The sequence below is a fragment of the Myiozetetes cayanensis genome, unplaced genomic scaffold (genome assembly GCF_022539395.1).
Source record: "Myiozetetes cayanensis isolate MyiCay16 unplaced genomic scaffold, myiCay2020 scf15, whole genome shotgun sequence".
Taxonomy (NCBI): Eukaryota; Metazoa; Chordata; class Aves; order Passeriformes; family Tyrannidae; genus Myiozetetes; species Myiozetetes cayanensis.
This window is the reverse complement of record NW_026087159.1, coordinates 14,685,438-14,746,385: the sequence shown is the minus strand read 5'-3', so window position 1 is coordinate 14,746,385 and position 60,948 is coordinate 14,685,438. Positions and strand designations below refer to the sequence as shown.

Genomic DNA, 60,948 nt, shown 5'->3' with positions numbered 1-60,948 from the left:
TTTGTTCCCCAAAACTCAGCCCTGGAGAGAAGACATCCTTTCCCCTGTGAAGAGAGATAGTCCAATGGCTCTCAGGGCTGGTCCAGGAGACCTCTGTGCTGGTGGGGAGGACAGAAGCAGGTCTGCTGGGAGCAATTTTTAATTAGTTTCAAATGTATCGCCCACCAGCTGCGCTGTGTTCTACCCAGGCTGAAACAATGAGCCTCTCTGTTCCCAAAATTTGTGTCAATGTGTACTATATTAGTCAAAAATACTCTGGAAGCCAAGATATTCATTCAGAGGCTGGATATATCAACATGCTTATTCGGAGATGTGATTGTGAGTGGTTGTGGCTTCTCTGGAAACCAAACCCGGGTGATGGGAACCCCTCTGGATACGAGTCAGTCTGAGCCAGGGTTGGAGGGGGGCATTTCCAGCTGGGAAACCCTGGGCTTCTGAGGAGACATTCCCAGGTGGGAGACACTGTGTTAAACCAGCAAGAGCTGTATAGTGCTGATTGCCTTTCCAAGGGAAAATCAGCCTGAACCCAAAGGCACACCACAAAGCACGACGGTCAGCATTTGGCATCTCTGGTGTTGGAGCCTTTGGTTCTGTAGCCCCCTAAATGTTCTCCAAGGGGTTGTCCAAGGTCTGTGAGTGAAGCTGTTGAGCCAGATCACAGTGTGAAAGCAGAACCACGTGCACTGCTGTTACCAGGATCGGGGTTGCAGCCTTTATCCTAAACCCTCTTCAGCCAAACTTCTATGCCCTTGAAGTGCTGTGTCTTTTCCTTTGCTTGCAATTGGGTGGCCATCTGGGGGAACTTCCCTATAAAGTTAAAACAATCCCTTGGCAATTAAAATCTCACATAGAAAATGTCATTTTCTTCAAGGGTGTTCAAGTCCAGTTTGGACTGGTCTTGGAGCAACCTGGTGTGGTGGAAGGTGTCCCTGGCCATGGCAGGAGGGTTGGAATGAGATGATCTTTAGGGTCCCTCCCAGCCCAAACCATTCTGTGGTTCTGTGAGGCCCAGGTGGGTCTGCAGAACTCCCCAGCCCAGCTGTCGGCGTGTTGAGCCCCACAGCTGCTGCAGGAAGCAGAGGCACCACATGGAGACTGTTTAGGACATGGCTCAGAGGGAGGATCTCCAGGTCTGGAGGGGATTGCTGCTGGTGCAGGGCCTGCCAGAGCTGGAACGGTTTCGTGCTGGTTTGGAATCCTACCCCAGCCCAAAGCAGTCCCTGTGACTTGCACTGGCAAGGTGAGAGAGGTTCCCAGAGCAGGATGGGGTGTGGTGGGGAGGAGGGAGCCCTGGGGGGATTCAATCCCTTGGCAGAGCAGCAAACTGGGTCTGTGCTCCTTGGGCTCACACAGAGCCCATCCCTGCTGTGTGCATATGAAGTGCTTGAAATAGAAACGTTTTGGAAATAGTGATAAGGGACTCCAACCCTTCTCCATGTGATTTGTTCAGCCCCTCAGAGCATTTGTTGCTTCTTTCGGTGGCAGAATTCAGGGAATTTGAACTGAATTTTTGCACTGCTTTAGATGCCTAGAAATGGTATTTATTTAAAGACAGAAGTTATTTGCTGAGAACACCCTGCCCTGCTATGTGAAGGAGAAAAGGCAGGTGTTCCTAAAATGAACCCAGTGTTAGTGCAAGTGTTTGCTGGGGGGACAGAAGAGCTGCTATACTGGGAGAGCCCAAAGCCTTATCTAAAGAGTGTCTGATTTCTGATAGCAGTCAAACAGCAGACGTTTCCCTATCATCTCAGGCTCTCTTTCTCTCTCCTGCATCCTGCAGAGCTTCACCAGGGTGCTCTCCCAGCCTCCAGCAATCTGTGGTTCAGGGACTCGCCTGTGAAAGCCACATCCTTGTGTTTAATTGTGTTGTGTTATCTTTCTGTTCTGGGGGCTGAGGGGTGACCTCACTGCCCTCTCCAGCTTGCTGAGGAGGGGGAGCAGGCAGGGAGGTGCTGAGCTCTTCTCCCTGGTACCCAGGGATGGGATGTGTTGAAGTGGTTCGAGGCTGTTCAGGGAGGTTCAGACTGAGTGTTAGGAAGCATTTCTTCTCAGAGAGACTGCTCAAACACTGGAACAGAGTTATTGGAGAGCTGGTTGATGCCCAAAGCCTGTCAGTGTTGAGATTTGTTTGGACAATGCCCTTAATAATCTTTCTCTGCTTTTGGTCAGCCCTGAAGAGGTCAGGCAGTTGGACTAAGTGATCGTTGTAGGTCCCTTCCAGCTGAAAATATTTGATTATAATAACTCCTGATGGGTTGTTGTTCTGTGATTTGGTCCAGCTGCTCCTTGAACTCCCATCATCTGTGTCCACAACATCCTGCAGAAAAAAAGCTTCCTGGTTTAATTGTGGTATAAAAGCATTCTTAATTTAGGTTTGGGGGCTATGGTTTTCCCCTTCCACTTGATGTCTTCTTGCACACTTGCATTAGAAGAGAAGGTGAACCCTTGATCCTTGCCCATCCTCTGCCTCATAATTTTATGCACTATATTATAGAATCACAGAAGGGTTTGGGTTGAAAGGGAACCGAAAGGCCATGTAGTTCCCACCACCCTGCCAGGGGCAGGGACATCTTCCACTAGACCATGTGCTATTCCATCTTAATTATCTCAGTCAGGGGGCCTGAGGGAGCCAAGGGCTCTGCACAGCCAGTGATCTGGCTGAGGCAAGCTGTGCTGACCACAGCAGACAAAGGTACAGCACGTCTCCTTCTGCCTGTGCCTCTGAGTACAGCAGCTCCTGGGCAAAACCCGTGTGCTGGGGAGCTGCAGCGTGGTGTGTGTGCAGCCAGTGCCCAGCGAGGCAGGGTTGATGTCCCACCAGCCCAGGGATATTCAGCTGTGTGCCTGCTGCTCAGTGCCTGACTCAGGGCTTTGGGGAGCGATTTTGAGGATGTTTCCTCCAAGCAGAGCCCACAGGTTCCTGGCAGGTGTGCCAGGATCTCCCTGTGGATGTGGATGTGCAGTGCTCCTGCAGCAGCACACCAGGGGATGGTTTCTGGGACAGCATTTCCAAAAGTGGGGTCACATCAGCATGTGCTAGGACTTGTCATGTGGCATGCAGGCTCAGTCCCCTTGCTCTGTTGCTTTCCTACTGCCTGAAAGGGCTGCATCTCTCTCACAGTCTTGCCCAGGTTGTGGTTTTCCCACAAAGGGGCATCCCAGCCAAAATTCCCGGAGCAGGAGCTGGCTGTAGCCCTCCCCTCTGGGGAATGATCACCTCTCCCCTTGGTCTCACAGGCTGCAGAGTCACAGCCTGTCGCTCCTCACCTCCTAGAATGAGCAATAGAAAATCAGAGTCCAGTTTGGAAAGCCCTGTATTTTGTAGGAGCCTGCTGGAAGGATATTTCACAGGGCAGCATTTGAGGTGAATGAGATTTATGTAAGTGGGGGACAGATGAGAGCTGTGTGGGGGCAGTGGAGCTGCCTGAAGGTACTGTCCAGCTTCCCTGCTCTGCTGGCCCGGGCTGCTGCTGCTGCTGTCGTGGTTCTGATGAGGCACCTCTGTCCCCATCAGCCACCCTGAGCTCCTCCACCCCTCGCTTTGCCCTCGCTTTGCTCAGTGGGGGCACTCCAAGCTCAGGCTGAAGGATTTCCATGGTCCTGTCCACAGCTGCTTCCTTCCAGCCACACCCAACTCCCATGCAGGGGGGTTCTGAGGATGCAGATAAATATTTCTTGAGAGCATGGAGTTCACTTTATTAGTGATCAGCACAGCTTTTCAGGGACAAAACATGGATTTAGAGCTTAATCTCTGGCTCCTGCTGTGTTGCAAGCACTCTCTAAAACCTTTGTGGACACCAAGGCCATTTTGGAGTTTCAAAGTTAAACAATCCCTCTCTCTTCCCTCCATGTGAACACCGCGAGGATTAGAGAACCAAAACCTCAGTTGTGAAAATATTCCATCTCTCAGGTGTCTCCATGCCCTGAACCTGCTTGTGTGGCATGACTCCAAATCTTCCCAGCTTGTTTCCTATGCTCAGGGCTAGAGTTGGTCAGGGAAATTCAAAACAATAATAACCCTCCTGATGCACAAATATGCTGAAAACCAAAGGGACAGTGAATTCTAGCATAAATAAATATTAATTTGGTTTTTTGCAGCTTTTCATTTATTTGCCATCTGTGATTCTTCTGATTAAAAAAATCACCCCATCATCTCAATCCAAGACAGGAAAGGTCTATCTGGGGTTTTGCTGGCTCACCCTGTGGCACAGAGATCACTTTGCAGGCAGATGAACCCGATGGTTAATTTGTGCCCGACAGCCTGGAAATGGCTCATCAAAAGTATCAGGCAAAGAGCTAAAAATTTGCCAGGGAGAATTCAGCTTACCCAGTCAGACCCCAGTGCAGAGTTCACGTCCCCTTTAGCAGTGGGGGTTCAGATCTGCAAAGCCCTTGCTTTGAATTGCACTTTCCTGGCCTTGCCTGCAGTTCTGGAAGTATCCTCCAAATGGAGAAATATGATGTTGGGAAGAGAGGGGAAAACACAAAAGGTAACCAGCAAAGTAAATGTGCAAGGAAAAAAAAACCAAACAAAACAACAAAACAACAAAAATCAGTGGACAAAAGGCTTTGCTTTGCCAGCAGTCAGACCATTCAGGCAGCCACAATAGCTGCTCCCTCCCCATCCTGTGCACCCCAGCCCCCTGCATTTGTGGTTATTATCTCTCCTGGACCAGACTGGTGTTGACAAACAAAAACCCACGCAGCTTTCATTTCCCGTGTGTGCACGGGCAAAGCGAAGGAGTCACCTCGGTGCCTGCTTTTTTCACTGTCCTTGCTCTGCTTTATTCCCTCTGTGCCACAGCGTGGAACAGAGACCTGAATTATGGCAGAAGATGAATTAAGTGCTTGAAGAACTATTAGAACAATTAGGCACAGTGCAGGGGCAGAGCTGAGGGGTCACTGCTTCAAGGGCTGGAGTGCTCTGAGCTCAGGGAAGCTTTGGCTGGTGGTGGAGCTGGTCCTCTGGAGATGAAGCAGGAGAGAAATGCAGGCAAGCCAAGAGTGGTGCTGGCTGCTGCCATCAGCTGTCCTGTGACTGGCTGCCTAGATAAGGGAACCTGACAGCACAGGCTTTTTTGGCTCCCCTTCTGCACCCTGAGCTGGTGTGGGAAGCAATTCCCAGCCCTGCCAAGGGAGAGGCGGGAGAGAGAGCCTGGGAAAGCAAAAAGACATCAGGACAAGGATAACTCATTGGAGATGACTTGCTGAATCATGGAGGGTCCTGGAAAGGGAGGAAATGTCCACATACCTGCCCCTTTCCTTATCATCTGCTCTGAGCAGCTACAGCGAGACAGGACAAGGTGAGAACTTGGGTTTACCAGCCGTGACTGCTTCTAAAATGTGCTGCTGCTGTGCAGATCTCCTGCCATTTGTACTCTGGAAGAAAATTTCCAAGGAGGACAGTGGCTGGGGAGAGCAGCTCAGTGCTCCTCAGAGCTGAGGGCACATGCTGAAGATAAGGATTATTTCTGCCATTACTCGGCTGGGGAGCTGAGCACCGAGAAATCCCCCGCGGGCTCCAATCAAGACAGTTCAGAGCTGCAAGCAGCCCTGGACCACGATATTTCTCAATGGAAAATGCTCCTTTTCGTGAGGTGATGAGAGCCTGGAAATCCCTAGGGCACCTGGATGGCTGGCAGCAGCAGTGGGGATGGGAGAACAGAAACAGAGACCCCACAGAGTCAAGTTGCTGCCACTAATTTAAGGTTTGTTAGATGTGATGGTAAGCTGGGTGGTCTAAAGGTTTCCTTTCTGTGCTACTGTTCTCAGAGCACTCCATTTATTCTGCAGCCCAGGCTTGGAGGAAAGCTTTTACTTCCCCAAAATCAGACTTAGTGTCAATGGAAAATGAGATCATTACTCTCTTGCTGGCAGAGTAGTGAGAAACAATGGTGATATGAAAAATAGTAATCTCTAGAAAACAAAGGCCTGGTCTCGCTTGGCAGGTGTTATTTATTTTTTCTAGCAGAGGGAGCAAGAAACTGCAGCTGGAACCTCCAGTTGGCTTCCCAAGATACTACTGTGACATTTTAATGATCTAATTCCCCTCAAAGGTGGCATTTTCGCTTGTTCCCCTGACCTATCACTGTACATTCGCCGTGAGACAAACTATCTGCTATCAGCCCTGACATCTCAGGCTCAGAGGTAAAAAAAATAAGTCCGTGATCCCCATGCAATGAAGGGACTCCTTACCCAGTGAATCCTCTCCAGGGTGTAACTGGCCACTGTCACCTTGTGAGCACGGCAGTGCCATTCACCCTTGCAGAGGCTGTGGCTCGGGGTGCACCTGTGTGTGGTTCCTGGCCTGTTAACAGTCTCCTCCTGCACTGTGAGATCCTTTTCTCCCCTGTGGTGGCAGCTCTTCCCTGCTTGGAGGAGCCACAGCAGGCTGAAGCGTTGCTTGTCGCCTGGGCGAGGTGACCTGCCGAGGGTGTGACACCCGGGGTGTCCTGCCCCACAGCCAGGCTCCCCTTTCCACTCCCTGGGGATAAACTAGTCCATGCTGGTGTAAGATGTGTGCAATGAGCAACACAACCACAGCAAAATAGTTTATGCAACGCGCTGATGTGGGAGAAGTTTCATAAGAGGTTTCATACCTCAAAAAGGCCTTTTGTCAAAAATAGAAGCCTTTTCTGTAAGGGGGGGGAAAAAAAATCAAGTTTCTTGCACAGCCTTACTGTCATGCTAGCACTGTTCCCAGCTGCCATGGAGACCTTCTTTTTTCCCCGAGTAAGAGATGCTGCTCCAGTGCTTTTGTGAGCAGGACAGAGAGCAGAGGGAGCCCTTCTGGCAGCCGCTGGGCTGGGACCACCAGCTTCCACCCACTGGGGCAACTGGCCCCGTGGCAAAGCCCACTGGGGGTTGAGCTCTTTGCCTGAGATGTTTCAAGGGGGCTGCTGAGTGAGCCTGTCTGGTAGGAAACAGCCCGAGGAGGGGTGAGCTGTCACCACGACCTGTGAGGGAGCAAAGAGGGGAAAACTGGCTGGGAAAGGGTGTGCAGGGAAACATCCCCCTCTGCCATGAGACTGGCTCAAGCCAAAGCAGCTCAGTGCGTGTGTGCTGCTAAACCTGCAGGTGAACACCAACACCCAGCACCAGCATTTCTTCTTGCTTCCTCTGAGAAGGAACCAGGGATATAAAGCAAGACCCCAAAGAGGACAGAAAGTGGTGCTCCCGCTTCAGAGGGGCAGGGGGACTACAAGGATGGGAAGAAGAATCCAGGCAGAGAAACCAGGCCATGGAAGTCAATGCAAATGACTTTGATCACAGAGTTTCGAGCCCATTTGCTCTGTAGGAAGCACGGCTGTCAGCGGGGATAGGCAGTGAGAGGGGTGGGATCTCACAGCTTGCGAGATGAAATGAAGAATGTGGCAGAAGCTTTTTTCTTTTTTTTTTTTTTCCTAGCTTCAGGGGGCCCTTAGCATCGCTTTAATGGCCCAAAGGGGGGATGATTTCAACCTCCAACCCCATGCCCCTACTCTTCTGTGGATCCAAGTGGCAGCACGATGGGCAGTGTTGGTGTTGCTCCTGCGTGGTGATGAGGACAGTGAGTGATGGACACCAGACAGGGGTGGTGATGGTGAGGCAGCAGGGTCCTGATGCATCACCTGTTCCTGGGGCACAGGTGGCTTTGGTGCACTGGAGACTCCAGAAATGCCCTTGGAGCTGCCCAGGGAAGCAGCAGAGCCCCTCCATGAGCAGCATGGGAAGGGAGAGTGCTACCTACACACGGGCTGTGAGCAGCGCCCTGGGGAGTGCTCGGATGAGGAAAAGCTCCAGTTATGTCAGTCATCATTTCTAGGCATTTTTAAAAAGAAATCCCTTTGGGGCAGAGGCTCTGTTTTCATTCAGAGCTGCACATGATGGGACGTGTGCCTTCGCTCTAGTTTCTGAGCGCCACTGTTGTTGTAGGTTAATTATCATTAGTAATTAATCATTGCCACTCACAGAAAGGCTTTTCCCTGCTGGTCAGGAGTCACAAGGAGTATTAACAGGTTTTTTTCCCCCCCTGCAAACACAAATCCAGTTTGACTCAGGGCCTCCTCTGGCTCTGGCAACTGCCTCAGAGCCTCACAGACCCTTGAGAGGTGGTTGTGAGGAGTCCGAACTGTCCTGCCTGGTGACTTTTCTTTTTTAATATAATTTAAATACAGCTAGCTAAAACCTCTCCATGAGAAAAGTTGCACAGGCTCTCCTAGACTAAGTCTTGTTGACTTCTTCTTTCTTTTAATCAGTTTCTGACGCAGTGAAACAGCTGAAAAAAACCCAACAACAACAAAAAAGTAAATCTGGTGATGCATCCAGTGGCAATACATCAGTTTTCAAAGGCGTAGCTGAAAAAAAAAAAAAACATAATTGCTTTTACTCTGGTTGAAAAACGAAAAATAAAGCAAAGGGAAGGAAGGTGGCATCAGGATGTCTCTGGTAAGGCCACTCCAGGGGAGGGACAGAGCCCAGGAGACCCGCTGCCCTCGTTGTCACGCAGCCATGGGCACGGCCACGAGCCACCTCTCCTGGCAGAGACACCTCACAGGCGCTGCCACTTCCAGCATTGGCCTCTCCACAGCACTCCGGGCTTGATTTATTTTTTTTCCCCCCCCTCGCAGATCCAACCGCCAAGATCCTAAAACGGGTCAGGCATATGGGATCGTGGCATGAGCGAATTCGGCTGGCTCAGGCTCAGATTTATAAGGAACTCAGTTGCCTCTTCATCTTTTTTTTTTTTCCCTCGACTCCAACCCAATCCCAAACATGAATTATGGGAACCAGGCGCTTCCTGGTGCCTGCAGCTGCTCGGCAAAATTGACTCCTCCGTCAGCGCTGCCGCTCGGAGCGCAGACCTGGCAGCTGAGCCACCGGACCCAGTTGGAGCCCTGCTTTTCCATTCAACAAAACTTCAGCCAACTTGGAGCATTTCAGACTCAGCGAATTATTTTCTGACCAAAAAAAAAAAAACAACCCACAAACATGGGTTTATTGGGAAATTTCCGGCTGGCTCTAATTGGGACAGCTGTTAAGGTGGCAGTTTTCACAAGAACTAAGAGTTGCTTTCAGATGAGTACAGCTCTTAAAAAGGCTGCTGCTTTGATAGCTGCTCGTTGCCTTTCTTGTCTGATTATTGAGCTTAGTATCTCCCTGCAAGCTTAAAAAAAAAAAAAAAAAAATCCACTTTGCCTGTCTCATCTTTCTCTCCTCTTTACCCAATATTATCTCCTGCCCCTCCTCCTCCTCCTTCAAGGAGACTCTGTCGGTTCGAATTTGACCCTAAATCTGAGCTTTGCAAACATTAACGTGCATAGCATTTCGGATTAAGAGAATTTCTCTCTCTCTCTCTTTTTTTTTTCTTTCTTTTTTTCTTTTTTTTTTTTATTTTTACCCCCCCCCACCCTCAGGGTTCACAGAGGGTGCAGAAAAGTCAGAGCAAACATTTGCCTTGTTGCTTTAACACAGGAGATCCTGCCAAGGAAATTAACGGGGCCTATCTCCACAAAGGGAAAAAAACTCATCTCGTCCTGATAGTGGCACAGAGAGATGTGCAGCTTGCTGGCTCCCTGTAATGACTTTTTTAATTTGTTTTTTTCTTCCTATTCCCACACACATTTTTGCCTTTTAGCAAGGAGGTTGAGTAAAGCACATGAAGGTTCCTAAACAGCTAATTCAGTCCCAGAGTCTATGAGCTGGAAATTTTATGTCCTCAGGGAGCTGTAGGGGCTGATGAAAGCCCTTGATAAAACAATATTATGAGTCTTACTCTGATCTGCTGGGAATTCCCTCCAAACCCACCTTGCTCCCCCCCACATGGCAATGGGAAGACCTGGCATGTCCTGCACTGTACATTGCAGATAAGGAAATTGTTCTGGAGCAAAGTGAGCAATGGATTAAATTTGCTTCATATTGAATCAAATCTTTTATTATTATTTTTTTAATATGGCTTTCCAGCGAAACAGGAAAAATGAAAAAAATTCATCTTGTCATCTCAGTATGTTGTTCAGACCTAAACAGTGGTTCTTTTTCTTCCCTTTTATTTAAAGAAAGTTAGGTTTTAAATGAACATCAGTGTGCTGAAGTGGAAAACCTTGAAACATTTAATTTAGAACACGGATCGATGAAACATTTTGGCATTCTTAAGCAAAACATTTTATTTCAAAACAGGTTGGAAAAAAGTGCTCTGATTGCAGCTGTTTTTTCTTGGATTGTGGTTTTGTTTGTTTTTCTTCTCATTTAAGTTAATTGCCAAATTCTGCCTGCATTTGCCCATTATCTTGCTGCCTCAGGACTCCGTTGTGCACCAGATCTGTGGCTCATTTAAAATGAAAAATCTTTGATTGCAAATCATGTGTATACAAGGAGCTAATGAGAGCTCCCTGGCTTTTTTGGGTCCTGATGTGCAGCTTCCTGCAGGTAGGGCTGGGAATGGCTACCTGGCAGCAGTGCATCCCCTCATTCCCTGTGGGCAGTGCCTCATGGAGAGCAGCTTTGCTCCTGCTAATAAACTGGCTGCTTGGAAAAGCATGTGATGCCAGTGCTGGCCCTCTGGGCTCTGTGCTGGTGCCTCTGCTGCTGCACCAGCCCCTTCCACCAGGAACGGGCCCCAGGAGCTCCTGCAGGACCTATGGAATACACACAGTGCCTTCCACCCAGTCACCAACCACAGCCCTCCCCCTGGGTGGCAGAGGGAAGGAATTTAAATAGAGAGGAGAGAAGTTTATATTTAGAGCTGGAGGTTGCTCCTTCATCAGATTACGCCAGTTTTAAGTAGGTCAGGCGGGAGACCCAAGATATCCAAGTCCCCTTCAAAGGCATCCGTCCGTCACTTATTATTCCAGGCATTTCCCTTTCACTCTGCCTTCCCTTCACAGCCCTGGTCCTTTGTCAGTGTTTCTGGGCTGTGCTGGCTCTCGCTGTCCTTCCCAACACTTGATCCTTTCATTGCCTTTCCCACTCCCTGTCCCTCCTGGCTCCGGTGCAGCCCTGGGGACAGCAGTGGCCTCGGCCGTGTCGTTAAGCCAAGTGGGACTCAAGGCCACCTTTTTGGGGTGCAGCCCAGCAGCTGCAGACCAGAGGGGCAGCTGTTGGTGTGGGATGCTCCTCACAGCACCATGTCCCCCCACAGCTGGGGTATAACCTGAACACGCAGGGGTTGAGGTGAAAGCAAGCAACAATAGCAATGAAAACATCCAAAATGCAGAACAATTCCCCCAACCTCCTTGTTTAACCCCTCTCTTCTAGGAAAATAATTGCCTGCCCTGATCAGGCTGAGAGCACCTGCCTGCTCTCCCCAGCAGCACCAGGATTCAGGTACCTGTTCCAGCCAGTTTCTCCTCTAATCAATCCTAATAATAAAGGCTCTGGGCACATCCAAGGCCCTTCCTGCACGTTCCTGGGCTGCCTCACCACCAAATGCACAGCAAGAACAGCTCATGGGGTCTTGTCACAGGGCTCAGGAATGCAGCAGACCTGTCACCTTCATTACCCAGAACCACTTAAATCCTCCCTCCTTCAGCACGGGCAGGTCTGACAGGGGTGAGGGGACCTCGCTGGAGCAGCCCCTGAGGCTGGTCCTCCAGCAAACACTTCAGCATGCATTAAGTTGTGCTCTCCCAGCTGACTGGGGTTATTTGAGTGCTCGTGATCAGGGACTCTGCAGGGTGGCAGCGGGGAGCTCGTACCTGGGAGGAGCAGGGCTTGGCTGACGTTGGGCAGGTCAGCAGTGCCCCGTGTCACTCATCCCACCCTCCCAGGGGTCCAGCACAGGCTATGCTGGTGCCAGAGGTGCTCCAGACCCTCCTGTCAGCCATGCTGACACATTCACATGCCAAAATCACCATCAAGTAATCCCCACTTGCCTATATCGAGCCATTTCCTTTGCTCACTCCCAGTCTATTATGTTTTTCCAACTCTCAGTGGAATATTTTTTTTTAACTCAAGGCCTCCTTCAAGCTGATCACAAGGGAATGCTGAGTGCTTGTTTTTTAATATTCTGACAGGTGCTATTTTGCTATTTGCTTGTGATGATTCAGGACATTTGCATCTCTTTGTCCTTAATTAAAAAGCACTTCACCCTTGCTGCAGGGGTATGGCAGATTTCTCTTGATCTATTCATTTTGGGGGACTTTTAATCAACATATCCCCTCTATAGGTGCATTTCTGAGAGGGGGGTGAAGCTCACACGGTGTGGAGAGCTGCGTGGGTATAAAAATGGCTTGCTCTTTTTTTTTTTTTTTGGGGGGGAGTGTGATTTTGACTGCAGTTGAAAGGCATTTTCTAACAGCCTCCTAGAAGGCAGGAGTCCCCTGTCCACCAGACACACGGGCAATGACAAAGACAAAATTTGCTGCAAAGCGAAATTTGCTGCGAGCTGGCAGAGCCGCCCGTGGAGTCAACGCTCTGCCAAGAGCCTGCAGACAGACTGTCCCCCAGGTCACAGGACCCTCGTTAGATCCCACTCTGCTTGCACAGACACGATCCTGCTCAGCTTATCTTCGTCTCTGCACTGCATCCCTTCCATCAAACACCCAGGGCTGGGCACGACCCTCTGCAGAGCGTGGGACTGAGGTGTGAGTGCTTGCTGTGCCTCGTTGGGGTGCATATGGAGAATGCCATGGCTGATCTGTGGTCTCCTCCACACACACATATTTTTTTTGCAAGGTGAAAGGGCATCACATTTCCCAGCAGGGCCTTTTTCAATGGCAGCACGTGTTGCCTTGGGCTGCCAGGGAGGCTAAAAGTACCTGTGAGCCAAGGAAGGGATTCAGCAGCAGCTCAGCTGGCAGTGACAAGTCTGGAAGCAGCTTCCACCATAGGAAACTCTCAGGCCTTAGGGGGAGATGCAAGGAGAGAGAAGATCCCTCCATGGATGCCCCTTGACTGAAGATGAGAGGGTGCTGGCACAGCACTGTGTGCAGGGATGCTGCAAGGCAATGGGATGCAGAGGGGTGAGACATCCCCAGGGTGGTGGGAGCAAGGTACAGGTAATTTCTCTGCAGGTCTTTCCACCTGGCTGGATCCCCCTCACAGGCAGGGAGATGAGAAGGAAGTGCAGACACTCCTGGAGTTTCTCACCTAGGGAAAAGCTATGCAGCCCCTCATGTGCTGCTGCTCTGGCTTGTCCCCAGCCCCGTGGGGAAATGGGAACTGGGCTTTGCCCTGTGGACCTGACCCTGCCAGGCAGCAGTGATCCCAGGGATGGGGTCCCAGGGCTGGGTGCCGAGATCCTGTAACTGCTTTCGAATATTCCAGCCTTAACTCTTCTGTCTCCTCCCACAAAACACCAGGCTGACAAACAGCTCCAGCAAGGCTCAGTGTTGATCTGTTCTGCTTTTCCAGGCTGGGGAGCGCAGGCTCGGGGGAACCTTTGAAGATTATTTCCCTTCAGTTTTCTGAAGACACTTCAGCCTCTTCTCGAATCTTTTTATTTTGCCTCCTTTCAGCGCACCGGCCCGATTTCTCTGAGACTTAACAGCAATGAACAAGATTAAGATTGGAGCTTAGAAAGTATTAGGAGAAGATCTCTCCTTCCTGACGTGCTGGCAATTACCAGATCCTAGTGCCAGCATCTCTCTTTTGGAGAGGCACCACGTGTGCAGGCGTTTCTGCTCGGGTGGCTTTGGGAGTGCAGAGCTGGAGGGCACCGAGCGCGAACGCCGCAGCTCACAGTGTCTGCTCCTTTGCACTTCAGCTGCCACTGATTGCTTTGGGCAGCCAGAGGGGCTGGGATGGAGGGGGAGAAAAACCAGAGGGGGCAGGGGAGGTGGGTGCTGGACACAGTGGCACCAGCTGTGCTGGCTGGACGGGGTCTGGATTTCCGCGCGATGCGGGGTGAGGACTGTTGGGGTGGGATGGAAAATCCCACAGCAGGGGTACCCGAGTGGGGCTCGCCCTGCCTGGCAGCCACAGCAGCACAGCCCGGGCTCGTGTGCAGGGCTGGGTTGATCTAGGTCAGTATTTCACGGGAGATCCTGGAGCTAAGGGATAGAGCAGTGCTGGCATCTCTCCATGAGCTCCTGCGAGCACGGGCTGAGGAGAATCTCGGACTCTCACAAGGGTAGGGAGGTGGAAAGGGTGCAAATGGCAGTGCCAGCAGTGGAAAACAGCTGGGTGGGGTCTGGACTGGGAGAGCAGCTCTGCTCTGCCATAGACTCGGGGAGTGGGGGGGACAAAACCCTGGAGGCACGACCGTGGCAGGCTCTCAGGGCTGCTGTGGGGGTTAACTGTGCTCCTGTGTCCCCCCTGGGCCAAGAGGGCATGGAAGGAGAGGCAGTGCTGTTGCCTCCCCCATCTGGGAGTGGGTAACAGCAGCACATCAGATGCTCTCACCCCCCTGCATGAATGATGCTCTGGGGCAGAGGTGGAAGAGGGCCTGTCAAGCTGCTCCAGGGAAGGAGCAGGCGTTGCCCCTGCCCCGAGCAGGCGTGTGCTGGGGATCTCACATGCTGGATGGGCAAAGTGCATCAAGGTGTGCCAAGCCCGTTCTCAGATGGTCACCTCCCTGCTGAGCTCTTGCTGATGCAGCCCTGCTGGGTTGGCACCATGGGCTGCAGTGTCACAGTCCCAAGCACTGCCTCCCTGAAAAAAACACAACAAAAACCAGCCCCTCCAAAATGTGTCCCTTGAGCTCGGGCACTTGGGAGAGAAGGGCATTTCCCGGGGGAGACACTGACACTTCACACAGGAGGAAACTAAACAGGCCTTGAAAATGTCTGATAGAAGTAAAGAGGTGTGAGAAAATGGGCTTGCTGCAGGCACCCCTCCTGCAGCTTCGGAGCCAGTCCCACGGCAGGCAGCAAGAAATGCAGCCTGTGCGACCCCAGCTCGGGTGGGACCTGCAACAGGAGGGACTGTGCTCTGCCTCAGCTGCGGGAGGAAAGCTCCTTGCACCGCTTTCTCCACTTGTCAACCGTCCTGCCCTATCCTCAGGCTGACTAAATGTCAAGCTGCCAGGCAAAGCGCAGCGCCGGGCCGAGAGCGAGAGCCGAGCGCAGGGCTCGGATCAGCTGCTGGAGATGGCTGTAATTGAACATCTACACTCAGCCACAGATGAGCAGCTCCCATTATTTACTGGTGTATAAACATTCCCGAGACAGTGCAGAGAGGAGCCATTGACAGCCCCGTGTCCCTGGATACAAATGCCGAAGGGTATTAACAATAAAAGGCAGCTCTGCCTCCCTCTCTCCCCTTCTTAAATCCCACCGGGGGGGCAGAGGGTGATGAGGTGCCCTCAGCTGTGCCATCAGGGCTGCAGTACAGAAAGGGTCAGGCAGGGTCAGTGCTGGCCACGGGGTTTTTTGTGGTGAGCACCACCTTCTGCGTGTGTTGGCTCTGCTCTCTCTCTGGAGAGCCCCAAGCTCGGGTTTTTCCCACCTATTGAGCACCTCTGGGAGGAATCACTGTGTGAAATACAGTTTGCATCCCAGTGGTAGTTTTTGTTGCCTCCACGACCTCCCTGGCTCCTTTTCCCCTGCCCTGAACTATTGTGGCACAGGTTGACAAGGAGCTAGTGTATCTCCATCCAGAAGCAGACACATTTCTACAGAGAAGAGAAGCAGCTGCTCCTGTTCCTGCAGCTGCATGTCCCCAAAGTTTGTGTCAGCAGTTGCACAGTATTTAAAATAATGATGTTCTGCCTGGGAGTTATTCTGGGGGCTAAACTACCAGCTCATGGTCTTGTGCTGGGCATACATCAGATGTAGTGATGGCATAGCTGCAAATCCTATTTGAAAAAGGTATTGAAACACCTGGTGCTCGATTTGCTGAGATTTTTCCCTTTTTTCCAATGCTGCCAATTCTCTTCCCCCTCCCAAGCTCTCCCATGTGCTTTTTCTCTCTTTACCTTTCAATCCCTGGGAGGGAGGTAACATGTTCAGCCCTGAGCTGGGGAGGGGTTCAGAAAGGCAGAGCCATAAAAGCAGAGGAAATGGCATCTTTCCCATGCCCAGGGTGACAGCCAGAGCCATGCTGACACACAGGATCAGATCACCTAGCATTTGGTGATCTCTTTCCACTAAGCAACTCATTTTGAAGAGGGACTGTCCATAGTGGAGGGAATGTAGAGACTCCTTCAGGCCTGATGTAGCAGCAGAGAATGAAGGTGAAGTTCTCACTCCCATCAGTGCTCTTGTCACCCTCTGGGACACCTTGCACCAGCTCCTGCTACGGCCTGGGCTGTCCTCCCACACCCTTCATTCTCCTTGGAAAACATACACGTCACATTTGTTCAGACTCCAAACACATTTTTTTAATCTGTCAGCACTGCAAATTCACTCCAGCACCTAAAAACCACACTGTGCCCTGTCTGCTTCATCTATCATCGCTGCCCAGAAAGGTGGGAAGGCAGAGCCCAGCTGAAGTGGTTATTGATGTCATGGGAGCCCAGATGCAGCATCTGCTGCTGTGCCTGGTGAGCCTGAAAAAGACAAAACCTCGGTTATGTTGAACAAATGCCCTGATAGAGTAAACAAATGTTTCTACTGAGCAGGACATGCCCCAGATTTGGAGAAAAGGGTCAAGGCTTATACAGGGTTTTTCCTCCTCCAAGTTTTCCAAAGGGACCCTGTAATCAGCTTCTCCTCAGGTGTCCTTCCCCACTCTCATCCCAGGTCTGTCAGCACCCTCAGCCTCAGGGATGCTGCTGTAGGAGACTCTCAGCCCCACCAGCCTCTGCCTTCTGCCAGAGCACACGGCTCTGGGCATGGAGAGGACATCCATGGGAAGCCTTGGCCTTGGAACCCGAGCTGCTCCCAGAGGATGCAGCGGGGAAGTGACAGCAGGAGGCTCGTTCATTACCAGGAGGACAACGAGCACCAAGGACAGCGGCTCTAACCGTGCTCTGTCCTCAGACCCGTGACGTGGAGCAGCGGTGGGAGGAGGGGAAGGCGAGTTCACCTCCATGCAGCCCTTCAGAGCTGTCTGCTGCATGGTCCTGGCAGTAGCTGCCTGAGAATGCCCTGGCAGCTCCTTGTCCTGGTGTGCCCAGCTCTGCCAGCAGTGCTCTCAACCTGGCCTCTCCCTGCAGAGCCCCACGGGATCTGTGGCCGCCTGGGGTCCCCCAGTCCTGCTCCTCCACGCTTGGAGAGAGATCTGTCCGAGGGAGATTTTGCAAACACCTGCATTTTCTCAGAAACGAGCTCCTGAACACCTTGGGAGAATACTTTTCTCCACTTGCATCTGCTTTCCCTCTGATGTGGCCCAGAAGAAGAACAGCCTCCTTGGAGAGAGACGCTCCTTGTCTTTGGCATTGCCTGAGGCGAGGAGTGACCAGCCCTTTGCACGGGGAAGAGGTAGGCAGAGAATTTGCCTCCCACCTTCCCCCGCTGCTCCAGCCTGCAGTCACACACACACACATCCCCCACTGTGGGAGCAGCCAGCACAGCCCCTGCAAAGGGGCTTGGGGACAGCACAGGGAGATTTGGGCAGGCTGTGGATGTGCCCAGACTCATCCCTCTGAAGGCACAGCCATCCTTGCAAGGTTTGGGATCGTGGGCCAGGGCTGGAATTGCCTCCTTGTCTCCCAGAGCTAAATCCTGCAGTGAGGGCTGCACGATGAAACCTTCATTTGCTGTGGCAGCTTGGCCCCCCAGGCTCTGGGCTCATGAGGACTCTGTAAATAATAGGTTTTATTAGTTTGCCGGTTAAACTGAAATACCAGAAGGGATAAAAAGCATCTTGAATAAAACATTGCATCTCCTGTTTAAGTTTGGAATCCCATGAGAGTAGACCTCAAAACAAATGTCTCTTCAAAGTGGAAAATCAGGGGCTGCTTCCTCCCAAAACATTGGTGCAGGACATTCTGTCCTTCTCAGCATGTGGACTGAGGGTGGTTTTTCCTGGTCAAAATCATTCACCATGAATTTGAAATGGGTTTCTCACCGGCTGAGCCCGTGCTGCTGATAAATAATGTGTTTGCTTGAAAAGCAGTGCTCTCTCTTGCCCTCCAGCACCATCAACACGCTTCGTTCCTATCCTTGGTCCAGGAAAAGGCTCGGTACCAGTTACAAACAGGAACCACTGTAGATGAAGGAGAAGAGCAGGGAGGACAGCTGTTTGGATGGTCCTCGTGCATACCACTGCCTGCAAGGTGTCCTCAAAACAGCATCACAGGGGGACACTGAGATTCCCTAACATTGCTCAGACCATCTCCATCTCCTCAAGCGCCAGTCCTCCCCAGCTCTCTCGGTTCTCAGGCAGCAGTAGGGGTGGGCAAAAGAAATCGGTCCTGTGGATTTCCCCACACACCACTTCACATCCTGCGTCTTGAGGGGGAGCTGAGAGCACATATATGAACCCCTGGATTTTCTGTGATGTGCTCATGGCCAGAATCCTTGACAGCTACATCCTCCCTGCAGCTACTCTTGCACCTTCCCCAACTTCAGCTTCATCTGGATCCCTCAAGGACTTCTGGAGCAATGCAGTGGCTTGCTTTGAAGCTTAAAGAGCTCTTTCCACCTTCGCTGTTTCTTTGATATTCATTATTTACTCTTTTGACATGTACACTCTGCCATCCCAGAGCTGGCTTCTTTGCATGCAGTAAAGGAAACATAATCTGCAGTTGCTCCATCAGAGGGAAATGCCATCTTGGAGCCTTGATGCCTGCAGCTGGCTGCTGTGGCTTTGGGGCTGCTCAGATCTCGTGCTTGAAGGCTGAAGGTGATCATGGCAGGAATCAGCAAGGGAGAGAGCCTCGAAAAACCACCCAGCTGTGCCGCTGTTATTGATCACTTGCACTCCTGGAGCACTGCCAGGCACCAAATTCCCGTTTGTCATCAGTGCTGCCAGACATCAGGGAGATGCAGGACCAGGCCCCTCTGGGGTCTCCTGCAACTCAGCCTATAACCAGATGACAAAAGACAATTGTGGATACCTCATGTAAATCTAGGAAAGTTTGTTCTGATCAGCTCTCACCCAGAACTCGCCAAGAAGGGATCTGCTATTCCTCTTTGCGGATCGGATGCTGGCAGTGAAAAGAAATGCCCCAGTGCAGCTTGGCGAACCGTGAGGGTAGAGAGCAACAGGATGGAAGCCCACAGCCCACTCACGACCCCCCAGCTCCCACCCACGCCCCCACCCGGCTGATTTTGCGGGACAACAGCCCCAACAGGTGGGAAAGGACCCTCTCCCTGGCCACATCTCCCTGGCAGCTCAGCCCAGCAGGGCCTGCCGCCTCGCGTATTTTAGCAATAATTACCCACTCTTTCTTTTTTTAGACAAACACCCCAACTGTTGTGCACGGGAAAACGAAAAAAAAAAAAAAAGGACGAAAGAAAGCAAGTATTAAGGGAAATCAAACGCCTCGTTACGCAGAGGGGGAGCGAGCGCTCCTCGCACCAGCTGACGGTGCTCGCTCCCCGGCAGCGCGGCTCCGGCAGATGCGCGGGTGCCTCTCGGTGCGCCCCCCCGCCGGCGCTCGGCCCCGGGGGTGCGGGGGAGGCCGGCCCCTGCGCGGGGGGGTAGGACCCGCTCCGAGCCCCTCCCCGCCGCGGACCGGAGAAGAGATGCCCAACTTTCCCCTTCCTCCCCGGCGGTTCGGAGCGGGGCGCGGAGCGGGGCGCGGAGCGCGGGGCCGAGCGGGCGGCGGCGGGGCCGGAGCGCGGCGCATCGGGCAGCGGGGGGACCCTGCGGCCGCCCCCGGCCCGGCCCCGCGCTGAGCCCCGCCGGGCGGGCTCACCGCCGCCGCCGCCGCCCCCCGGGGCCGCCCCTCGCCTCGCAGAGATGCCCGGGACGGTGCTGCTGCTCTGCCTGGCCCTCGGGCCGGTCCTGCGCGCCAGGTGAGCCCCCCGCACCCTCCCCCGCCGACCGGGACGCCCCCTCCCCGCCTCAGTTTACCCGTCGGGGCAACGGGAGGGGAGAGGGCTGAGTCGCAGCACCTCTCCCCGTGTCCTCCCCCACCGCGGCTTCAACGGGGGTTCGGGCACCTCCGTGCGTGCCCCCAGCGGTTCCTTCCAGCCGGTCCCGAGGCAGGATCGGGTCCGGTCGCGACAGCACCTAATGCCTGCATGTCCCTTGCACCCCGGGCTCCCCTCCGCATGCCGGGATCGAGAGGGCGTCCCGTTTTCCACCCCGCCATCACCTCGCTGGCTGAATCCTGCCCGGGGCTGAGCCCTTTCTGAGGGTGTCCAGAGCACGGCCAGAGGGAGCTCGGCACGTCCTGGGGGCTCCATCCATCACCGGGGCATTTCCACGTGGAGTCGGGCTGCGTAGGAAGGAGCTTGCGTCCCCTTCCCTGCGCTCCATCCCCTGGCACCCCGGAGCCCCCGCAGGGCTTGCAGCCTGGCAGGAGGAGGGCAGAGCGGGCTCCCGCCTTGCTCTACAGGTTGGCCCCGGGTTCCAGCTCTGAGTGCCGGCTGGGAGCCACCCCGATGCCCCCCGAGCGCTGGGCGAGGAGGTGAGCAGAGCCAGGGGCTGGCAGGTGACACTTCTCTCTCCCAAGGCCAGCAGTTCGTAGCGCTTTTCTGTAAACAGCGATGAAAGGGCCCACGCACAAGAGCTTTTCAAGTTTCTTTTCCCTTTTTTTTTTTTTTTTTTTTTTTACAATTCCTAGCCCTGCTGATGAGTTTAATGGCTAGATGGGGAAAGAACATGTTGTCAGCAGATTGTTACCCCCAGGGCTTGGGGGAAGAGGGATTTTACTGGCTGAAGCTAATTGGCAGAATAAGCCGCCTTAAAGCCGATCAAATCCCATTACAGATGCAGTCAGGGACAGGGAGCATGAATCCTGCTACTAATGGTCAGCTCTGCCAAGGCTTCCCGACCCTGGGTGCAGGCAGAAATTCCATCCCTGCCACGGTCCTCCAGGGCTTGGCCTTCCCAGGGTCAGGGCAGCAAGAGCTGACCCACAGCTCATGCCCTGACACCCAACCTCTCCTGTGCACTGCCACAAAGCCCCCCGGCAGTGTGGTGGTGCTGGGGGGCATCTGAGGGCTGAGAGGGGGATGGATCCATGGTGGTCCCGGTTCCTGTGCCCTACAGTCCCTGCAGTGCATTGCCACGAGCCCTGCATTTTGAGAGGGTGAGTTGTAAGCTGCAGGATCACGAGGAAGAGCAATTCAGTCCTGTATTCACATACCCTTGAGCAGGAAGGTTCACTCCACAGCTGGCCCAGCTTCCCTTGTGGTCCAGTCCCTCATGTCTGCCTCTTCCCTGAGTCCTGCTTTGCCAGGAGCAGTGGCTGTGAATGTTTGGGGGGGTGGGCATAATGAGAATGGGAGAGGAATCCTGTGAGAGAAGGAGAAAAGGAGCAAGGGTCTTGTTCTGCATTCACTGCATTTTTCCTGGATGCAGTTTGTGGAGGGTGAATCTCCTCTGCCCTACACATCTTGGTAGGTGCTGGGGTGAGGAGCACGGTTCAGGTGCCGTGTGTGTGAGAGCTCTTCTGGTAAAAGCAGCAAGATCCATCTCCTGGCACTGGAGCGGGCTGGATACTTTGTGCCAGGTGACTCAGCACTCCCCAGACGGTCCCCCCAGCACAGAGCCTAATTTACCAGTGTTTCCCAGGGCACTGCCTCGGCTGGGACCAAGGCACCCAACTTGGAACCCTGTGGGCAGGATCCCCACGCAGCATCGCACCACAGGAAAGCTGGGCTTGGCAGGTGCTTGACACTGTGCTGACTTGACCATTGGGGCTTCATGGAATGTGCTGTAAAAGGAGAAGTACAAAGACCTGAAATTTTGGTAGGGGACAGCTTAGTGAGGCCCCTGTCCTTTAATCCTCTGCCCATTTCTAATTTAGAGTAGTGTACCTGAACGTCCCTGTGCCTACAACCCTAGGAGGCACTGGGATGGGTGACTAGAAGGACACATTAGCATGTGGTAATTAGGATTGACCACAGTGCTTTTCAACCAAGGGAAATGTTGTTCTTGCATTTTGCTGGTGTCTGTTCCCTGGGAGCAGGGGAGGCTTTCAGCAGTGATTGCAGAGGGGCTGGATACAACCCCGGGATCTGCATCTTCCCTGGGAGGCTCCTGCCTCAGGGCTACTTGCGAACAGTAGTGGGTGTGCATCCTAGTCAAGCACCATCAGCTGTCCTACCAGGCAAGGAGCAGAAGTGTCTTCATGGGCTCGTGGCACATGTTGCTCTTCCTCCTGCCGAGGGAAAACCTTGTCAGACAGCTTAGGCACTGGGGTAGGGAGCCAGCCACCAGTTCCTCAGGTGTCTTTGACCAACAGTGTGTTAGGAAACCTCTGCAAAACAGGTGTCTGCTGCAGTAAAACAGGATCAGGGAGGCGAGGCAGAGCACTGTCCTGCTGTAATGCCAGGGGTTGCCCGAGGAGGGTTGTCCAACCCCATCCATACATATGAGCACATCCGAGAGGACAACTCCCTGCCGTGCAAGCCTCCTGCTCTGGGCACCAGCAGGAGCTGCCACGGCCCCAACTGCATCTGTCAGACCAGGGATTTCCTCGCAAGGTCCCCAGTTCTGCCCTGCTGTCACCGCCCCCAGCCCAGCTCCTGCCCACACTCCGGCTGTGTGCCAGCCCCAGGGCCCCCACAGGAGGGCTGTGAGGAGGGTGTTTTGACATTTTAATAAGCAGAGAGGTGAGGAAAGATGGCTCTGCCTTTTCTCCTGGTTGCACAGAGACGTATGAGAACTGGCTGTCCCCTGCCACCAAACCAGTCACTCTGTGCCTGGAGATGGAGCCGCCAGGCCAGCAAGTGTTCACAGCACGCTGGGGATCACTGCAGGTCTGCACTGTCACATTTCCATTAGCAGCTGGAGGGGGGATGCTCATGTCACCTTAATACCTTTCCTGTGCAACAGATCTTGGACTCTTCCCTTCTCAGTTTAAAGTGGGACCACCAGGAAGAGAGACTGGGGAGGAGGCAGTGGCGTAAGAGTCACACTCTTGAGCAGCAAGGGCCGGTGTGTGTCTGTGTGTGCACAGACACTCAGAAAAAGCATATTTTCTCCAGAAAAAGCTGGCTTGCTTATGCTAAAATGGCTTAGTATGGTTTAGTCGACCAGGATTAGCTGCATTAGCAAAAAGTGTATTTTTGGTAGTGTCACTGCATCTGTAATAGGGATATGGCTCCCTGGAAATGCTAGCCCAAGCCTTAGGATGTTAATCAGTGACACTAAATGGGGGGAAACCAGAAGACTGAAGGCAGAGTAAGCAGCCTGGGCTTGTTCAGCCTCAAAAGGGACGTTTTGGACTCTACTTTAGCCTTATGTCTTGGAGGAGCTGCGTTTTTGGCTGAGCAGTGGGACACGCGGTGTTCAGCGCTGGCAGGTGGCTGGGCTGACTTCAAGTAGGGTCAAGGGGCCGCTGAGACAAGGTTTTGGTGTGGCTGTTCCCACTTTGCCAGAGGCAGCTTCCATCACCCAAAACACCGGCAGCAAGGCAAGGCAGTTCTCACTGCTTTCCCCTGCCCTGAGCTGCGCTGTGGGCACTTGAGCTTCTCTGCTGCCCGCAGGAGCGGGGCCAGCCCCAGACTTCACTCCGCGCAGCTCTCGGGTGGTCGCAGCGCGGTCCCCCGTTCCTCCTGCAGCTGCTGGAGACGCGCAGCTCGCCTGCCCGGCTGCCTTTCGGAGCAAGCGCTCCCAGAGAGAGCCAGGCGAGCCCTCTCTGCCGCCGCTCGGATGGGGAAGCGCATCCTGACAGCGTTGCTTAACACTCCTTAAGCATCGTTAGAAAGTGCAGCGCAATCAGACGGGAAACAAGGAGCTGATGTACCAACACCTAATGTGCGGCGGCAGGCAGCCAGCTGCGCGCAGCCCAGCTCCTCGTCGGGGGACAACATCCCGGCGCCTGCAAGCTGGGGAGATGCAAAGACTTTCAAAGTGATTGTGAAAGCAAGTCTCGTCTGGGGGTTTTAAAAGAGGAGCGTCTGATAAATTGGCCGCAACGTGTCAATTCGATGCTTTTTTTACCCCTCTTGAAGTGCCTTCGCCAGGCGGTGCCTCCCCGGGCGCTGGAGGGAGATGTTGAATCCGCGGTGCCTCATCGCACCTCGGAGCTGCGAGGCTCCAGCTGGGAAGTGTCAACACGGTGGCAGCTCCCGCTGCGAGCCCCTTTCTGGCGCTGGAGCAGGTGACACGCTGACATGGCAGACGTCGAGGGGGGTGTGCCGGCTGCGGGATCGCTCGGCATCCTCTCCCACATATGGCTGTGTCATTCCGGAGACAGTCTTGTGAATGAGCTGCCCAGAGCAGCGGCAGGTGGTTAGAATTTCCCGGGTGACCATGTGGACCTAATCTAATTAGACGGTTAGGAAAACTCCTTTAGGAAAAGGGAGGAGTGAGAAAGGTTTAGAGAGGGCAGATTTGAAAGGCAGCGAGAGAAGCTCTTGCTAAGTGGATCACGTCCAAAGCAGGATACAAGCTTTCCTTGCCTGGCTTGGAACTGGAAGATCGGGAAGATGGAACATCTTTAAATGGGAGCTCACGCCAAAGGCTGGGGAGGAAGGATTGGTGAGTGCAGGCAATGGGTTGTGGCAGGTCTTGGCCTGAGGGCAGAGGAGTTTGCATAAGGCTTTAATTTCTGAGGATCTGTGCAGGGCAGATGGCTGGGTTCCTGGCATGCCAGACAAGCATGCTGCCTGCTTGGTAGTTTTAGGACCTCTTTTCACTGAAATGCTTTTCTTGTAAATGCCTTGCTCCCCAAAAACACTGATTTGTCGCTGTCTTCTTCCTCAGAGGAAGGTTGCTTCAGGTGTCTGCAGCAGGCAGAGCAGCTGAGGTATTTGGGGTTAACAGGCAGCTCCAGCAGCAGGGCTGGGAGTGGGATGAGCAGGAAGGCAGGGAAGAGCAGGGACTGGCTCCCCCACCTCGGGGCTGAGCAGTGTGTCTCCAAAGAAAGCTGAGGAGGGTGTGGAGCACCCCATGCCTGCTAGTCTTTACCACTGGTGATAAGGCTCCTGCATGTCTGAGGGACCCTGAAGTGAGCAAAGGTGCCAGGTGAGTTGTGTCTTAGCAGTGTGGCCGAGAGGAGATCACTGAGCTGCTCATGCTCTGCCTTTTAGCTGCCCTGCATCCTTCTCCCTTAGTATCTCTGAAACACAGCTGTGCCCCTGCTCCCACAGAGCACCAGAGAGCTGCCACAGCCACATCTCTATCCCTTTGTATCTCCACTCCAGGTGTGAGAGCACAGAGGAATACGATTACGATTACCTCAGCATCAATAAAACCTGGGTCCTCACCCCCAAGGCGCAGGAGACTGATGCCACACAGATCCTCAACTCGCTGCTGAAGAACTATGACAACAAGCTGAGGCCCGACATCGGCAGTAAGTGTTCCCTGAAGCTCCCTGTGTCCAGGGGTGCTGGCCTGGCCTGGCTGTGTCTTGTGTTTCCTGTGCTTTTGTGACTGCTGTAGTCGTGATTTTCAGTGGGGTAGAGCCATGCCGGTCCCAGATGCTCCCCTTGTCCTCAGCCCTCTGCAAATGATGCTGGCCCCAGCTCACCCACACCTGTTTCATTTTCCTTGCAGTCAAGCCCACGTTCATTGATGTGGATATATATGTGAACAGCATCGGGCCGGTGTCTGTCATCCAGATGGTGAGTGCTGGCGTCGCTGCAGGGTCGCGGTGTCACCACAGCTGGGTTGGGCGTGGGAGGGGGCTGGCCCAGCCCTGCTGGTTGTGTCGTGCTGGCCAGATGTGATGTGAAGGTGCTGTTGTCACGAGAAGAGGTTTCCCCTCCCTTGGGAAGAGCTGTTCTGACCCGCTGGGAGCTGAAAAGTCTTAACCACTATCACCAGTTAGGAGCAAGGTCCTCAAGGGCCCTGGGTGAGCTCAGCAACCTTATACTGTGCTCATGAGTTCAGGGATGATGATGTTTTGTGATCTCCACTGGCAAAGTGTCAATGGACACCTCTGCCTGCTGGCTTTGCCATCTCCTCCCTGGGAAGTGTGTGAGCACCAGGATACTCGGGCAAGTTGCACCACCCTGGATGAGCCAGGGCAGTGGTGGCTGAAGTAGGGGCAGCGTGCTTCCAGGAGGACTGAGATAGGTACCTGGAGATGGTTTCCATGGCAGTGGTCTGATGGTGTGAAACTTGGGTGTCCAGGCCTGGCCTGTGGTGCTGGGGAAGGGGAAAGCAGGGTGCCTCAGGTCCAGCATCTCCTCTTTGTAATGTAGAACCTCAGAGTGATGCCACCACAGCTGTGACGATTTCTCCTCATGGCTCAGGACCCAGCTGTGCTAGGAGATGTGGAAACACTTAACAGGCACACTTTTTGATCTGGAGAGCCTTCAGGCCGTGCACTGGAGATCAGCTGTTGATTATTTATTTTACAGAGGAAATGTTTATTATCATTGTTGTTGTTAGTAGTAGCATTTTCCCTGTGAGGTTGGGTTTTTTCTCTTTTCCAGCAAGGAAGAAAACTGACTGCTGTCAGGTTTTGAAAGACTTCTTTGGTCCATTGGGCAGTGGGGTGGAGAGGACAAAGGAGAGGTACAGCTAGGACCATCTGGCTTTTCTTGTCCCTCTCAGTGCAGAACAAAGCAGGAACAAAATCAGCCCCCTTAAACTGAGAAAGAAAAAAAAAAAACTCCCAAAATGGGCATGTTTATTTTTAGTTTCCAAAGTACAAAATTTCCACTGAACAAACCCCTCTGGGGATGGAGGAATGGCACTGTAGCTGTAGTACCACTTCTTCTACTCCCAAGAGCATTTTGAAGCTCCTGCTCAGAAGCCACCAGATGGGCACCTGACTGGGCGCTCGCTCACACGGGGAGGGCACCATCAGGAGGCCCAGCAGGGGCAGCCCCAAGGCTGAAAATTCCCTTGCATTGTGTCAGTGTGCCCGGTCTCCAGGAGAGGAACCACACCCCGAGCCATGTGGATGTCATCCCTGGCTGTCAGCGGGTACCACAAGCTCCTCCATCCCACGTGGGTGTGTGGACATGAAGCCACAGTGAATAAGAGCAGCAGTGCAGGGGCTGGGTGTACTCACCTCCTCAACCACTGCTGTGCCTGGAGGCAGAGCACAGGAGTCATCTTATAGGTGGCTGTTCTACCTGCTTTGTACTGCCCAAGGATATGCCAAGAAAACCAGGGAAAACCCCAGTGCACATCCCCTTTCCCTCTCTTTCTCCCTCATCTTTACCCCTTTCCATCCCTGCTGGGAGCTCCGTTCTGCTCTCCTCGCTGTCACAGGAACACTGCATAGCCACGCAGGTGGCAGCAGTAGAGAGTGGTTTATAGAATCCAGTCTGCATCCAGAGTGCATTTTTCCTTCTAAACAGGGATACCAGGCACTGCTGCTAGGCTGGTTTCCTAAGAAACACAGCTTATGCCATGGTGATGGGTGTGTGAGAACGTACGTCCATCCATCCCAGTCTTTCAGTATTTTGGATCCTCTGGGCTAATACCAACCATATATGGCTTCAGGTACAGGAGCTTCAGGAACATTCAGCATCTCCAGTATTTTTGTGAAAACAAGATGCGAGGAAGTAGCAATAACCACCCCCACCAAGGGGAAGAGCCATGGTGTGAACTCAATCCTTACCAGAGGCTCTGGAATCATGTGGGAGAGTGCTGCTGAACCCTGGCTGTTCCTAGGACAGCTCAAGCCATGTGTTTAAGCTCTTTCTAAGGGTCAGCAGAAGCTTTTTTGTGCTTCATGGAATGGGGCTCCACAACTGCGCAGGATCCTGGGGGTCCCAGCACACTTAGTGCGAGTCAGGAGTGTGAACACTCTGGCACTTGAAATTGCCAACATCTGCAGGGCTGTGCTGGGGAAACTGCTGCCAAGGGGCTGGCCTACCCATCTGCAGCCTTCCCACCTGAGCAAGGGATTGCTGTTTGTGTTTACTTTTCCATGCTGATGAAATGAATTAGGTCATTCTGTGGGTCGGGCCAGCCACTGGCAGGCTGGCATCAAACATGATAGACTGTCTTTGCTGAGGACATGCCAATCCCACTTTGTCCCCTTTGATACATCTTCTCCCACCCTGGGAAGCCCTGCTTTCTCCCAGCTGTCAGGCCCATCCCACGTGCCCCGTCTCGCCTTCTCCCCATGCACCACCTGAGGAAATGCACATTTCCAAGGCAAGGGAAGCAGAATTTGTCTCAGAGCTACATCTCTCTTGAGCCCAGGGTGACATTTCTCTCTGCCACAGATACAGAGGCTTGTGCAGGCTGGGAGGTCCACTGGAGGGGAAATGTGCCATTGATCTCTTTTAGGTGCATTGCAATGACAGCGTTGTGCATAAATATTTCTCTCTTGCATAGACAGGCTGTGTAGAAGACAAAATCTTAGTTCTGCTTTTACAAAATACAACAGCATTGCTGTGGCTATTAGCTTGGACCAGCGTGGTCTGTGCATGTGAAGATGAAGGCTCTAGGGTGGCCTGACATGCTGGTGGAATAGAAGGCTCCAGCTTCAGCAGCACGGTTTGAATACTGGTCTCCAGTGATCTTCTGCTCACACCTCAAAGGGTTAATGACTTACTGCTGTCTTCATCCTGGTGATGCTCTGTCAGGGCTTGGAAGCTGGCCCTGCGTCGCCGCTGCTCAACCTCCAAATGATAAATCATGTCAGGATACAAAGCTGATTCCGGTCCTTAAAAATGAATAGGTGATTTGAAAATGCCCCGTGCTGGGTGTGAATTCTGCATCTCCCTCATCAATCATTTGTCATAAATAACATTAACATTCAGGAGTCAGCAGAAGGTGGGCAGGTTTGGAGCGGGAAGAAATGTGAAGAGATTTCCTGGTATCTTTTGTAGACCAGAGTGGCAGTCTTGTTTCTCATGTAGGTAGCTGAGCAAATTTTACATTCTTTCCTCCCTGGGGAAAGGACCCTCTGTGTTCTGCCAGTAACCAGAAACAGAGCTGGGAGATGGTTAAATGATGATAAGCAGGACAGGAGTTGGTTGGAAGAGAACGGGCTGCGGGGAGAGGTGGGACCATCAGGTCCCACAGCTGTTTACTCCAGTCCATGCATGGACTGGGATTTCCTCCCCAGCCCCATGAACCTGTCTTTGGGTGGGACTGGGACACTTGGCAGTTCTCAGGGTGCTGGGAAGCTGTGTTTACACCATCAGGGAAAGGCTGCACTCAGCCACGAGCCCTTCCAGAGCTGCCGCTGAGTGCCGGCCAGCAGCCCCTCGAACCAAAGGAGTTGTCACCCACCAGTGCTGCAGCTTTCCATGGATCTGGATGCCCAGTTAGATTCCCATTAACAGGGACAGTGTTTAGGTCTCCTTGGCTTATCACTAAGCTGAGCCTGGTGCAAAGCCCCACTTTGGTTGTCTGAGCATGTTTACAGGAAGAGGTGCCAGGGAGGGTTGTGGCAACATGGACCGACGGAGGAGACTTGGGGTGCAAATTTTCTGCTGACTGGTTGTTTGCTGGAGGGATTTGCTCCTGGTTTTGTTTTGTCATGGCTTTATTGCTATAGATTATAGCTTTAACTGGTGTCAAGGGCACCTAGAGCTCTGGATCACCTTCCTTTAGGGATGCTTAACTCTCAGGAAATGATGCTGTAGTAGTAAAGCAGGTGCCAACTGTTGGGGCTGAGTGTCTTTCAGTCCTGAGGATGTCCGTGAGGTGTCCATGAGAGCCACCACGGGTGAGAAAGTGCTTCTGTGCTGGGCTGGGGGATGGAGCTAGTCCTGCCCAGAGCTTCTCAGATTCCTCCCAGAGGTCAGAGCTCAGTGTCCTTTTCTGCCTTTCTTGCCCAAAACCAAGCGTGAGGCTCAAGGAACTGGACACTGAGAACACAGCCCAAACAAGCCTCCTGGCCAAAGTGAGTGGACACATGCCACTCCTCCAGGGACCTGCCTTGGTTACCTGCTTCAGGTGTCTGGGACCAGAGGCAGTGCAGCAAGGGTTAGTTTAGATGCTGGAGATGCCTCTCTTTGGCATGTGTGAGGAGATGCTCTTGTGTGCCAAATTCTGTAGCAAAACATGATGACAGCTCGTCTGCTGGGGTTGTACACCACCTCAATCTCATTACTTAATGATGATAAAGATGGAAAGAGCAAAATTGGCCTCCATTATTCACCAGGGTCGGGATTCTGCTGCCTCTGAAGTGCCTGTGATTTTCAGGGGTAGGGCAAAGCTCCCATCTCAGTTATTACAGCAAATTATTTTCTTATCTCTGCCTGTGAGTGGGGGGCTGGAACCTGAAGAGGATGATATGTCCAGACACAAGTGTTGACTATTCCCCCCTTCACTCCTTAGGAAGGAGGTGCTTCACACTATTACCTTCCTAGTGCTGTGCCTGGCTACATTAGTTACCATGCAACACACTAATGAAATTGAGGACCAAGAACATATTTTCCCACATCTGGAGTTACTGCAGAAACGATTTAATAGATTTGCATGTATGGTGCATTTGTGAAAACACTGTGAAAAAGGGGGAGGGAGGGGAAGAGGGAAATGTTTATTCGTTATCAGCTGATGAATAATTAATTTACAAACATTGTCTTGTTAAATATAAATTAAATCCTCATTTGACACACTTTATAATTTAGAAGTATAAGCCCAGCATGAATGAAGAGAACTCCCCACTGACTGCTTTCATGTAAATCCCGAGGAGGCAGGGAGGGAGGTTTGGCTGTCAGAGTTAAAGCTGACAAGGAGCAGTGGTGAGGAAGGGGGCTGATGTGGCAAAAGCCACCTTGGGGACCTGGAGCACTTTGTCCTTGCTCATGGGGAGACTGAATGGGGCAGAGAGGCCGTGGCTGTCTGCACAGCCCCCTTCCAAGGATTGCCTCTCCCCACGCAGAGCCGTGGGTGGCTGAGCTGCCGAGTGGTGGCTCTTGGAGCGAAATCCCCGTCGATGCCACCTTATCAGAGCGTGCAGCAAGGCTGCTTGTGAGCAGCTGAGCTACCCCAGCAGCAGGGGCAGAGATCCCCAAGAGGGGAGCTGGGCAGGCAGGGCTAAGCCACCCTTGCAGAGAGCCCTGAGCCAGCTGGAGGCATCGGAAGCGAAGCCTCATCCCGAGGAGTGGAGGCTGTGCTTTGTTGGAAGGCAGGCAGCGTGAGAGCCACAGCAGGAAGCCTTGGGTTACAGCCCTGGTGTCCCACTGCAAGGCTTGGGTTAATATCTTAGTTTCTCCTTAATAGATGGGGAAACCAAGACCGGTAATAATTGTCTGGCTCTGAGGAACACTTAAGTCTTGATTATACTTAGCTTTGGCTGCTCTGGAATAAGTAGGAAGGAAATGAATTGAAAATGGCACACTGCTTAAAATGCTTGACTGTGTTCCTCTGGAGCACAAGATAAGCCTATAGGTAAAGGAAATCTGCTACCTCCCCCCTCCTTCCCTGATAATAATAGACTCCAGCGGTTGCACAGCACTTCTCAACTGAAAGGACTTAAAAATGCTTCACAAATCATCTGTCTAGGAGGCAATAGCCCAGATGCACCCACTTCTAGGGCAGATTGCAGTGCCTGGAGCACGCTGCAATGCTCTGCCAAGGATAGTGTGGCTCTCCTTGGCCCGCCCTGTGTGCAGTGAGTGTGGGCATCAGCACAAATCTGCTGAGGTTTCACAGGACACGCTCACGTAATGAGCTAGGTCAGGTTTTGGCCCCCGATAAAGATGTATATCATAGAAATTTCGAGTGTTGGGAGATGGGTATTGCTCGCTGCAGGCCCCAGCGCTTTTCCTGGCTGTTATTTCCCAGCCTGAGTGATGGCTCGGTGCCGCAGGAGCCGGTGGCGCGTTTATAACGTCTTCACAAATACTCGCGTGCTTGGAGGGTTCTCACAGCTCTTGATTCCTCCATTGGTCACCTGAGCCCATTCCTGTGCGTCCCAGTGCTGGGAGAGGGACTGTTCATCACGTAGATAATGGTGTTTTCGCAGCAGTGAGGTCAGGAACACAGGGAAGGGCAGTGGCTGTCCTGGAGCTGGTATTTGTCGGTGCCTTACAAAAAAAGACCCATGAGGCCACTGAGGAATCACACCAGGCACGTGTGACTTGTGGGACAAATCGTGGACTGCAACAAGAAGTCTAATGAAATAAACGAGTTACTCCCATCCTGAACCCAAGAGCTTCCAGAAGGGTCAAAGTTTGCTTCCAAAACGGAAAAGGGCTGATTTATTCACTATGAATAATTCAACCAGCTCCTTTTACTATCCAGAACACACAGTAATCCCCTCCAGATATTTTCTGTGTGACATCCACGTCGGTATTTTATTTGCAGGCTGTGCAGAAAACCCGAGGAGTCAGATATCAGGGGAGAGCTGGGGGTTTGCCTCGAAAACTTGGAGCTAAATAAAATATGAAAATCTGGACAGTGGCCTCCTGGGGGCAGAGAATGTGCTTTTCCTCGGAGACGTTTCTGGAGAGCAAAGCCCCAAAGTTAATTAACATCTGTGCTCGGAGGCAGGCGGAATGTGGCCGTACTGAAAGGTTTTTTAGCTGCAGCTTCACTCCTGGCACTCAGGTGCTTCCCACAGCCACAGCTCGGGCAGCCTCCGGCCCTCGGGCAAGGCGGGATAAATCAGCATTCATTAGGGAGTAAGCAGCTCGTGTAAATTCCTTCACGGATCTGATTTCCGGCCTTGTGCTGGCAGGATCGGCTCAATCCCTCATTCATTTTGTGCCAGCCTTAGGAGGAAACTCAGGTTTCTTCAGCTGGGCTGAACGCAGAGGGTGTTTTGTTTGCCCTGAACCCTGAACCAGGCAGGCTGCCTGGGAAGGGTGCTGACTGTAGGTGCTTCCCAAGGGGCAGATGTGCTCACTGTACCTGACCTGAGAGCTTTACTACCTGGAATTCCTCACTCTTACCCACAGAAAACCTTCCTAACACAGTTTGGGACTGCAGCAGCTGCACCTTGTCTCCCTTTCCAGAGGTGTCTGCCAGCAACTGGGCTTCTTGTGTGCTAACAGACCATGATGATCATTTTCCAGTAACCAGGGAACTCTCCTTTCTGGGGCCCTGACCAGGCTGGAGGGATGTCCCAGGCCACCCTGGCAGCTCCCAGCTTGCTCACAGGTTGGCAGGGCACTATGAGGGGCTTTGCAGTGATCCACAGGCTGGGGATGCTGGATGGTGGGAATGAAGCCTTGCCCATGGCACTGGTGGGGATGTGCCCGGGAGATGTGGATTTGGAGCTGCATTTCACAAAGTAGAGAGTGGCTGCAGCTGGTTCCATCACAACCACAGAACTCACAGAATGAACCAGGTTGGAAAAGACCTCTGAGTTCATGGAGTCCAGCCTTTGCCCCAAGCCCACCTTGTCACCCAGCCCATGGCACCGAGTGCCACGTCCAGGCTCTGCTTCAACACCTCCAGGGATGGGGACTCCACCCCCTCCCTGGGCAGCCCATTCCAAGGCCTGATCACTCTCTCTGTGAAGAACTTCTTCCCCATGTCCAACCTAAACTTAACTCGTTGGAAGGGAGTTATGGTGGGTAAGCAGGACGAGCTTGGCCAGTTCTGCTTGGGCTTCACCCAAAATTCTGGAGGGTGGGGGAGCTGGGCACAGGGGCACTGAACCTCCACCACCACCCCTGCTGGGAGCACTCACCTGGTGGAGCTGCTCTGCACATCCCCAGCAGTCCTGCTTCTCCACAGGGAGGTGTGTGCTCGTGGACAGGCCAGGAACCATGTGTGGGATTCAGTCACTGGTCTGTGCTCTGAGCCTCATTAAATTGATTCTTCCAAGTCAAAGGGAAAGCTCTGTTGTGTCAAATTTGAAAGATATGGGCTCTGAGCTGTACCAATAGTTGTCACTCAGTGGGCTGAATTATTTTTAAGGCAGAGTTGATTTATCTGAACTGAAGGCTTTGGATATCTCTGCTGGAGAGGATGGGATATTTCAGGTGTGTGAGAACCAAGTCAAAGAGCTGGTCAGAGGCCATGGTTTCTTGTCTAGGGTGAACAGCCAGCATTGTAGGGGAGGGTGTCTCATTCTCCTCTCCCTTTTGGGAAAAAGAGCCAAAATTCTTCAGCATTTCTGAGGAAAAATGGGTTTAGGGACAATCAAAACATTTATATTTAATATCGCCAGATTGTTTTGATTTGCTTTTCACATGGTGATAAATCCTGTCCTGTAAGTAAAGCATGAAAACGAGTATATGAAAATAAACGTCAAAGTGAAGTACATCAAATAGATAAGGGCAAACCAAAATACTTTGTTAGCTGACTGAAGAAAAATAAGTTTCTGAATGAAATTATAAGGTTGAGGTAATTCATTTTAGGTTTTGACTAGTTTAGTTTATTTTCAACAAAACTTCATTTTTTTTTTTCCAGTAGAAATCAGTTCTGTTTATTTTCCTCATCCCCAGACTAAGCCATCCTACCATTTCCCCTAAAAGGCTGTTGTGGAATCTGCCTGCTATAAATGTGTCACAAAATGGAGACCATTTCTCGGAATTCAGTGGTTGTGGGTGACCCCAGTCAATATGCTTCCCAGACCTCTTCATGCCTCAGTGCTAAAGGCTGACTGTTCGGGCTATTGCATCCCATCCCTGTGCACAGGAAGGATTTAATTGCCCATGGTACAAATTGCAAGTGAGCAGCGGTGGAGCAGTGATACTGCCAGCCTAAGCCTTCCTGTGGCTTTACTTCTCCTCCCTGCAACCCCTCACCTCTCCTGTGTGCCTCCAGAGGAGTGGGAAAAACTTGTGGGATTTAGGTTGGTTTGTTCCTACGGCCGTAGGGGGGAGGAGGGTGAAGTTAGGATGATAACTGGCTGATCTTCTCTTCGTTTTGTCCTTGAAAAGAAAAGCTGAAGGCAGAGAAACCTGTGATATAGTCAAGACAACCCTTTCCTTTCATGATCTGGCAGTGTCAGACTGACACACCTGCCCAGAGCTTGCAGCCTTAGTTTGTCCCAGGAATCTGCACCTTGTGAGAGGGCATGATGGACCCGTTCCCCCCACCACAACAAAGAGCCACAGTGGTGACGTGGCTTGGAGCAGATTGGCAGAGCAAATCTCACCAGGAGGTGTGGGAAGGAAGGGTCTCTGTGGAGAGGGAAGGGGATGGAAGGAGCCCTGGGAGTGGGGATGTCAGATTGCACTTCAAGGGTGGAGTGAGCCCTTGTGTGGAGCCAAGCGCCCTTCCCGGTGCTCGTGGCTGTCGGGATGTGAGCTCTGGGAGCAGCTTCCTGTGGAACTGGCTGCAAGCTTCAGTCCAGTTCTGCAGCAGTGAGGCCACTGACTGCTTAGATCCTGCTCTTCTCTCACTGCATCAGCAAGAGGGGGGATGAAAATACCTCAGGGTTGCTGCAGTGACAAAGAGCCAAATGCAAGTCCAAGTTCTGGGACTTGGTAAGGAACAGCAGAGGATGTGCTGCCCAGATCCTGGGAACTCTGGACTAAGCTTAAGAGCCAAAAGGGTTTGGTTTCTTTCTGTGTATGATTCTGGGAGACACAAGCTCTGTCAGTGTATTCCATATACCACTGTGTAGAAAACAGCCTTCATCTCTTTCACCACTCCCCAGAGATGTCCTAAAGTCATCCAGGGGAGCTGAGGAAGGTAGAGTGGTTGTGTTTCAAAGGAGGTATCTGCAGTAGGCAGAGCCTCTACAAAACAGCTGGGAGGTGGAAAAAAAAGACTGGGAATACTGGACTCTCATTTCTGAGGAGAGTCTTTTGCACCCACCAGGTGCCATGGGAAGTGAGCAGCCCACAGCAGCAGAGTTTGGCATGCCCTGCTTGCCCAGTGGCTGCTGAACTGGCTTTCAAATGACCTCCACACTTGGCCTGAAGTGTGGATGTCTGCCTGGAAAGGAGAATCAGCTGGCCTGGTAACCCTTCTGTAACTGCACTCTAACCTGTTTTGTCCTTTGAATACCCAGCAAGGGAGGCAGAAAGAAATTGTTCTTTCTCTGGAAACTGGATAGTTTTCTCCCAGCTGCTTTCCTTAGCCCCGTGCTCCCTTGAAATCTCATTAGGGCTGGGCTTTGATTTTGTGGTGGCTTGAAAAAAACTGTGAAAGGAAAACCAAAATGAAGCTGGGAGAAGGAGCCACATCAAGGAAGAGGCTGGGCAGGAAGAGAGAGCTGGCAAGAACAGCAAGGGGGCATGAGAGACAACATGAAACAGCTTTCCTTGAAAGAGTCAGGGGAGCAGAGTACACTGTTCCCATCTCCTTCTTCATCTGGGGCCAAGGGAGAACAGGGTCAGGAGTGAGGATCTCTGCAGAGGGCACAAACCCCTCCCCTTTTGTGAAAGCAGAACTTTCTCAGATGTTTTGAATGTGGGTTGCTTTTCTTTATCTTGAGGATGAGGGTTAGGAAGGGATTTATACAGGCAAACAGTGGCTTTCCTTCTGGCCAGCACAGGCATTTCCATACAGGGACTTGGCTGCACTGCACTTTCTCAGACCTGTTTTTGTGGGAGGAGGACAGAGTAGCATCAGGGGTTGGGAGGAGAGCCTCACTCTCTTAGGTACCACCTCCACCCTAGGGAAGAGGCAGTGAGGCTGCAGTGTCCAGCTCCAGAGTTAAGTAGGATCCTGCAGGCAGCCTCGTGGGAATAGAGCAACCTGGGACAGTGAGTTTGTAAGGCCAGAGGGACAGGCCAAGGAGCACATCCAAGCTGGAGGAACAGAAGGTGTTTCCAGGCAAAAGTAGACTCTGTGAAGACAAGCTGACCATCCCAGGCAGCCCAGCAGTGTTTAGGACTGGACATCTTGGGAAATCCATGGTACCTCCTACCTTCCTTTGCCTGCTCCAGGGGAGCTGCAGCAGCTGCTTTCCCAGTCTGATGCTGCCCACCCCAGTGTTTCATTTTAATCACAGTGGGTGGCATGGGAATGGGAAGTGCAATTAAAGGAATTCCAGCTTCTCATCTGAATCTTGTCAAGCTGTCCTGGAGGAGGATCTCGGGGAGTTAATTGTATGCAGTGAGAAGGTTTGTCTTCCAGCCCTTTCAAAGGAAATTTCTTTTTGTCTCATCAAACACCCCATGAGCCTAAAGGACAAACCAACAAGAGCACCTGCCCAAAGTGCTAAGTATTCTCTTCCCATTATCCCATGTGCTTCTGTCCTCACATCTCTTCCCCCCCCTGCTTCCCTCTTCCTTCAAGCCCAGCTGTCATGGGGAACATTCAAGCATTTAGCAGTGAGGTGTGGCGTGAAAACAAGATTTTGGACAAGTGTGGCTTTGCTCTGCAAGCATCTCAGGCATTTTCTGGAGACCATGGTAACTGGGCTGCATCTTTGCTTGCATCAGAAGGTGCTTACACGTGGCTTTGCACCCAGGCCATGTCCTCTCCTGAGAGTGGAGGAAAAAAACAAGCTAAATAAACAAGCTAAATGGAGGCTCCTTCCCTGTGTTGCTCTTCATAATACTTCATTCAAGTGTTCAGTACCTTCCCCTTTAATTAATTCTGCCCCATCATCATCCAGCATCCCGTGTCCACATCTCTGCCTTTTCAGTAATAACCTCATCAAGGACAGTGCAGACAGACTGTGCCTCTATAAACCAGAGTCTGGCTGATGTCATGTCTCAGCTCAAGGACTTTCCTTGATCCTTGGGGTGGTGACTGTTAACAGATGCTAAAACACTCACATCTAGGTCGTGTGCCCCTTGGGCTCACAGGGAGGGTTTGAGGGGGAAGAAAGTTTGGGATGGTTGGCTGTCATGAGTGTAATAACCTGCCTTTTAGATGTCCCCACTTGCACCTTCACAGGACCAGGCATGAGCAGAGGCGTGTGGGAAGGGGCAGGTAGAGATCTCAGAAACCAGCACAGTGTCAAAAGCCCTGTCCAGTTCCCATCTGCAGAGTCCAAGGGCGAGCAAGTCATGACTGGGGAGTTTGCAATGGACAGAGCAGCGTGAATAGCATGTCTTGTCTGACAGCTCCTGGCACGAGCACAGGACATGGAGATGGTTTTTAATAGCAAGTTTGTATTATAAAAAGAAAGCTGCTTCAACTGAGATTCCCTGGACAGAGGCGAAAGACATTCAGACAAGGACAGCGCTGCCGGTGTTGCTGCAGAAGTGAAACAGATGGGAAGTTCAGTGTGTCACCTTGAAACCACAGATCATCAGAGCTCTGTTCCCACTGTCCTTGCGAGCTCCCCTAGTCACTCCAGCATCCTGCCCAGAAAGCTCTCAGGGGTCTGATTTGGAGAGAGGGGCAGCTTGGAAATGGACTGAAACTTATGTTCTAGTTCTTTGGCTCTTTAGTGTTGGAGAGACAGAACTCGCCCAGAGCTGGGACACAGAGGCAGCCACAGACGAGGAGTCTCACACTGTTAATGGGAGATCTGGGAGAAGCCTGGTGCTGCCCAGGCAGTTGCTGAAGTGGTTGGTGTCAGGCACGAGCTGGTGCATCTCTGCTTGCTGCCTTTGGGAGTGCTTGCACATGTCATCTTAGAAGCACAGTCCAGCCCACGAGCTGTGGGGACAAGACATTGTGCATTCAGATGTCAAGATTATTCTAAAATACTGGTATTTTATTTAGTTTATTTATTTAGTCTTGAGAGTGTCTCCAGACCTTTCACTGTTGTCATGTTCCCTGGGACATGGTGCCAGCTTCTGGGTGCAACCCAGGACTTGTCAGAGATCTTTGCAGGTTGGAGGGTGAGTGGAGTGTCATGGAGAGGAAAGTGCTCACCTGTGTGAGGCTGTGGGGGTGTGGACATGCTGAACATGGTTGTGTCTGAAGGGGGGCATGCTTGTGCTAGCCTGTTTTGCAGAAGAGGGACATGAAGGAGAGGCTTCATGGCTTGCCTTGTGCTGCACAGTGACCTACCAGCCCTTGAAAGAAATACACCCAAAGCCTGGGTCTCCTCCAATAACTTCTGAGATTCTCCTGAACTGCAGCACCCCTAAGAGTTTGCCTGCAATATTTCCTTTGCTTGGCTCTATGATTGACAGCATGGACCCGTGATGTGCACATCAGACCACCTGAAATGCTGTCCATGCTTCCCAGGAAAGCAGCCTGCTTTATTGGACTGCAGTGAGGGATTGGCTTGGAGGTGCAGAGGGAAGGGAGCTCTATGAGTAAAAACAAATATCAGAACAATAAAAGCTAGAATGTGACTTTCTAGGATATTAATCTCTCCGCCTCACTGTTATTTAGGATTTTTCTAACCTATCTCTCCAGCAGAGGAAAATGGAAGAACGTGTTTGCAGGTCTCTGACTCCTCTGTTTGGAGGTTTTCTTGTTGCTATTGAATACAAGTCAAGTTGCACATTTAAGTCCTTCGTTTTATCCTAATTTAGGAAACCATCTAAGACATACTCATCTCATGGCTTTGCTCCTCTCTTTGGCATTTGGCAGAAAGCTGAGCTGCTTAAGAACACAGAGGAAGAAGCTCAGAGGGGGAACAGAGGAGCCACAGGGCACCTCTGTATCCCACTAAATGCACCCTTGAGAGGGATCAGCTGAACTGAACACACAAACTTGCTTGGAGCCATTTCAAAAGGATGTTTTGAGAGGGCCCAACTGTGTTTATTTGGTGTGTAAGGTAACCTGAAAACACACCCTGTTGATTTGGAGTTGTGTCATCCCTGGGAGTTGAAGCTGTTACTCTGAAACCCAGTAGCTCTAACTCATATCTGCTCTGATCTCAGGGTGGAACTTAGTCTAGAGTCGAGTTCCTGGAGCCAAACCTGACTGGAAATATGGGCTGATTCCCCCTCTGTGAGGGCAGAGCAGCAGAGGCTGGGATGACAGAGTAGCACACAGGGAGAACAGTGGCCAGCTCCCAGCTCTCTTGTGCTGGGCACAGGCTGATTTCTGAACCTCTCTATTTTCTTTTGAATTGAAAATTCTGGGGTTTTCTTTGAAGTTACCTTTCACACAGAAATCCCCTAGCTTTTCACTTAAGTGCTATTTTTTTAAAATGAAAGGGTTTGGGAGTGCAGTAAAATCTTTTTGTTGTTATTTCTATTTTTTTTCTTCCAATATGAAACATTCCTGTCAACTCCCCACCCTCTTATTTCCCGCAAATGTTCTTTTACAGAACGAGATTTTTTCCATTAAATGTTTTGAGATTATACCAATCTCTGGAACTGTGTTTCCCCCAGCATCTGTGCTGCCCACATGAGGAAAACAAGGACTGATCAGTGATGTGCAGCAGTGCCAGGTGATGACAGTGACCGAGGGCCAGCAGGGACATGCTGAAAGGCTGGGTTGGACAGGAGTTCCTGCAGGGCGTTCCTTAGCACTGGATAAACTCATGTGATAGTGTTTAGGGTAGGCAGCCCTCAGGGTTTGCCTTATCAGGAGTTTGATTTATTATTTTATGACTGAAATCTGATGTGATACTGCATGCATGCCGACATGTGTGTGCTACCCCACGTGTGATCCAAATGGAGTGGCCTAAGTGTTGGAGCAATTCCTCTGATTTCGTTAGCTCCTTCTGTTGAAAGCACTAAAAATGCCTGTGCCTTCACAGAGAAGTTAACAACCTCCATGTGCTGCACAGCAGATGGTACAGTAAGGGTGGAGGCGTATTTTACAATAACCTTTCTTCCACATGGGGAAATCGAGGCACTGAGGAGTCTCTTTCTGATGGTTGAGAATGAGTCAGGGGCAGAGAGAAACTACAGGGGTGCAGGAGATCAAGAAACAGTGCCCAAAGCTTTAGGGGCTGAGCTCGTCTTCAGCTTTAGCCAAACTTCAGCTGTTGATCAGCCTGGACTGACTCTTCCAAGGTCAGTAAGAGTGTGAGGTATTTCCAGAAGACAACCTGCATTGCTTTGTATTGAGATCTCCCTCCAGAACTGCCCACTCCTCTCCAGTGACTGTAGGAAACCCATGGTCAAACACCTCCTGTTTTAATCACCTTGGTCAGGTGCCTACAGCTAAGTGGGATCTCATTAATGCCCAGGGAAGGGTCTAAGCCCTGTCCCACTGCTGATCACAAACAAGTGCTGAAGTCTTCAGGAACTGCTGTGGTTTAACCCCAGCCTGCAACTCAGCCACACACAGCTGCTCCCTCTCTCCCTCGCAGCAGGATGAGGGAGAAAATTGGAAGGGCAAAAGTCCTCCCAGTGTCCACAGCGTTTTTGTATAAATGTTGCCTCGGATAATTCCGAAAGAAAATACATTTGTAAATGCCAAAATTTCCCAGTGGGCTCCCTATGTAGAGCCAGCTCAGCTACCAAGTTCTTCCTCGTGAATAGCTGTGCTAATAATAGCCACTGAAATTAGATCAAACTACAGGACAGTGACAATAACAGCTCAGATTTTTCAGAACTGAATGACATGTGCACTACACCTTTTGCAAAGGCTGGCTATGAATGGCACAAGAGGAGCTCTTTAATGCTGATCCCTCCTGAAAATCTGGGCTTGACAACAAATACTAAACCCCCAGGATAGCTGACCTTCCACTCTTCCAGAGTGTTAGCATTGGTTATACCAGACCTGAATGCTGAACTTTACAGCAGGACATCTAACTGAGCAGCCAGCTCAGAAGAGAGATCTCACCAGTGACTCCAGTTAGGAGTTAGGAACCGATAGTGGCATCTAATGTGGATTTATCACTGCATTTTTGTTTGCTTTCTCCTACACCAGAGCTCCTGCTTAGGAGGAGAGATGCAAAGTCACACTAACTCAAACGAGGTGTACAGGGCTGGGGGAGAATATGTCCAAATGTTGTGCTAGTTTGACCCCAGTGGCTGACAAGAAAAAGAAAATGGTCCCAAGCAGAACAAAGTCAGCTCTGCCCACATGTTGTTGTCTTGGGCTGCCCATCTTCTTCCTGCTGTGCCAGTGATTCTTTGCCCACCTGTAGGCTCTGTTTCACTGTGTCACAGCCTGATCCATGTCTTCATCACCACATACCCCATGTCCACGCAGCACCCAGTGGGATCCAGAGCACTCAGGTGCTGGAAAGGGCCCTCCCAGCCTGCTGGCTTGGGGCAGTGGCCGTGCCTGTGCACTTGGCTTGGAGGGATGCTGCTGTCCTCGCTCTGTGCCTCCTCACATCTGCTTTGAGTGACCTGTAGAGGCAGTGCCATCACTCTGAACGTGCTGCATCTGTCCCCGTTTCCCCACTTACACACCCATTAGGACCTCGCCCCTGTCACTCATCCCTGTGTCTCAGCGGGGTGAAGCAGCAGCCCCCAGAGTGACTCGGCTGCCTGACGGGAAAAGCTCTTTCCTCATGATCTCATTCCCATGCGAGGGACGTTTTTGGGGGCCCATCACTCATCCCCGGTTGGCTGCCGGCGCAGCGAGGGCGAGGAAGATGGAGTGGGGAGCCGTGCTCTGCCCTGCTCTGCCCACCTCTGGCAGGACACGCCGTCCCAGGGCTCTATTTTAACAGCGTGGTCTGAGGAGCCAGCTGGGAACCAGCAGCCAGGGCAGCGGAGGGAGGATGTGCTGCAGTCGTAAAAATTCCACCGAGATAAATCAATAGAGGGAGGAGGAGAACGAGAGGGAGAGATGGCAAAGTCAGGCGTTGTTCCTCTCTGCCCACAGGAGAGAGGGAGACGACGCCTCGGTGGTCGTGGGGGTTCAACAGGAGTGAAGGGGAGCAAGGGGCAGGTCAGCAGTTATCAGGAGCAGGTGACCGCCTACAGGATGGACTGGTGGAACTGGATCTGGGGTCTGGTTCAGGCAGCTACTGAGTGCCAGACATGTTCCTGCACGGCACTAATTAGCACCTTCTCAGGCAGGCTGAAAAAGAGGTTAAGGAGCAGATTGGCTTGCAGCAGAGAGCAGCAGAAGGGTGGGCTAATGGTGTGGACTACCCAGACAGGAGCTGCCTCCCAGAAGTTCCAGTTAACAGTGAGTAGGACACACTCTCACCAGAACTGAAGGCCCTTATTATGGTGGAAACTCTCTTTTCTGTCTGCAAAAGACTCAAGATTTTAACTGTTTGCACCAAGAATTTGGAGCATAGCAGCCTCTGCTCCAGCTTCTTTTTCTGATCTTCAGCAAGGGGCATCTGCCCAGGGACCCAGAGTGCCCTGAGTTTTCATATAAACCATTTACAGGGTAAGTCCTGCAGCAAGGGATAGATTCTCACTAGATTTATGCACAACACTATTATTGCTGGATGTACAAATTAGATGTGTGGAGCACAGCTGGGCTGTATCCTAATAAATAACAGAAAGAGCTGTCTGCTTGCCTTCTCAGATAAGCTGGGTAGCAGCTTTCCCTGCCTGTGATTAAAAGGTGTAGCTAAACTTAGGACTGGATTCAGCCAACATCCACACCATGCCCGTGCTTAACAGGAGTGTTGAGGTGTCTGCTGAGAGGAAGCCCAAGCCCTTGCTTGTAAGAAATAAATGTTATGGCTGTGACTCTAAAACAGGGGCCTGCAGAGCAGGGGACAGGGCTCTGCTTTGCCTGAATTGCCTCTCAGAAAGACCTGCTCCTCCTTCTGTTTCACAGGAGTACACCATTGACATCTTCTTTGCTCAGACGTGGTATGACCGGCGCCTGCGCTTCAACAGCACCCTGAAGGCCCTCACGCTGAACACCAACATGGTGAGCCGCATCTGGATCCCAGACACCTTCTTCAGGAACTCCAAGCGGGCTGATTCCCACTGGATAACCACCCCCAACCAGCTCCTCCGCATCTGGAATGACGGAAAAGTGCTCTACACGCTCAGGTACATCCAGCAGGCACTCTGAGGTGAGGGAACAAGGAGGTGGTCAAAGCAGGGGAGGTTCCAGGTGCCCTGGGACAGGCTAGTGGAGATGTCTCCCAGTGCTGCTTGCAGAATGGGCTTCCTCTTCCTAAGATGAAAGCTTCCAAAAACAATCAGCCTGTTGTATCCCATACCCCTCAAAAAAAAAAAAAAAAAAAGTCAAAACTACAAATGGTTTCCTAAACCAAAATCCTTTTGAAAGGATTAATGTTATGTTGTTCAGTTCAGCTATTTCATTCTGCTAATAAACATTTGGCTTTTGTTCCCACAAATTCTCACTTCCCTAAAGGAATCTGAAAAGTTGACTAAACAAAAAGCCTTTTTGAATGTGAAAATTAGATGGTTTTCTTCACTTTGAAAGTGTCCAAACATATATTTTGGTTTTCTGCTGGTTTGGAATGTTCCTGCAAACAGACTGATCTTCAACAAATTAGTTGTCAAGGAAGCGAGAATCACTCTGTCACATTGTGGTGTTGGAATCAAACCACCTTCACCAACAAAAAACCTCCTTCTCTCTGTCTTCCTGTCTCAGGCTGACAATCGAGGCTGAATGTCTGCTGCAGCTGCAGAATTTCCCAATGGACACTCACTCCTGCCCTTTGGTTTTTTCCAGTTGTGAGTACACATATTTTTTAAATAGTTTTAGAAGGCAAGTAGAGAAACTTCAGTGGAGCAATACTCTCCTGGGGAGACCATCCTCCCTTTTAGCTATGTTTTTCACCATGTTTTCACCTAATCTCTGTGTCTCTCTTCATGAGCCCTGAAGCATCCCCCTTCTCCTGGGCTACCAGAGGTCATAAGGGACAGATTCACAGCAGCTCTGAGTTTCTCCTTAATTTGGATGGGTGGTTAGAGGAGATTATTTCTCTGACCTTCTGGTGACTCTGGACAGAATATGGATATATTCTGGTAGACAAATGGCAGCTGTCCTTCCTTGTATTTTCCCCCTCTCCCACTCTCTGAGGGGGCTGCCTGGCTTTTCAGAGCTCAGCCCAGAGTGAGGTCTGCAAACATCCTGCACCCAAGGCCATCACAAAGGAGGGTTGCTCAGACCTCCCCTCTCAGTCACCACTCATCCAGGCTCCTTGGCAGGGAGGGCTGCTGATGTTAGCACATCTCCACCGGTGATATTGCAGGGAGCCTTTCTGCACCGAGAGATCCCTGTCCTCCTGCGTGGGTGGGAAATCCAACTTAATCATCCGAGCTCGGGTTTGCCTCTCCTGCTTCCCCTGCCACTGAAGAGATACAGCTCACAGAGCTCTGAGGTGCTTCAGAGGAGGCAGCATGCTGAGGAGATATCATCCCCTCGTCTCCCACCATCCCTCATTCTCCGCTAATTAACAGTACATGCCGTACACACTTGATAATTAGAGGCACGCTGTTAGTTAGCTGCCAAGCTTTCACTCCATCCTCCTCTGAGGAACTCTCTCGCAGGTCCCTGCCTCACAGCAGGCTTGTGTCTTTGTCAAGAAAGCCAGAGGCAGGAGAAGCTGTGCTGCAGCCTGCAGGACTGGGTCTTCTTCTCCATGGAGAATGCATCCCCTCTTTTCCATAGATCACCTCTCCCATCTAGTAGAACCCCCCTGATAAGAGCAGGTTACACAGGAATGCGTCCAGGTGGGTTTGGAATCCAGATTTTGACTCCAGAATCCTTGGGAGGGAGACTCCACAACCACAACCACCCTGGGCAGCTCATTCCAGCGCTCTGCCACCCTCAAAGAAGTTCTCCCTCAGACCAAGAGAGTCCTCTTACAGCAACCCATGTCTCATTCCCACCAGTGCAGTCCTTAGAAAGGCTCTGCTCCCAGCACTGCTCTTCCCATCCCCAGGATCTGAAGCAGCCCGTGAGGGGAGATGCAGTCCCTACTCCCATTTCTGTGTGGGAATGCCGAAGGGAATCCAAACAGGAGGCCTCAGAAATACCTGCCCTGAAGCTTCGTGTTTGCCAGAACAGCTCAGGGGAGATGCGGGTGCTCCTGCGGTCGGGGTGGTGACTGAGGTGGTGGCACTCCCATGCTCTTCCACTGATGTCCGTGCCCCTTTTCCCAGACGGATACCCTCGGGAGGAGATCGTCTATCGCTGGAGGCGATACTCCATCGAGGTGTCTGACCAGCGCACCTGGAGGCTCTACCAGTTTGACTTCACGGGGCTGAGGAACACCTCGGAAGTTCTCAGGACTGGGGCAGGTGAGGCAAAGGGGGACAGCCCACGGGAACACCAGCGTGCTGGAGGCCTGGTGGGAGGCAAAAGATTTGTCAGACAGCTCCACAGTGCAGGGTCACAACAGTGGGCCTTGGCCAGAGGGAGCAGAAGTGACGGAGATGAAAGCGGGACTAGACCAGAACCACTGGCGTCTGTGAGAACTGTGGGCTGGCAGTGCTGATGTGGGTGAAGCAATCCCTAACTGAAGGGTTAGGAGGGAGATCTCAGATCCCCTCTTGCTGCAGTAGGTGCATATTATGTGATCTCTGGCTGGTGCTTAGGATTGGAACAGGGTGTGGGGAAGTCAGAACCTGCAGGTCTCAATCTCTCCTTCTGTAAACTTGTGGCAGGCTGAGGAACACCTCGATTGTGCTTTAAGAGGCAGGGGTAAGGCTGCATGTGTGAAGAAACTAAGTGATGGAAGCCCTTCAGCTCCCTCTCCTCCTCATAATAGCTCACATCCTCTTTCCTTCCCACAGACAACTGAGGAAAGTCTCTGGATCCCGGAAGGTGGGGTGAGGTACTTTTAAGCCCTCTGGAACATCAAGGAGTAGTGCTTCTCCCACTCTGCACAAAGCTGCTGCTGTCCACAGTGGCAGCCAGCCTCTAACTGGGGTAGAAAGGCAGCACAAATAGGGACAAGAAGTGAAAGTGTCTTGAATGCAGCCGTGGCCTTTTGATGCTTGTAATTCTCTTTTGTTGGTAATTGCCTGCAAACTCCATCTTAACCCTAAAGCTGTCAGGTGGCTTTCTTCCAGTACTCCCTGGGAGCCCCTGGAAAGAGAAAGAACCTCTGCTGTAAGTCGCCAAACGAGCAATTAGGTGGTACAGCACCACACGCCTTTTCCAGAGGCAGAGCCGGAGCCTCAGTGGAAGTGATTGAAGGACACCTCCTTTGTCACAGCTCAGGTAGCTCGTTAGCAAGCCAGGCCATGGAGCCTCTTATAGCCCAGGAGCTTCTATAGAAGAGAAACCCTCGCAGCAATCAGCTGAAGATGAATGCTCTCTGCAGGTTCTTCCCTGAAACTTTTCCAAACTGTGTGCTTTTGAGTGTCCTGAGAGGCATAGCCAGGCAGGTATAAATGCAGCCTGGTGGCCATATAGACAGCCAGGCAAACAGCCAGTTTGGCATCCAGCGAGTCACACTTAAAGTGGTCACACAGATATTAAGTCACATAGCTACAGAGCCAGACAGGTAGCCACAGAGTCCACCAGCCACCAAACCAGACAGTCAACAAGCCTGCTCAGCCTAACATGAAGATACCAGTCTGGGCAGCTACAAAACCAGAGGGCCAGGCACTTAAAACGACAAGAAAAACCTCATCAGAAATGCTCTGAATTCAGAAACTTTGCTGATTTTTGTGCTTGAGGAAGCCCTGTGTTCTGATTCCACTGTCTCTGTTGCTTTCTCCCAGGGGAGTACATGGTGATGACAGTGTCTTTTGACCTCAGCAGGCGTATGGGTTATTTTGCCATTCAGACCTACATTCCCTGCATCCTGACTGTTGTGCTTTCCTGGGTTTCCTTCTGGATTAAGAGAGACTCTACACCAGCCAGGACATCTCTGGGTAAGAGACAGGATGATGCATGTCTGGTGCTTGTCAAACTCTGCCAGGCTGGCAGACTGGCAGTGCTGGAGCACAAAATTTCCCAAAGAGCTTTGCCATTTTCTGGAATTTCTGAATTTACTGGAGAATACTCCACTCCTCCAGCTTCCTGTTGGTAACACTATTCTCAAGATCAACCAAATCTCCAGCTGTGCTGGCTTGGACTCCTGGATTATTTTAGGATAGCACATCACTCTCATGTCTTGATCTGAGACCTGAACACAGCCTTTTCCAAGCTGGCAAGGGGGTAACCTCATGCACTGAAAGGGAGAGGGAGGGGGTGAGCTGTGCCACTGCAGTGCTGCCCAAAGGGCTCCTGTCTGTCCTTGCATTCCACATTTCCTCGTGACTTCTCAAGGCCTCAGTGTAGGACCAGTGACAGGAAGGTTGTAGAGGTTAATGGGCAAAGTTGCTCAGCTGTATCCACAAAGCCCAAAGCTCTGGCAGGAGGTGAAAGCCCTGTAGGTACAACCTTTTTCTGCCAGTCACCCCACAGGACCCAGGACAGAGGAGGTGGCAACAGTTCTTCCCATTGTTTAGATTTTCTCAGCAAACTGCAGTGGCTCTTTGAGGCAGAATCAAAGCTTCTGTTGGTTGAATGCTGCTCTGATAGGTGCTGGAGAGGCCTTTGCAAACCTTTAATACACTTTGGCTGTATCTGCATTTTGCAGCAAGCTCTGATTCCCAGCGCTGTCCTCCCCGTCAGCCCTGCTGACTTTCCCTTTAATTGGAGGTAACGTTCCCAGCCCTGCCTGCAGGTTCTCTTGTGGGGATGGAGAGGAGAGGAGGGGCCATCAGCTATTCAGAGCCCATCCATGCTGACCACTTCTCCCCGCTCCCCCCAGCAAAATTGATTCCTTTGGTGCCCATGGAGAGAGGAGAAGGAGGAGGGTGTCACTTCCAATGGAGGTGAGGGAATGCCACGGTCCTTGGCTGGTAAAAAAGGAACAGCAAGAGGCAAATTGCTCTGCACAGTTGACACAGCCCTGGTGGCTGTCTCAGAAAACAAGGCAAGGTTCCCCAGGGGAGGGGCCCCTCTCTGTGGGAAGGGACCTCAGCACAGGAAGAAAAAAGTGTTCTCTCCACAGCCCCACTGCACTTAATACAAATGATCCCCAGCACATTTCAAGCCCGCCAGCCTACATCAGGGAAATGGGAACTGGACCACTTCCACCGGCACTTCAAATGCATGGGAAGTCACATCACATCTGCTAATGCAAATATAGCAGGAAAACATGAAAATGTTTTGCCATGCTTGTACCCAGAGCCACTGGGGTGATCCCAGGAAAGGGTGGCAGGTGGATTCAGATGAGTGCTGGAGAAGGAGAAACGTGGGGAGTTCTTGCTTCTTCCCCACATCCTAAAAGGCAGGGGATGAGATCACAGTACCAACTCTTGCAGCTAATCCTTTGTTGGCTCCTGACACTTTATCACAGGTCTGTGAGCATTACTGCTGCTGCAAAAACAATTCCAAGCCACATTCAAGTCAAAAGAAATTCCTTATCACCTCCCACCCACTTGCCCTCTGCGTCAAGAAATGGATAGATTGTGAAGAGCTGTCTCTGAAGAGCAGCCACGAGCAGATTGAAAGCTTATGGGTAAGAATCAGAGTCTTAGGAAACAAAGGGAACCCTGTGACTGGTGCCTACTTCAGGCTGCCTAATGAAGGAGAGAGTACTGACAGAGCCTTCCTGCTCCAGCTGTGGGAGGCAGAGAGGAAGTGGGGACGTTTTGGGGGCTGGATGCATTTGGAAGGCAGAAATGCTCCTCATCGTTGCTTACACCACCCTTTTCGCTCTTAGGAATCACGACTGTGCTCACGATGACCACCCTGAGCACCATCTCCCGCAAGCACCTGCCCCGTGTCTCCTACATCACAGCCATGGACCTCTTCGTCTCCGTGTGCTTCATCTTCGTGTTCGCGGCTCTCATGGAGTACGCTACGCTCAACTACCTGGTGGGAAACAAGAAACCACTGGAGCACAACAACAGGAAAGCCAGGCTGGTAGGTCAGGGGGACAGCAGAGAGGGATGATGCTAGAAACCCAGGCTATGTAGAAATATCCCTCCTGAGCCTGCACTGGAAGTTGCCAACCCATATTCATAAAGGCTTCTGACCACTCTGTGTGTTGGGTCTGAGAACCTGAAACGTGGGACACAACCACCAAAAGCAGCTGAAAAACACAGAGAAGCCCCTATCAGACCCAGGCACCCTGTACTCTCTTCAAAACTTCTGGAGAGCTTATCAGTACAGTCTGTAGTTTAATTTAGTTTACATTCACGTGACCAAATGTAAATGTTCACTTAAGACCCGTTCTTCCACCTGTGTCAGTTTGGCCTCTGTGGATCACAGAGGTATCTTAGGTCACAGAGATGCAGAAACCTACCTCCTTTTGTGGTCTGTCCATCACAGGACCTGATGAATGTGGGGAGAGGGAACACAGGGTGGTCATCATTCTCATCATCCATCATGAGATCTGCCCAAGCTCGTATCATGTACTTCTGACACATCAGCTGAAACAGGCCTGTGAACTGGGGGGAGAAATGAAAGCAAAAAAGGCAGATCTCTTCTGTGCCAGGCTCATTTCCCAGCATATCCTTCATATCCCGGGGTGGATAGAGCTCTTCCATGAGGCTGATGATATGCCTCCTCCTGGGCCAAGAAGTTATGAGTCACACACAGCCTTTCCTCAGCTTTTCTCCAGTACCTGCCAGCAACCAGGAGACACATTTGGACTGTGTGCTGTGCCTTCAGAAATAGCTGAGCTCAGGGGAATGAGGGAAGGGGTTGAAATCAGACAGGTCCTGTTTCTGCACTGATTATTAGTGGCAGAGATTGAGAATCAGAGCAATTAGATCTTTGCTGCCTTGGCTCTGGGGTGCCAGGGAGGGCACTCACAGCCCTGCAGGGAGCTGCCAATTCCCACACTGTGCCAGTGTGGTGGTTTATATCCAGGTGCAGAGATGGGAGACGATCAGTCATCCCTCTCCACTGAACTGGTGTCTAGATCATGTTTTCTTGCCTCTTCCCTCCCTTTAATCTGCCTCCCTCTCCCCATTGCAGCCACCTGCCGGTGCACAGGTGATGCCAACCTTTACCACCATCAACATCAACCACATCATGCACTGGCCCCCAGAGATAGAGGAGGATGACGATGACGATCCTGGCTCCCCGTGCCTGGAAGGAAAGGAATGTGAGAGGTTCTTCTGCTGCATTGAGGACTGTCAGACGGGGATGTGGCGGGAGGGGAGGGTCCGCATCCACATCTCCCGCCTGGACTCCTACTCCCGCGTCTTCTTCCCCACTGCCTTCCTGCTCTTCAACATTGTCTACTGGATTGCCTATCTCTATCTCTAGCCCTTCTTTGCCCTCAGCTGGAATGGACTGGAGACCAGCAAGGTGGGCTTCTCAAGGAGCATAGAGAACAGCATCTCTTCTGTTGTAGTCAGCTGTCAGTCGGAACAATCCAACCTGGTGACTCCCTCTTCCTGCTCTCTCTCATCTCTTCTGAGAAGAACCAAACAGCTTTTTTTTTAGCCTTCTAACATGTCTTTTTAGAGAATCTACCTTTCCCAACCAGCCTCATCTCCAACACCACCAGCATTGTACTCCTTGTAAGATTGCCCAAAAACATTCTATTCCCATCTCAAGCATTAGGGATTTTGTCAAAAACAAAAACCTTAATGCATTCCAATTATCCATCCAATCCTACTCCAAAATTCCATGGGAAATGATGGCAAATGGAGTTTCCTGCATAGTTTTTAAGACTGTAGAGGAAATAAAGGAGATCTTACAGCTTCTGCACCACTTCCAGCAGAACAGACTTTGTGGAGTGCTAGAAGCTTGGAAAGGTCAGAAGGAAACAGGGTGAAAAAGGGCAGCAGTACAGCTTCCCACAGTAACTGGGCTTGGCTAAAATGTTTTGAACCTGCCCAGACATCTGACAGTGGCACTGACGAGGATGAAATAGCTACAAGCCTCCACCAGCTCCCAGCAGAACATCTATGAAGCATTCCTCGTGGATCACTCCACCTGCTGTGCCAAGTGGCACCCAAGGCATCCACCCACTGAGGCGTTGCTGGTTCTCCTCAGAGGGTGGCAAAAAGCACTTCACAAGTTTGCAGGGCCCGTCTGCCTTCCTGGAGCAGACTCTTCAGGGCCCACATTCTCTGCTTTGTGACTGGGATTTGGAGAGGGCTCTGCAGCTCACATTGGGCATCACCAAAAGAGGGTGAAAGTCCTTGTCCTACAAAGGCCAGCAGTCTCCTGAGCCTGACATGAGGTTTTCTTTGGCCTGTCCCACGTGAGCTGGGCCTTCTTGTGCCATGCAGCAATACTTGTTGAGACCATCAGGTCTGCTGCACCTACCAGTGGTGGGAAAAGAGCATTCCTGCAGCTCAGATGTGTTCCTTTAATTCTTTTTTTTTTTCCCATAATTACATAAAATGACAGTCTTCACTAAGCCTGTATGACTACTCCCAGTTGCCATCAATACTTGGCCCCTTTTCCTCCCAAAACAGGGACGGGAGTGAGTTGTCCTTGATAGATGTCAAGGTCAGACATATTGAGATGGTTCCTTATGGTCCATCTTAAAGGGATGGAGAAATCCAAAATGCAGTTTCAGCTGGGAAGAAACTGCATAGTGCAGAAGAGGAAACTCAGGCCCAAGGTCCATAATGTGTAAACTGGCTGCCTCCCCATTTATGCCATCTGCTGATGTGGCCCACACCGTGATTGTGAAAAGCAACGGGCCATTAATAGTTACTTACTGTGTAAATTAGAAACAAAGAAGATCTTTTTTTAAAAACAGCATGTTTTAGAAAAAAATAGTACTTAAAAGGCTTGTCATGAGAAGAAAGCCAGCACGGCTGCAGAGGAAAAGTTAGGAAAGGCTGGCTCACAGGACAGCTAACAGAGGCAGGAGGTTTTACACATTCTTGGAGAGCAACTTGATCTGGTTTAAAGACGGATTTTGACACTGTTAAATCTGATCTGAATAACGAAGTGTCATGTTTAATTCATTCATAAATACAGCCTTACCTTGGTTCCAGAGGAACAGCTAGAGCATCTTATTAAGTATACAATAGTACAACAGTCAGCTAAGTATAACCTAATGGGGTCAGACCAGCAGAGCTCTGAAAGGGGAAATTGTGCCTGTCTAACCTGTTACAGTTCTTCTTTTAAAATACCAAGTAAGAGATAAAGGTTACCCAGAAGCATAATTTGCCTAGCTGCTCCGACAGCTTTTGAAAGGATGGAAAGAAATTATGGCGGGCGGTTCTAACTGAGGAAATTGATTTAGCAAAAGAATTATTAAGGAGGTTCTAATTAGAGGAAATTAACTGAGGAGAGGGGGGGAAAAAAAGAATTGTTAAGGAGGCTCTAATTAGAGGAAATTAATGTTTTAGAGAGAAAGACACAGAGAGGGAGAAGTCTAAGAAAAGAATCAAAACAACCTGCAGACAAGGGGAGCTGCTGGGTGGCAGTGCCGACTCCCAGCCGGGCGGGTTGATGTTCTGCTCCCGATAGCAAAGCGTTATTAGAGGTAGCAACAGAAAAACCCGCTATGACTCAGCCCTGCACCAACGGGGAGCTGGATTAAACGGGGTCCTGTGATCTCCGTCGGGAGCCAAAAGGAAAGAGCATCCGAGATTAAAACGGGCTCACCCGACAGACGCCGAGTGAAGCGCGTCCATGTTTCGGGAGGCAGCTGTTGGTGTGCGCGTGGGAGGGGACACCCCCTGGCAAACCAGGGCCCAGGCCAAAAACGCTCCTTAGCAGGCTGGTGGCTCGAAAGGTGTGCTGGCAGTGTAGGCTGCAGCAGAACGTGGAAGGGGAGCATCTGAGAAGGGGAGAGAGGGTGTACGGGAAAATCGAACAGCCAAGTGCGAAGGAGTCCAAACAGCTACGATTTGCTGTAACTTCAGAGCTCCAGGGAGCCTTGATGGACACAGGTGATTATCACTGGAGTACAGGCTTCAACCCTGAGAGCAGCGACTTGTTGAAATTAGACCTTTTACAAAACCAGCCAGGAGAGAAACAGGGAGCGCGAGAAACCCAAGAGGATGATGGGGACTCGGACAAAGAAGACTTGAAAGATCGTAAGATTTCACCAAAAAAAGATAAAGCCAACACACACCTAGGTAATTTAACCAATGATGGAGGATTTGACAGAGGAAAATAGCCTAGCGTGGGCTGGAGCACAAGGGAGCTGATTACTAAGGCTGGGGAAGGAGGAGGGAGGGGGCTTTTTGGCTTAGGGAAATCTGTGCCCATCATAAATAGCGCAATAAATAAAGGCATGAACAAATCCAATCATGTTTTTAAGTTTCTATAGTATCTCAAAAAAAAAAAAAAAAAAAAAAGGAAAGCTATGAAAAGCCAAAAGGAAAAATCTGCCATTTTTTGGGATTGCTGTGCAAAGCTCCAGTTTCCCCAAAAAAGGTTTCCCTGCTATCAGGAGGGAATCCAGCACACAGGGACAGCCAGTAGCCATGTGTTGCCCTGCTCAGCATGGCAGTGGGAGTTTACCCCACTGGCCCCTCCTAGACTGGCATAAACCACCTGCCTTTCCCTGCATGCTGTACTTTCTGCCATCATGCTGAAGTGGGTTATGGTACCCACAGTGTCTCTCAGCCCAGGACAGTTCACTCCAGGGGACACTGCCCAAAAAACATGGGGCTGAGCTGTGCCACCCTGGCCAGGAGGGACTGAGGAACCAGGGGTGCTGCAAGACAGCTGGGTGGCTTCAAATACCTGTGCTGCAAACCCCTGGGGGTCTGTGATGCCTCCTCCTCTCACAGACGTCCAGGGCAATCACCACCTCTGGAGGTATTTAAAAGATGTGGACACATGGCACTGGGGGACATGGTTTAGTGGTAGACTAAAACTAACACTGTCAGTGTTAGGTTTATGCTTGGACTCAAGGATCTTAAAAGGTCTTTTCCAGCCTGTGTGATTCTGATTCTACCATTCTATCATTCTAACATCTGGCTAATGATGGGGACTGGAAATGATGATCTCAGCATTTATGTTTTATGGCTTTTGTTTGGAAGATGAAAGGAAATCAGAAAAAAAGGTTGATGTTTCATTTCTCTGCCTCCAATTCCTATTCTTCCCCTCCAAATTATGGCACACGAGGGACCATTTTTAGACTGTATGCTCTTCAGGGCAGGGACTCTGTTGCTGTGTGTCTGTACAGGGATTGGCACACCAGGGCTTGATCCCTGACTGAGATTTCTGGATGCTACTTATTATACATAATAAACAACATCATGGACTGCCCATCTTCAACACCACGTTGTCTGTCCACATTTTGTAAGAAGGCTAAAAATTGTCCCCTGCCTCCCTCATGAGGGGGTTACTGCAGCTGGGTAATTTTTTAATTTCCCCATAGAACACTATCTTGTCAGAAAATAGAGGAAAATGTCAGCCTGATGTTTTTGGGGTGGGTGGGGGATATTTTGGGGGGTTTTAAAGGAGAAGGCAGAAGGAGCCTCTTTAAATGATTTAAAATCATTATTTGTAGTGCAAGGTAAGTCCCTGCTTGGTCCCCTCAGTCTGTTACCATTGTAAAGAAAATGTTTTCCCAAGTGCTTCTGGGGCAGAGGTGGTTGGGCAATAATATTTGGTGCACTTTATTTCAACCTTTCTATTTCCCACTGCAATGCTGGTGACTTTTGGAGTGATCCTAATCAAAAGGACAACCCCAGCTCTGGAAAAGGCCTCCCTCAAGAGGGAGCCTCTTGACCCAAAATCCAGCCCTGGGCCCACAGAGACACGTCTGAGACACTTTAACCTTCATTCTTTTGTTCTTCGACCTTGGACAACCGTGTATCCCTCCAAGCTTTAACAGATCCCTAAATGTTAAAAACGTGAGGTGGTAAAGGATGGGGGGGGGGGGTTGGGGGAGAAGAGAAAGTTATATTAAGTCGTTACTTTTTATATTCCTAAAATACCTTCATTATAATTTGTCTTCCTCTTAATGCCTCAGATTTATAGGCCCTGGGGGAGATTGAATTTAAGGAGAATGAGCGTGGCCAAAAATATTTTCAAGCTGTGCACTCCAGGGCAAGCAGGGGGGGACATAAACACTCCTACCCAATGTTCCCACCAGACCGGGTAAGGAAACCCAGGGACCCGAGGGAAATGCCCTATTGCCTGCAGAGCTTCAATAAAGAAGTGTGGTTGGGAAAAAATTTGGATTTTTTTTTTTCATTTTATTTTTTTTAAGGATAGGGCAAAAGCACATTGACTCAATTTTCTGTCAGAGGAGTCTCTGGTGGTTTTTTTGTTTTGTTTTGGTTTTGGTTTTTTGGGTTTTTTTGTTGTTTTTGGTTTTTTGTTTGTTTGTTTTTGTGGGGGTTTTTTGTTTTGGTTTTTTGTTGTTGTTTTTTTTTAAATTGTTGCTGCTGTTGATCCTTCACATTGCTGCCCAGCACGATTTTACCCCTCTATCCTTGTTTTTTTTCCCCTTCTCCCCCACATCTTCCAGAAAAGTAAATAATAGAGTCCAGGCCCTATCTGTTCCAGCTACGCCTCTGACACTCTCTGAGTCCACACGGCAATAACAACAACGCAGGATGGAAGAGATCGACCGAAGCCTCAATAGCTGCTGTAAACAGGTCGGCATAGCAACATCTCCAGAGAGAGCTCTCCATGGGGTCATTTCTATTCACTTTACAGCCCACTTGGGCTGCTAGAGTGGTATAAAAGGGACTCAGAAAAGCTGTTAATTAGGATTAGCAGCTTCAGGAACATGAAGCCACAGTGCTCGAAGCCGAGCCATTTACCCGAGAGAGCTCAGGCCTCTTGACTACTTCCTGAAGCAAGGCACAGGATGTCAAGGCAGGCAGTTTTGAAATCAGATGGCAGAGCCAGCTGGTCATCTGCTGAATGGCACTGCAGGACTTCTCCTGTGGCCAGACCACCCTTTGCTGGACTCGAGTGGTTGGCAGGTCCAGGAGCAGGGATAAAGGTATGGACCCATCTCACCAATACAATTGCACATGGCATGAAATCCCCAGGGACTGTGCTGGGTGCCCCTGGCTGAGGTTTTTGGATGATATATATGCCACAGCATGTCTATAGAGCTCCAAGAAGAAGCAACCACTGTGGACAGGAGAGGGCAGCCAGTCACGGGTGTCAGACACAGACTCCCTGGAAAAACAAGGTAGGGACTTTCCCATCTTCTAGGATATGACTTTTATTCTATTGCCATGAGCCTCCTGCCCTTCATCAGTTTGCTACATGAAAGGTCCAAGGAATGTCCATAACAATGAAACCCATCTTTGCAGCAGCTTTTTATCACACACATGGGCAAAACAGGCTGTAGGGAAAGGTTGAGTCATTGCCAGGCTGCCACTGGGCTGATTTGCATCTCTCAAGTGTTACTGACCCTGACAAACCTCCTAAGGCAACCTGACACCTCCCCTTTCCAAATATGTGGTGAAACACAGATGTCTCCCTCACATTATTCTGCTTCTCTTGGTGTTTTCACCTCCTCAGGGTAAAACATTACCTGAATCAGAGCTGAGCTGAAGGCACAGCTTCCCATCTGGGACCAGAGCACTAGTTTCCTTGTGTATATCACTTTTCCTGGAGAAATACACTAGGTCTGGTCAAAGAAATACTGCAATCTGGTTTTCAAGATCATGCAGTTCAGGACTGCTGGCAGCCATGCTCTCAGCTGTGCCCACCACAGAGGAAAAAGTCCTTTGCCATGCTGACAGCTGGACCAGGTGCAGGAAGATCTGAAATACAGATGGGCCTGTACTCTTCTCCCATTTTAGCCACAGAAATTCCCAGTAGCCTCAAAGAATATTATATATATATATATATATATTCTTGAAGATGGTAAGTACCTGCTGTGGTCATTGCCATGGGAATACTCTATTGCTCCTCTCCAGGAAAAGTCCTTCACCAACCAACCCTTCCACCACAGAGCTCCAGCCAGCCCCCCACAGCATCCAACAGAGCCCAATAGCTCAGGGAAATAAGACAATGTGTGAGAAGAAAAAGCTGTAGTAAGAATTCAGTAAGCTGGAAATATCACACCTCAAAATAACAAGTACAATGCATGGTGACTGAATCTCTGGTATGAGCATATGTTGGGTTGGAAGGGACCTTTAAAGCCCATCCATTCCAACCCTCCTGCAGTGAACAGAGGCATCTTCAACCACATCAAGTTGCTCAAAGGCCAGTCCAGCCTGACCTTGGAGGTTTCTAGGGATGGGGCTTCTACCTGAATCTACCATCCTTTAATTTAAAACCAACATTCCCCGTCCTATTTTGGCACAAAGAGCAAAAGGAACCGCACGACTCCTGTGGAACCATCTCAGAGCCCCCTCTGCCCAACACCACCGGGATATCAGAGCCTAACAGCTGAGTGGAAGAACATGCTGAGCTCAGTCAGGCATTTCTCATTAGTTTCCCAAGATTTCTCAATACCCTGTACTCAGTATATTCATCTGGCAGCAAATTAGAGGCGAGGGAAAAGCGTCTCTCCCGAAATCATCCAGAGAACACAAAGCGGCAAAGCAAAATCATAACAGGCAGGGAAACTTCTTGTGAGTCATCCTCTTCCCTCCTTCCCCTCTCCCTTTGCAGCATTGCTGATAGCCCCAGGATTGTTCCAGGAGGCCTGGAACCAGAAGGTACCTATTCCTGCTGCAGGCACAAATCACTTCATTCCAGAGGAGAAAAGAGGACTTTAAAACAGGGCCAGAAGAAAACAGCAATGGCATCCTTGTATCTCTCTGCTTTAAGCACCCTGTAGGTGCTCTTCTGAGATTGATGGCCCAGATATGCCAAATGCATGAAATAAAATAGCTACCCTTTCCCAAAAGACTCACCATCATTCCCAGCAAGATCCTCCTGCCCCGCCCTTCCCCAAAAAAACAGAACACCAAACCAACAACCAAACAAAAGAAACCAAACAAGGGGATTCATCAAAGAGAAGAACACAAGAGCAGCTGGCTGCTGAAAAACAATCCAGGGTGGCTACATATATAAGAAATCAAATGAAAGAAAAATTGTCTCATGTCTGTAGAACAGAGAGCGTGGTTTTTGTCAAACCTTCGGGCCCATGTGTCCCAACTACAAGGCATTTTTTGCTGTATCCTACCACATATTTCAAACTATGGCTTGATCACCAACTTTCACTGCTCAAAAAAAAAAAAAAAAAAGAAAAGATTAAAACTTGCTGATACATTTTAAAGAACCGTTTCGGATTTCTTTTGCCAAATTTTCAGAACAAATACATTTGTCCTTGAGATAAGTTTTGTTTGATCTGCATTGATATTCACAAAGTAACCCACTTATCCCTGGCTGAAGAGACTGAAATGTTTGCTACAGAGGCTCCGGTTAAGCCATTAATAAATGTTGCTGGGCTTAGGGGTTATAGGGTCAGCATTCCATGTGGACTATAGGTAGCCAACATTTCTACAGTGTTTAGGACCTGAATTTAAATTCAGTACCAGTATATATGTATATATTAGGGGGAAACTTGGCAAGTTAAAACATAGTTCAGCATATTTTTAATGTGGTTTTCTCACTGTGTTCTTCATCTCCCAGGAAACCTCTGAATTTAGTTTAAGGGGAGATCCAAGTGGGACCAGCATACCTAATCTGAGGAAACTCTTTCACTTCCATTTGCTGCACAGAAACTTCAGGCTCATGTAAAGGAGTTACTTGTTGGCTCCTACAGCTCCCCCAGTTCTCACAGTCCTTGGCCTTCAGCACATTTTATATTGATTTATTCCGGTGGTAGGTCCATGTGCTGGCTTGCCAGCATCATTAGTGGACTCAGTAGCATGAGTCTCTATAGCCATAAAAAGCAAGACCACCAAGAACTGACACCTCTGCAGCTGAACTAGTGGCCTAAAGTTCTCCTACATGCTACAGAGATGCATAACCAAGTTTTAATTGAGCTTACAGAATCTCAGCTCACAGCGTGCTGCTCATTGATCTCCATCCTGCATTAGATAAAGCAATAGAAACATCTAGTTTGGAACCACTGGGATCCAAAAGTACAGAATACTCAGCCTACACAGGCCACCCCCCTGTGAAAAGATGGATAAAAAGCAGTGAGGTCCAGGCATGGCCCTCCACAAAGGGAACTCCATGAGCTCAGCCTGTCCCTGCTGTCTGCCGCCTTCTTTCTGCTCTCTGATTTATTAAATAAAGGCTACTGCCCTTGCAAACAGGAAATCTATGTTAAGTGATGTGCAGAAGCCACCCAAAGACACAGGAGGTTGCTCACCCTGTTTGTTCCCTGAGCCACACACACAAAAAACTCACACACAAAACCACACATTTTTGGACCCCAACTGCCTCCTGCAGTAACAACTTTCACCTGCTGATTGTCCCAGCTCCTCTCCAGGGAAGAGTTTGTCTCTGTGACTCTTGAAAACACCAAGTGAGGAGGAGGGACCTGTGGTGCTGTGTGTGATGTGTGTTTGTTGGAGTGGGTGAACCCTGCTGGCTTTTACCATTTCGGGCCAGCCAGAGGTCCAGGCTGCCCAGGAACAAGGGTCCCAAGGGAGCAGAAATGCATTTGCAGGAAGAAAGAAGAAAAGCAGAGGATGAGTTTAGAAGAAGTTTTGCTCTAAAAGGCAGGTGAATGCAAGTAAGTCACCTGCTCCCACATGTAGTTCATGACTCTGGACGTGAGGAAAAAAAATATCCAAAAATAAAATAGGTTTTCAGCCACCTAGAACTGTGTTGGAACAGAAACAATTTCTCTCTGTGATCAGATTCTAGAGCAAAGCCAGAACTCTCCTCAGAAGATCAGACTCTTTGTTGGCAACTTAAAACAGGCTGTGAGGATAAAGCACAGGGACCTCGCTTTCAAGCAATTAAAGAGCTTACTGACCCCAAGCCACCCATGCCAGCTCGCTGTAACATTTCCCAGCCCCGAGCCTGGCCAGAATAAGTCAGTGCCTCCTACCCAACAATTTTCAACTGCAGTGGATGCAGCTGAAAATTTGTCCAGAGGTCTCCTGTCCCTGGCAGAAGGTCTCCTTCCCTGCAATCCTACTGCTCACCCACACAGGGCCCCAGGAAGGGACCTTGTGCCTTTGCAGCATTCAGACATCCTGGTGCAGATGGCCCCTAAAGGGTGTAGATTGGAGGGGAAATGACTAAACTGAGTCACTGGGACCCCGTGTCAGGTAGTCCAAAAGCAGTCATCAGCCCCTTGGTCCATACAAATTGCCTCCAGCTTCTCCAGGGCAGCCAGGACACAGCCAAGCTTTTCCTGGGCCCTGAGATGCGAGAGGGTCCATGGCAGGACCTGCTCTGTGCCCCCTTTCCTCAGCTCAGGGACTGCTCATTGTAAGGGCAGATTATTATACTGCAAAATTTATTTTAGCCAAAACTAGGGAAAGTAATGAAAGCAAATGCAACAGCTCAGAAGGAATCAGAGGAGGATTAGACACTTATATGAATAAGAATAGCTTCTGTGCCTTGACTTGCTGTGATAAAAATAATAAGAACCTCCGTTTTCGTGCTCCAGGGCAGAAACCTGATCTCTGAACAAGGTGTTAGAAATAAATCTGCTCTCCCAACAGTAGTCCCCAACTGTCCAGGCCACGGCACAGGGTCTGGTGATGTCTAGTAGCCACTGCTAGAGACAAAGCTGGCTGGAAGCCCATGGGCTTGTTT

The 60,948-nt window shown here is 50.8% G+C and overlaps 1 protein-coding gene across 1 annotated transcript; it reads left to right on the top strand.

Annotated features, from left to right (window-relative positions):
- The first annotated feature begins 19,625 nt into the window (after nt 1–19,625).
- On the top strand, nt 19,626–54,578 carry LOC126637316 (gamma-aminobutyric acid receptor subunit gamma-4). Its single transcript, XM_050310486.1, has 9 exons — nt 19,626–19,763; nt 25,071–25,219; nt 25,423–25,490; nt 43,213–43,433; nt 44,005–44,087; nt 45,522–45,659; nt 47,091–47,243; nt 49,085–49,287; nt 50,347–54,578. The coding sequence occupies exons 1-9, from the start codon at nt 19,708–19,710 to the stop codon at nt 50,638–50,640; spliced, it is 1,365 nt and encodes a 454-aa protein (XP_050166443.1). The 5' UTR covers nt 19,626–19,707; the 3' UTR covers nt 50,641–54,578.
- The last annotated feature ends 6,370 nt before the right edge of the window (nt 54,579–60,948 follow it).

Bases quoted from the DNA above. Each gene is read 5' to 3' on its own strand.
- LOC126637316 (XM_050310486.1), top strand. From the start codon at position 19,708: ATGCCCGGGACGGTGCTGCTGCTCTGCCTGGCCCTCGGGCCGGTCCTG. The intron at 19,764-25,070 runs GTGAGCCCCCCG...TCTCCACTCCAG, and splicing joins GGGCCGGTCCTGCGCGCCAG to GTGTGAGAGCACAGAGGAAT. The intron at 47,244-49,084 runs GTAAGAGACAGG...TTTCGCTCTTAG, and splicing joins ACCAGCCAGGACATCTCTGG to GAATCACGACTGTGCTCACG.